The 53,368-nt window shown below is 26.9% G+C and overlaps 4 protein-coding genes across 4 annotated transcripts; 2 read left to right on the top strand and 2 right to left on the bottom strand.

The window, feature by feature from the left end:
• The first annotated feature begins 2,547 nt into the window (after window positions 1-2,547).
• On the top strand, window positions 2,548-16,685 carry LOC113551561 (uridine phosphorylase 2). Its single transcript, XM_026953862.1, has 7 exons — window positions 2,548-2,949; window positions 9,160-9,286; window positions 11,412-11,573; window positions 11,758-11,943; window positions 12,070-12,208; window positions 14,036-14,229; window positions 15,488-16,685. The coding sequence occupies exons 1-7, from the start codon at window positions 2,921-2,923 to the stop codon at window positions 15,668-15,670; spliced, it is 1,020 nt and encodes a 339-aa protein (XP_026809663.1). The 5' UTR covers window positions 2,548-2,920; the 3' UTR covers window positions 15,671-16,685.
• A 3,032-nt stretch (window positions 16,686-19,717) lies between these two features.
• Window positions 19,718-24,087, top strand: LOC113553205 (general transcription factor IIE subunit 1). The gene is made up of 7 exons (XM_026956408.1): window positions 19,718-19,863; window positions 20,064-20,356; window positions 20,424-20,552; window positions 21,485-21,702; window positions 21,789-21,993; window positions 22,982-23,186; window positions 23,471-24,087. The coding sequence occupies exons 2-7, from the start codon at window positions 20,066-20,068 to the stop codon at window positions 23,656-23,658; spliced, it is 1,236 nt and encodes a 411-aa protein (XP_026812209.1). The 5' UTR covers window positions 19,718-19,863; window positions 20,064-20,065; the 3' UTR covers window positions 23,659-24,087.
• A 1,376-nt stretch (window positions 24,088-25,463) lies between these two features.
• LOC113554401 (peroxidase-like) lies at window positions 25,464-33,611 on the bottom strand. Its single transcript, XM_026958227.1, has 12 exons — window positions 33,510-33,611; window positions 32,711-32,897; window positions 32,386-32,562; window positions 31,496-31,671; window positions 30,898-31,096; window positions 30,621-30,818; window positions 30,423-30,555; window positions 29,212-29,368; window positions 28,813-28,989; window positions 28,543-28,741; window positions 25,666-25,768; window positions 25,464-25,553 (listed from the first exon to the last, which is right to left on the bottom strand). Exons 1-12 carry the CDS (start codon window positions 33,609-33,611, stop codon window positions 25,475-25,477), a joined length of 1,887 nt encoding a protein of 628 aa, XP_026814028.1. The 3' UTR covers window positions 25,464-25,474.
• A 1,682-nt stretch (window positions 33,612-35,293) lies between these two features.
• Window positions 35,294-43,514, bottom strand: LOC113553705 (peroxidase-like). Its single transcript, XM_026957187.1, is given in 14 exon segments — window positions 35,294-35,523; window positions 36,669-36,771; window positions 36,871-37,069; window positions 37,276-37,446; window positions 37,547-37,703; window positions 37,782-37,914; window positions 38,025-38,222; window positions 38,306-38,486; window positions 39,254-39,420; window positions 39,554-39,736; window positions 41,438-41,588; window positions 41,590-41,634; window positions 43,132-43,282; window positions 43,349-43,514. Coding segments are annotated over 14 exon segments (1,968 nt in total). The 5' UTR covers window positions 43,399-43,514; the 3' UTR covers window positions 35,294-35,444.
• Between the last annotated feature and the right edge of the window lie 9,854 nt (window positions 43,515-53,368).

Raw genomic sequence — 53,368 nt, forward strand, 5'->3', positions numbered from 1 at the left:
AGTTGATAGACTATCTTGTATATAAAAGATAAAACATATATGTATAATATAATGAATTTAAATTTAACATATTATTTTATTAATTTACTCAATGACGAAGTACACTCGAAACGTACTATACAGTAGAGCAACTTCCCTCATTTTTACTATTTTATTAATAAAAAAACTACCGTTTTCTATTTTATTACCTTGTATAATGCTATCTGAAAACGTTTTAGGGAGGGCGTATGGATCGGTTGAAACTACTAGAAGTATTATACATTTGATATTTTAATCTTTAAAAAAACTACGATATTTACAAATATCACATAAATTATTATTTGCATTAAAGACTGAGTTTCTTGGATATTTGTTCTTCAATGGAATATATTATTATTTAGGATGTTTACGGTTTACCATTATTGACACCTCCTTTTACCGTTAAAGAAATCAAGTCTACGTCACTGTAATGTCATTTAAGACAGTATATATATACAAAGTAGATCCGATTATCATCTGTGGACTAGGGAGTGGTATGCAAAGACAATTGTTTCCAGAAATCTATAACAAGACCGCGTGCTGTGTTTAATGCGTTTTGTCTTCCAATCAGTGCAACCTTCTACATAGAGAGATGTGCTGGGTTTAATATTATGGCCACCCCGAAAAGTATAAACGAAACGCATCATAAAATCTAAATGGCTTTGCTCAGAACCCCACAAACGGCACAAACCGTCCGTCGAAACGACGTCCACTATATGATCCTCACTATGATACTATACAAATACAACATATAACTATAATATAATACATGTAAACGGTACAAAACTCGCTATATGAAAGTCGGTATTACGTTAATTATCGTGCAATAGTTACCAGTAGGGCATTTAATCAATGCCGCCCCGTCACTTTCCCGCCGCCAAATTCGCCACAGGATTTAATGAAATTATGACCACGCGAGTTCTTTCTGTATAAACACGCGCCTGGGGAACATGACTTACTGTACTTACTGTAAACTGGTATGCTATTATATATAAGTATATAATACATATATTATGTAGCTCGTATAGGGTGTGCCTGTATATTATAATATGAGTGTGGATCTAATGAGTAATGAGTATTTACTTAATCGATTGGATCAATCTTAATTTTCAACACGACTGTAAGATATAATAATTACAAAAAAATTTAGAACTTATAAATTGTAGTATTCGTAAACACGATTCGTTTATATTATTATTATTATTATTATCACCACACTTTTCGACGGCGTGTTTCAGTACTCATTCTAATGCATACACAGCATCCGTGTGTATACAGTATACAGCACATTGGTTATAAGACTGCCGACGCGTGTAAGTCTGTGTTTAATGAATATATGACTAGTGAGAATAAATTAAAATAAAAAAAAATCGTACTTTTTCATAATATGTTATTATTGTCGTCGCCGAAACAAGAGAGTGAGAGAGAGAACGATGGAGTCACACACTCAGTGGCGGGTATATTATATATATTGTATATACTATGTATATATATATACAGAATGATTCACCAGGCGCGCTCACCCCTTTTATTCCATTAATTCCAATAACGAATATTTTCGCATTCTGATTTTTTTAAGTCTGTCTATGATCAATTATTTGACTGTCTAATTAGATATTTAATGTTATTTAAGGAGTGTCCTTAGGCAATAGAATCTTCTTTTTATCAAATATAAATCGCTTTATTATCGTGCACTACCTTTTTTTACTATAAATTCTTGTGCATGCAGATTATTATTATTTTTTGATGTTGACAAACATAAATAACATTTTTAACGAGTAATTTCTGAATTATAATTATTAATAGCTTTATGTAGGTACCAAGTATATTACCACGATACAAGTGTAGTTAGTTAAGATCATATGTAGCCATGTAGGCTATTATATTTATATATATTTATATATTTAAATACGTATTATAGGTATGTAATATTTAATTAATAATTATTATTATGCTAATTATTAGCATTATTAATTTTGTAAAAAATTTTAAGTATTAATTAGGTATTGAATTAAATATTGCATATGCTTTAAATTTGGTGTAAGATCATTAAAAGGAATTAGGATTAATATCTTTAACACATAAGACGTAACTTTTAATAATTTAGAAACTACTAAGTTAGAATTTCAAATTGGATTAATCCGCATTTACAAAGAAAAAAAAAACCATTTAATTATAGCTTACAGAAAAAAAGAACACAAGACACTACTTAATACTTAATAAATGGTATAAAAATGCAAATAACTGCATGGAAATATTATGGTCTTTAAATATTTAAAAAAAAATATTACCAAAATCATAATTTTAATAAATGCGCTGTTAAACGATAAAAAGGGGGGTGAAAATACTAGTCGGATCACCCTGTATATGTGTATGTATGTATATAGTACCGCGATCGCATCGATCGGCGGCGTTTTACGGTGACGACGTCGGCCGCCGAGCTGGCGAACGACGATGGGCATGCGCCTCGGTCGGATCATGTACACACATACACGAGCACACATACACACACGCGTACGCCTTAACGCCGCACGTCCAGTGTTCGTTGGAATAGTGGGTACCGCAAGCGCGTGCAACTGTTGATATATATATATATACTCTGTCAAGTATTACAGTTCGGGCGAATTTTTTTTTTTCGTTCCGCCGCCGCCGTACAGTGGGAGCTCCGAGTCCTTTCAGTATTCGCGTCCACTCGTCCCCCGAAGGAATATTATTATAGTGTAACCGGTGGCGTACCTCTACACGTCGTCACTCAGTATTTTACGATTATCGGCGAGAAGAAAACCTTTCAGCTACGCTACCGCAAAACGATAAAATAATAAAATATTATATTTTTTTTAATACTATAGTATATTAAATAATTTTGTCCAATTCGTCGCCAGCGCGGGACCGAAGATTCATAATGTCTTTCTTTCAGGAAGAGAACGACGAGTAAGTGTGATAGTATAATTTGATATACTTAAGATAATATTATTTTAACAAAATTTAAACTAAGAGCCCCGTCTATATAGACGACATAATACATACATTATTATATGTAGTATGCATCGTCTCTAATAGCAACGTGAATAATGTGTATCCAAACGTGTTCGTTCATGATCGTATAATCGTATTGTTTATGTTATATATTGTATAATAGTAATATTATACCTTTAATACAGTTGTTTACCTTGCTGACGAGTTATATACTTGTATATCTCATACTCGACATAATAATAAATAATAATATTATCATAAAGCGATTCGTTCCGAAATATATATATATACCTACCTACTTGTAACTGTCGTAACTGTTCCAAGTGAATCGTGACTGTATTAATTTTCAATGATAAAATAAAAAAAGAACGATACGATTACATTATTGTATACCTATACATAAATATATAAATTTATCATTTATATATTTTTAAATTAAATAATAGATTAATGTCAGGTACACATAATATTTTACTATACTGTATTTAAATACACGCGCAAAAATAAACATTTAACTATATAGTTTGTATGATTCTCGGAAATATAAAAATATTAACTGCAGGTACCTATAATGCAATAATATTAAATTTAATAATATTGTGTAGTTTATTGTTGAAAAACCAATGTAATATAAGAAAAAAATATGTTTATTATAATATTATGTTTGGTAAAATGTGATTATCGAAATAAATATCAAATTATTTTTAAAACTAAAAATTACATTTAAATATGTAAGTATTTTAAAATACTATAAGGTATATTGTTGTAAAAACTAAAAAGTGCATTCAATGTAAATTTTAGATATTCCTGTATTAAAATGAATACTTGAATAGAAGTAAAAGTAGACGTAATAATGAATTAACTTTTTAAAAAGACTTTTAATAAACTATTACACAAAAATCATAAGATGTTCTTAACTTTTGATGTCCGCAGACAACATAGAAATAAACAACTAACTAATACAAAATGGAAAGTAAAAATCAATAGTGTGAAAGTTTCTGAGGTTTTGACTAAAAAAGTAATAATTCAAATTTTTATTCGAGTATAGGCACTTACTACCAAGCGGTATGATAGTTAACTACTATAAATTTAATTTGAAATTTGCAAGTAATATTGTTAAACATTTGAAATTAAAGTAAATTTATTAGTCAATATTTTGTTTTATTTTAGGTAAATTACAACTTTCTACGCAAAAATTGTGAGACAAGCAAATAATAAACCTTGAATTTATGTTTGTTGTAAACATTATGTTAAACAACATTATAATCATGCGTTGTACAGTATACAAAGTATAAACATTTACTATAACATAAACACACTAACTTATTATTAACAATAACTTAATAATAATATAATAAGCCGGTTTTAGTATGTATGTTTTACAAAAGTTTATCTGTGTACCCATTCAATTTTATCATGAGACTGACCCTAAGCATTTGGGAGATTTTAATTAGCATCTATGTTGTTTTCATACAATATTATATTTTATCAAACACATAGACTTTCTAGATTATTCAATGAAAATTAATCTTAATATTTAAAAAAATAATGTGCGATCAGTCATACTATATCAATTAGTTTTTTAATATAATCTGTAGAGTAAGTATAGTATAACGTTATTAACTGATTGGGGTTAAGGTTTAAAAATCATTAATTGTATGCGTAATATAAAAATAACAGAAAGGTCGTTGGTGTTACTATGTAGGAGTTCAGTGCTCGAATTGTAGGAGTAGGGCAGGGGGCGGAACTCCTTTTCAATTATTTTATTTTATTTTTAGGCACCTCTTCAAATTATTTTCATTTGAGAGGGGACGGGACTTTTTCTAATTAAAATAACACTGTAATTTTGTAATTTTTATTTCGTAAATTAGTATCTATTTAGTAGATTTAATTTATTGATTCTTTTTTTAATGATAAATGATAATTATTATTTATTAATAATGCGATCAAAAGCACTAACTAAGATATAGTATAATATCTTAGTCTGCGACCAAAAAACTTTTATCTATTTATCATTGTTATAATTTATGATTAATTAATTTTGATAATCAGTTAACTTAAAATAACCACGTGATAATATTATAGATAAACGATAATCACATCATATAATATCCCAATTTATACTTATTAAGAATTACCAGTTTAAAAACAAATACACTCAGTTATTTAGAGATTTGGATGTAGTACCTAGATCAAAACAATAAATTGGCTTGGCAAGTAGTGGCGCAATTATCGGGAGTGTTGGGTGTGCAATTCACAGGGGCCCCTAGATTAAAAATTTCATGTACGATATTCCTACTATGATCTGTAATATACACATATTATATTATTTGTTTTAATATAATAAATAATTATGTCTTTACTCTTTTGAATTTAGAGAATAATTCAAATTATGATTACCTATGTGGGAAACAAGTTAAGAGGATGTCAGCGCACTGTTTGTTTTCTCTCTTTAGCCAATGAGCAACATAGACAAAATGCATTTATGCAGTCTGAGTAGACTCAATTTTGGTTCTAGAGTAAATATACCTATTATAAAATTAAATTTTGATAATATTTCTGAGTACAAGACGATGAGTTTTTTAAAAAAACTTAAAATTTTGAAAATTTGAAGGTTATTTAAAAATGTTGTAATTTATAGCTATTTCTAAACTATATATAATTAACGTTGTATTGAGAATAATGGAAAAAACTCATAGTCTTGTACTCAGAAATATTATCAAAATTTAATTTTATAATAGGTATATTTACTCTAGAACCAAAATTGAGCGAGTTCTACTCAGACTGCGTAAATGTGTTTTGTCCATGTTGCGCGTGGGTTAGAGATAGAAAATAAACAGTGTGTGACATCCTCTTAAGTGAATCATAACACATACAATACACTAATACGGCAATATAAGTGCCAGAATGCGAGTATAGCGTATAGAAAATAATTGAAAATTTGAAACTTCTTTTATTATTATGTATAATAATTATGTTGGTGTGTGTACTGTGTAGTGTGTAAGTCATGACTCGTGACAATATTATGTGTCTAGCGATAATAAGACATAAAAAACTATCTATCTATATTCTATATAATTTAATAATAGTTGTATTACTATCTGATAATAATGAACTGGATACAAACAAAATCATTAATGACTAAAAACAAGAAAAGTTAATTTTTATGTTTAATTTTATAAAAAAAAATAAATTTAAGTAATAATTATATTAACTATTACATGTGAAAAAACAATATTTTTTAAAATTATAATAAGGTATAACTGTTTTTAATTTTTAGTAGTAGGTAAGGGCCCCGGATCTGGAAATGTTCACATGGGCCCCTTATTATCAAGTTGCGCCACTGTTGGCAAGTGTAATATTTAATACATCGATAGTACTGTCGGGCAACTAGTAAAAACATTTCAAGCTTATGAAAAGCCAACAATACGTGGCTTTTAGAATTTAAAGATACTAACAATAAATTTTGTATACAAAATCTGAACCCTCTGTTAACCGCAATAAAGACAATTGCAATATTATCAAGTGAGCAAGAACGTGATTTTAGTTCTTTATGAGCAATTAAGTGACTTTTAAAAGGAATGTGTTAAGTTATATCTTCCCTAATGTTAATAAAATGTGTTAAACGTCTAGTAAAAAAAATTTAAATTAGAATCTTATGTGTTATTTTGGATAGGTATATAGGGGGAAGATATCTGCTGAAATAGTATGTTGTACTAAAAGAAATAATGCTGAATTAAATCACATTTTCCAAAAGTTATGGAATTCAATTTAACATTTTTTTTTGTAATGAATTACCTAATTAGTTAAAAATGTTAATAATGTTAACCATTAATTTTTATCTTAATAAATGAGAAGTAAATTAATATTTATTGTAATTGATGGTAAATTTTACTTGTATTTGTGTATTAAATTTTAACTACCTATTATTAAAGATGGATAGTTAAAGTTGTAGAGGGTGCAGTTCTGAAATTCCTGAATATTTTCTGAATTTGCTCCAATAGACAATATTATATGTACATTAAAACTATTAGGCTGCAATTGTTATAAGAAATGAATTATCCCTTATTTTCAATATTTTTATTTAGTATTGGTCAAAATAAACTTTCAGTCAAATCCTTATTATTTTTACGAAAACATTTCAATATACAAGTTATGTGATTTGAATATTAAATAATAATTATTGTTACATTTTATGAACACTAAGTGTATCTACGTGATAGTATAAATAATAAAATATATAACTATATTAGAAACACTCAGAACTACATAATATAATCTACAGACTATATACTTAGTATATTCGTAATTTTTTTCTATGCATATAAATTGAAATCTTTTCAACAAAACATATTTGAGTGTTTCTGAGTTTTCAAGTTTAATATATAGGAGAAAACGTCTTAATTACTATTTTGCTTTAGTCAATGTGTGAGAATAATTATTCAAAAGAAATATAAAATATTTTTTTCATTGTATATACTTATTATATTTTATATTAAAATTTGGATATTATTGCAACTGTGCAGTGTACTGTTTTTAAATGAAACGAAACAACAATTTAGTATAATACTATAATATGTACGCTGCAAGTAAGAACAGTTACTTCTCTAGAAATCTCGAATTTCCTAATACAATATTGTAATTTATAGTTACACAAAATAAACTAATAATACTGTTCGTTTTTATTAAAACTAACAACACATTGACTGAAGGTTATTGAAATGTATTTCTATGACTTCAGTAATAATATGAACGCGTCAACAATTCTTTTGTCAACACTCATAGGAGCAAATAGTTGCAGTCATCGTTTGGTAGTAGTTTTTAAAACATATCTACTTGTACATATCTTTAATATACTTACTAAATTTAACAAGTATTAAACAGAAAATATGAGTCGATAACCTTGCACGTGTTTAATGTAATACAATAATATTATGCTTCTTTATGTACACTGTGTGTATGCGTATTATTGTAGTTGTAATACAATAATCACCATCATCATTCATGACCAATAAATTCCAGACAATATATTAACTAGTATAGCTAGGCCTATACTTAAATAAATTGGCAGAACAAAATGCATGCTTGAACTCTTTACTCTAAGCGCTCTATCTTGTACATACTTTAGTAAGTAGAAGGTATAGTCGGTATATTTAGTAGATATAATAATAATATGAAATAACGTACACGTGAACGCGTATATAGTTTAATGATTTAAAACCACGTGTCCGCATAATAGGTACCCATGAATGATTTAACAAGTAGTAGTCACCATGGCTGTACAAGGTGTAACCTTGTCGAAACGTTTTTAAACATTTTTTATAGACGCGCTCGTTTTTAATCGTTCAGTTATGAAATTAATTTTGTAGACGTTTTCGTATACACTGAAAAACATTTTTTTATTTTTATAGCGACGGTTATTATGTGAAATGTTCTTTATTAATATACGGGCAATGTATAGACTACAGCAATATTAAAATATAGTGATCACGATAGTAAATTACCGTTTTGACTAGGTGTTAAAATGCACAACACTGAATCATTATTATACATAAAGATTGAATACATAATAATGTGAGTATATAAAAGCTTTTACATTATTATGCATAATATACTTACACTTATTAGTTATTTCGATCGAAGAAAATTACATTGCTAAAACACAATATGTATTTCAGTGGAAGTTGAACTATATCACTTTAATATATTACGGTAATACACATAATGTATAATAATGCATAATGGTTGTAGTGCGTGTAGTATGTATATTGCAAAGTTATACACTTAAATTGACTTTCACTTTTCCAAACTTTCTTTCTTATTTTATCAAACTAAAATTAAAATATTCTGCGATCATTATTACAATTATATTACATACATTTATTATATTATGAAAACATAATTTAGTATATTGATATTATGTATATTATTGTTAAAATATAATATCATTCATACCCCTTATTTAATAATAGTTAATACAATATATAATAAGAGGAACATAAAATATGCATGAGAGTATTATGACTAAATTACATTTGAAAGTAATTATTTTTCATTTTGTGAGCATAATATGTACATATTTAAATATTATTAATGACTATAATGATTAATGACCAATAAAAAAATAATAGTGTAAAATTTATCTTGATTTCATTATGATTACAGGTATGAAGATGTGAGCACTGTGATGGTTCGAAACTCTCATCTAGATCTCATGGATCAAGATATTTTATATCATTTGGCTCTAGGAAGTGGTTCACATGACCTAAGAGCCATGTTTGGTGATGTTAAGGTAGTTATGAATAATTAAATTTTTGTTATTTTATCCTGCGCAGCTATAAAATTGAAACGGCATTTTATTAAAATGTGCATCCATTTAATAATTATTTAGTGTGCGTTGTACAACGTTTAAATTTTAAAGTAAATTATTATTCATGGAAAAAAAGGATAAAACGAGGAAAAATATGTAACCACTCTGCTGTACAATAGTTGTTTTATAGGTTGAGTGTATTTCATAATTGAGTAATAAAACACTATAATGAATGAATTAAATTTTAAATAAATAATAAATTATTGTATACGAAAAACAATTTTCAGCGTAGACTGTCAGTAAACCTATATCACTAAGTTTATATTATTTTACTATTAATAATACGGTAGGTAGGTTGAATTCATTTCTTCCGTAAGTATTATATTATTAATATTGAATGATTATAATTAAGTTCTGAGTTAATTAAAACTTACCACAGAACAGTAAAAATAAAGTTCATGGTATAGATAGGCAATAAGGCAATAGCATAGAATTAAACTAAATGTTATAAAAATGAAACAAAATAAAAAAACCACTTGTTTATTTTTTACTTTTGATCATCCAGGGTACCAACTAAATTCAATTTCTTACTAAGTAGAATATTGAAGTTGAAAATTTAAGCATTTTTATTTTTTACTGGATGATACACACATACCGTACCGCTCAGAATTTAAAATACGATATTCTATAATAATTATAGGCATATGCCAACACACACACACGCACACACATACACACACACACACATATATATATTATATGTATAAAAATAAAGATTATAACGTGTATGATAATTTTTCCAAATATATATTTTATTTACCTAAATGAATATTTTTAATTAATTTAAAAATTGTTTAATATCTTATAGGTTGGTTTGTTACCAGTATAGTACTATAAACGTTAGATATAGCTTTTTTTTAATATTTTAATATTGTATAACTATACTTTTTACTTGATAATAATTATATAATACAATTTTTATTTTTATTTCACACATAGTAAAAAAAAATACTGCAGATTATTTTTTCTTAGGTCTTGATTTAAAAGTGTAGAATAATTTAAACAAGCGGCATATTTATCCGTGCATTAATTTTAACAATATAAATATGATATAATGAAATCTATACTGGTGAACAGAAGTTTTCTTTGTAAAATAAATAAAAGGCTATGCATATTTGCTAGTAACCATCACATTAATTATGTATCTTATATTAAAGACACATTGTTAACTAGCATTAAAAATTCTAAAACATTCTAAAATATTCTTGATAGAGATTTAATTAAGTATAACCATAAGAATTATCCTTTAAATCACTTAATCCAATGACCTCTGGTGAAATTATATTAATCAATTCTATCTTAAATTCTTAAGACGAAGCTACTAATTATGATCTCAAATAAACACGCAATGTATAAAATAATTAGTTATTTTACTAACATAAGAATATCACAGTTCTTAATCATCTGGGAATTATAGGTCTTATAAAATAAATATTAAATACTTATACATCAATTACATATAATTAGGAATATTCGAGTTAAGTTATTGACCAATTTATTTTCCCAGTCTAGAAACAACATCAATGTCAGTATAATTACCATTTTTATAGTAATAATAATATAATATATAAATTAAGCTAGTAAAAATTTTAAAAACATCTAACCTATCTAATCGAAACCCTTTATAGACTTAAGATAAATCAAAGATGAATACAAATTAATGAAAATAAATATGGACAATTAACATTTATACAAAAAAAAAATCTTTGCAAGTTATTAAAGCGTTCTTGATATTTCTAAATTCCTAATTACTTATATTAAATTAAAAATATTGTGTGTAACAACTAACAATTAGTTATTATGCAGTACGTGTAGTATAACATAGGAACGTAACGCATATTTATATAGTAATTATTAATAAGTTAATAAGCTATAAACTAATGAGTATAAAATAATCGATTATTATTGATTTTATTTTTACTACATAAGATGTAATATAATTGCAATTATTATCTAATCAATATTTATTTTTGATATTTGTTACATAATTTTGAGATATCTTTGTTTGCTTATAACAAAATAAAGAGTTTGAATTTGTTTTTTATAGTTTGTATGTATGGGAGGGACACCAAAACGCATGGAACAATTTGCTTATAGATTAATGGAAGAAATATCATACAAAATACCTACAGGTACCACGTTACAGGACATCAGTCGATATTCGTACAGATACTCAATGTACAAAGTAGGACCCGTCTTGTGTATAAGCGTAAGTACAATATTATTATAATTATTATTATTACAGTAAACTATTAATTGTTATAAATAAAACCACATGTATTACCTTGTGTGTGATATTTTCTATTCGTTGTTACCATGTAAGGAAACCAAAAAATTTCCCCGTTTCGCGTTGTTAAAACAAATTGTTTTTTATGTACGGTTTTTATTTTTAGCATGGAATGGGCATGCCTTCAGTGGGAATCCTTTTACACGAGATCATTAAACTGATGTTCCACGCGAAAGTCGTAGATCCTGTTTTCTTTAGGATAGGTACAAGTGGTGGTATTGGGCTGGAAGGTGGGACCGTGATTATTTCCGACGAAGCTGTGGATGGAACTCTCCAACCACATTTGGAATTGGTAAGTGTATTACGTCTTGTATTTTTACATATAAATATAAAATATTAGTTGAATTGTATATCAAGTATTTCTTGCATGATCGTATCACTATTGTAATTATTTATTTGAAAAATATTACCTATGCAGCAAATTTTGGGCAAAACTGTGAAAAGGAGTTCGGTTCTTGATAAGAAACTGCAGTGGGAGTTAAAATCGCTTGCGGAACCGGACGATCCATACCCAACAGTGATCGGCAAGACTGTATGCACTAGTGATTTCTATGAAGGTATAAATGATAAATTATACAAATAAATTATTATCATATACTATTACTAATGTGCTCCGGAGTCCGGATGTAAAAGCTTAATTGCTATCGCGTTATTTAGTTATCTAAAAAGAAATATGTCTAGACGCCCAGGAATCCTATTAATATGAGAAGCTATTGATTATATTGATATAATATATTCACGAGCTCATGACAAGTAATATTACCGTATTAAAACTGGTCTGGTAATAATTTATTTATTAATATATAAAATAATTATTTTAATTAATTTTATTAGTTATAGCCTTAGACTGTTGAATATGTAACATATTTATAATATTGATATCATATTATAAAAATTTATGGTTTTTAAAAATTTTGAAATATTTTCTCTAGTCTAATTTGTAAGTTAATTTTTTTACGATAAATTGCTATTTTTTAAGTGTAACCTACTTACCTACTACATTTATGTGATATCTTATATATATGTATAAAAAAAAATAATAATTTAACAAATATATAGTAAATATTATAACTTAAATAATCATTAATTTCTACAAAATATTTTTAGAATCTCAAATTAAAATAGTCTAAGTTGCTTAATAGTAATATTTGTTTTGAGTTTTATAAAATAATATTGAACACGATTATCAACCTAAACGGTGTGAAATCGGGAAAAATTGAACTTCTGTTCGGATTTAGAATTATCATATTTTATTTTACATATTATATATCAAGGTAAACTTTTTTTGTATACTTTTATGGGAAAAATCTACAGTCGACCACCTGTTTTAATATAATTTTTTTCGTAACTGAAATACTTCACGACTACACATGCACAAATATACCATGGTCAGATAAAGTAAAAACTAACTGAATTTACTAAATGTTATACTCGTAAATCGGGATGAGTAACTGACAAACTAGTCTATTAACAAACTGTATTATTTAGTAAATATTGAAATTTAATTGTGAGATAATCGGTGTAGTCATGGACAATAGTTAATAGTATAAACTTTATACCAACATGACGTGTATTATGACTTAACGATTATTGATTCTATAATTTTGAGTTTTTAGTTTTTTTTTATTCTAAACAGGGTGAAGAATGTATTAATTTTACAGTAGTGTATGGGGTATTTTAAATTATGAGCAAAACAACGAATGTATTGATTTTAAAACAATGTATGTTTTTGTGTCTGAAGACACTTTTTATAGTAGAAAAAATTAATTCTTAATTTTCAACTGCAAATTGCAATATATTTCCCTAAGTCTTATCTCTGTCTAAGTAAGGGCCTGCTGGTTGCATACTATTTGGAAATATGGTTAACCACTGTATAAATAAAAAAAAATAATATATGGCTATACAAGGTACCTTATAAGCTACTAGCTCTGCAGCCGTATAGTGTCGTTCCCACAAAAACCTATAATATATAAGCAATTATATATAGGTATAAAAAAAGAGATAAATAAATTGAATAATAATTGAATAATTTTATTTCGAAATATAATTCATAAATATTTTATATTAATTTTTCGTTTAAACATTAAAAATTAAAAATTTTAGTAGAGAATGATTTCCTTCGTGTTGCTTTTATTCAATAAACTTGATGGGTTTTTGAATTCATCTTAACTTATGATGTTGTGATAATTTTAAGTGTCAAAATGTAATAAAAACATTTTAACAACTTTACAATATTATGATAATTTAATAATAGTAGTTTAATTTTATACATACATAAAATACAAGAAGTCATAAAATGTTTCACAACTGAAGTATTGTTTGTATAATTATCACGTCTCTTGGCAAAAACAGTTAATAGATTAAAATTAATTACATTTTCGTAGGTCAAGGACGTATGGACGGAGCATTTTGCGACTTCACAGAAGAAGAAAAAATGGAATACTTAGAGAAATTAAAATTCAATGGTGTAAGGAATATCGAGATGGAATCTTTAGCTTTCGCAGCGCTCACGCACCATGCGGGAATTAAAGCAGCCGTGGTTTGTGTCACACTGTTGGACCGACTAAAGGGAGATCAGGTAAAATATTAAAATTTCAGTGGTTTTCGTTTAAATAACTGGTCCTTATAAAGTTAAATTTCGAGTACAGGTCTCAAAATGTTTGAACTGTTTTATCATTTCATCTGAAATATAAAATAATAATGGGATTAGGATACCCAATTAATATTTTTACAATCATCGATTGAATTCATATTATACTAATATATGATAGGTATATATAAATATATTATTATGCAGTACGTTTTTTCAGGGGCGTCATTTCGGTTTTTTTTTCGGGTGTGCGAAGTATCAAGCAGGCCATTTTGAAATTTTACCAGGCCATATAAAAATAGATATACTACGTATATGTACATTATTCTGCTTCCAATTATTTCTATACATCATGGACCAGATCAATGTATTAACATAAATATTAAAAATCAGTTTAAAAACTAAAATACAATAAAAATTTATAGCACAATATTTGTTTATAACAAATATAATTTAAAGTTGTAATTAAAATATTTAAAATACAATTTAATTTAAATCATATTAATAATCGTGCATTATTTCATCAGGGTGCAGGCCAATTAGAACTATTTTAAAATTAAGAGGTGTAACCGCACACCCTGATTCCCCCCAAATGACGCCGCTGCGTTTTTTTATAAATTACGTTTATATATATATATATTATATATTTTTATATACCTTACATATGAACACAAATTATTAAGTTTATTAATACTTTATTGACATAAACACATACTCGATGTTTGTAAAAATAATAGGAGTATATGAAGATCGAATAGGTATTTAATTTAGTTTAATTTTCTATTTTGTGTAGCAGTTAGATAATTGAAAAACATACTTTAGTGAATAATAATATTTATTACCACATTAGAGGTAGATGAATATAGATGAACAAATTATTAGAACAATTATACACATTAAATAACATGAGGTGTCTGAGTCCCTTAAATCCACACCTGATACACACACACGACACACACATACATAAATATCTATATAAGACAAGTATGTACGCGTATAATACATGTATATTATGTATAGGTACACTATACGTCATATACACTCCCCAAAACTGTGATTTTCTTTTCACCTCCTATTATATAATCATCATTCATCACTCTTTTTCTGTAGCTAACAAAAATAAATTTAAAAATTCCTTCTCTTCCCTTAATATTAATTTTCTATCACTGTCGTGTTTATTTTGTATCATCATGTTATATTGTTATTACAAATTTACAACTGTCGAATTATGCGTTTGTATTTACAGATCCATTACCCCAAAGAGGTGTTGGATGAATGGCAGCAGAGACCCCAAAAATTGGTATGCCGCTATATAAAGAAATACCTTTCAAAACGGGGTTTGATTTTGAACAACCATTGTGGATCGGTGAACGTCAAGAGCCCGAGGAGGTTTAAGCTCGTCCAACAAGAATCCGAAAGTTATGACTAAATCAAACGATTCAATATAATACGCTTCCGGACGTGGGCTTCAACACGATACACGCCTAAATAATGTTATATTATCCTATAACCATCGACGATAAAATAATAACGCGGGTTGGTGTTTAACAACGCTATTTTATTCCAATTATTTCTTCTTTTTAAAGACTTTTTCATACTTAATATTATATTCTATCTTTATATCATACACCTATATATACTACATATACCTAATCTAACATTAAATACTAAATATATTAACAATATATTCTACGATATATATCCCATTTAAAATATTTTTGAACGTTTTGTATATTAACTATATGTGTGTTAAGTATAATTTCTATTATAATAAAATCTTAGTGTACTAGTGATATTTTAACTGGTAGAAAACTAAATTACTCACTTACATACGATTTACATTTTATTTCATATAACCTGGTTTTACTCAGACATGTAAAACCTACTTGTTTAATGTCTATATATACCTATAGTTGATTATAGTTGTACGATTATACTTGAATATCACGTCTTCGCAAAATTTCATAATAAAAACGGTTTTCTAAACAACGTATATTATTTTATAAAGCCTATGACTACATTATTATTGCTCAAAATTCGTTTGCACGTAATTCCAAACACCAATAAGTAGGCAACTAATAATGATACAAATACAAATTACAATTAAAAACCTGTGTTATGTAATAAATTTACTCAGTTTAGAATTTTAGACTAAACAATAATATTAATGTATTTTAGCAAATTTAGGTGTAATAAAAGTAATTTTAGTATGTTAATAAATGGCACTGTTAAATGTACCTATTATTGTTATACAATTGTAGTTTAGTTGAATAAATATTTTTTAAATACCGATTTTGCAGATCTTAATATCTTATTGGACTTTTTTCAATTTATATTATTTATTCTAATACAAAATGACTTTCTTGTATTAATAATTATTTAGAGGTGATTGTTAATTATTGTATTTTAAAGTTCAGTGTAGCCTCATATATAAGATCATGTTAATTATTTTTCCTGTACATTTTATGTAATTACAAAAACCAAGAGAACTGTATATTATATAAAACGCACAGTACATTTTTGACTAAATGTAAAATTATTTTTAACATAATATAACTATTTATGTAAGTGTAACATATTCAACCATATATAATAACTATTATTAGATCATAATCGTCAATTTTATATGTTATTTAGTTAGAGTATTTATAAATCAACGATTTAGACTAGATTAATATTTAATTTAATTACCATACCTATATATTAAATATATATAAAAAAAAATGTAAATCAACAACCATTACAAATAATATCATACGTATTGTATACATTTTATAATTAAATATATACAAGTTTGATAAAAAAAAAGTATGACATAAAATACCCAGGTGCCATATTATCTGAATATCGGTTCATCTGTGTTCAGGTAAACCCGAAAATCCTAGTTCATTGATGATATCATCAATCGTCGTAAATGGTGATGATAACCAATTTAACACAAATCTGTCACACTTACAAATAATTATTTCCGTGGGTAAAAAGGTATTTTTTTAATTGGTGAGAGAGTGGCGGTGCAACTGTTTCAAAATAGTTCTGCTCGACCATACTGAGCCCAGCAAGACGACAAAGACGCTTGAAATTATGAACTATATAGAGCAGATGCTCAACAGTCGACGACATCGATCAATAAAAATTAATTGAACATGTTTTTCTTCTTTTAGAGGTCAGAGACCAGAAGTTTTAACAACTGATATCTATTATTTTTAATTTACATCTGTGATTATTTTATTTGAATCACTCATCGTATTAATGTACACACCGGGTGATTCTTTTATCGAAGAACAATCACACATATTTCAAAAAGTATAAAAAATATATGTATTTATTCTCTCTCCCGTTAACAGCCCAAGGACTTAGTTAATAGTAATTTTTCATTCTTTACGATTTTCAGCTTTTATTTCTCTTTAACTCATAGTATGTTTTATACTCTATATCCTTCACTACTTATCTTATATATTCTATCTAGCGGCAGTCTTCCCCTACTCTCTTTCTCTGTTCTATGGATCCATCTATTACTCTTTCTAGTAAATTGTTATGTCGTAGAGTCGTAGCGTTTGTCTAATAAACAATTAGGTAAATAATCTTTTCTAATCTCCAGGTCTTTTAGAAAGCATCTTCCTTTTTCTTCATTACAGAAATTGTTTTTGTTTGGTACACGATTTATTTAATTCATTTTAAGAATTTTCCTGTAGCACCACGCTATGAATGTCAGCAATTTATTTTCTTCAGCAAATCTATTTTCCTGGATGTAAGTTGACCTTTATTTCTTGGAAATGCTCACCGTGCTTGATGTAATCTGCATTTTATTTCTCTCGCCATCTTCCGTTACTTGTTACCATACTTCCTAAGTACCTATTTATTTTCATTGACTACTTTTTTGTAGTCATTAGTGTGTTACCATTTAGTTTTATATCCGGCTTAGCTATTTCGTTTCAACTACAAACAAAGATTTTGGTTTTTAATTTATTTATTTTCATATAGTATTCTTTGTCGTTAGAATATTTTGTTAATCATCTTCACTCTCCGTTAGTATTGCGGCATCGTCTGTGAATCGAAGCATATCTAATTTTTCGTTTTGAATTTATATTTCTACTTGTATTAATTCTCTCACTCTGTTGACGGCTTCTTGTGCATAATTATTAAATAAACGTGTTGATAAGGAACATCCTCGTCTTATGCTTTTCTTAATTACATTTACGTCTTATTATATATATATATAAATATATAATATATATTATGTATATTATATATTTAGAGATATTTATTACGTAGGTACCAAGGTGGATATATATTCACCTTGGTAGGTACTATATATTTCTATCGTTATCATTTGGATACATAAATATGGAATTTTGTACGAATAATAATACACTAATAGATCAATTAATATTAAAATTCAGTTGTATAAATACTATAAAAATATAGAGGTTGATGCACAGCTAAAAAATAATGTTCATATAGTATTTAATTATTTAAATTTAATGTAGCTATTATAATTTAATTCAAATTTAACACATCCATAACAATGATATGTTATAAATGTATAACATTATGTTTATATATTAGCATTCACTTATAACTTACAAGTTCAATTTATGTGATAGCAGATGGGCTCCTGCCGCTCCTGGCTCCGACCACAGGTACAGACCTAAACACCATCATAGTATAGGGTGACCATTTAAAAAAAATAAAAAAACGGGACAGTTGTTACACCCCCCCCCCCAAAAAAAAATATTTATACTTTACCCTTTCGAATTAATTAACTTAAGCTAAAAGTGTTCAAATATTTAGGAATATTTATTTTTTTATTATCATTAATCAACACAATATTGCATTTCAAAATTTATACAATTTTTTTTAAACAATTAGGAAAATTTTCTTTTATTTAATTGTTCTTTAGCATGGGCCCTTGATTCTTGTTTTACTGTTATCTGTTATTTATAAATTTGGTTATAATACTATTTTAGATTTGTTCCATCGATCGATTTATTTTAAAAATACAATGTAATAATATGTTAAAACGAGATTAAAACGGGACCATTTTATAAAAACGGGATAAAAAGTTCGAAGTTTGTCGGGATAACGGAACATGATGATCAAAAAGAGGACAATCCCGTTTTAAACGGGACGTTTGGTCACCCTATCATAGTATCATACATTGGTGTTTTTAAATTAATCGATTTGACGAGATTAACCTAATGTTTTATAATTCGTGGGTTAGGCCACTTTGGTAATTAGTCAATAGTAATAAATAATTTGTGTATATTGTATGGAATACGGATATTGTAATAATAACTTTATGCCATTATGAAATACAAATTCACAGTATTTAAATCGACTTCTAAATTTAATTTTCCAATGCGTGGCCATACTGTGGTATAGTTAACATCTTATCAATTGTTGTTTACTATCAACAATATTCTATTTATCAACAAATTAAATTTTCAAAATACAAAAACTGTTTTCTGTATTTTATTTCCTTGTTTTAATGTTTTTTAATTATGATTTTAAAACACCATTAAAAATACACGAAAGCGATGAAACCACTTTAATTAAATTAAATTTGATTACTTGATATTTTAATATATTTTCATTTTATCTAAGTACAGCAAACATCTAACAGTAAGCAACTCAAATATAAACACATTTTGTTCATTTTATGATACACAATATTGACTAAGAGTTAATTGATAGGAATATTTGATTTTTTTTTTCTTCTTTAATTCGTTCAAATTCCAATTAATAATTTTATGTTAAAGTTTTAGTAACAATGTAAAATAAAATAATTTAATTCAATAAAACAAATCTATTATTTGTTTTAGAAATGTCTGCTGGAGAAGTGGTTATGGAAGTGCCAACAAGCTTAAAGCGTCTTGCACGATTGGTTGTAAGAGGTTTCTACACTATAGAAGATGCACTCATAATTGACATACTGGTTAGGAATCCTTGTATGAAAGAAGATGACATGTGCGAATTATTAAAATTTGAAAGAAAAATGCTTAGACAACGTATATCTATTCTGAGAAGTGAAAAATTTTTACAAACTAGATTGAGAATGGAAACTGGTGCTGATAGTAAGGCACAGAAGGTCAATTATTATTTTATAAATTACAAGGTAGGTAATGTTTTATTATAAGTTAATAGTTTTAAGTAAACTAATATTGTCAAATATACATTTTTAGTCTTTTGTGAACATGGTTAAGTATAAACTTGATTGTATGCGAAAGAAAATGGAGACACAGGAACGTAATGCAACAAGTCGAGCTAGTTTCAAATGTGTTCAGTGTTTTAAGACATTTACCGATTTAGAAGTAAGTATGCAGTATGCATATTTTCTTAAAATGAATTTTAATTTAAATATAATTTATTGAGATAAAAATGTACTATTATAAATAGTAACAGATAAAAGGTATTTTATAATTTAAAATATCATTCAATATTTGCATTTCTTTAAAAAAATAAAAATAATTAAATTTCTATTTGGGTACCTATATTATTATTATTATTATTATTATTCATTATTGTTTTGTAATATTATTATTAAAATAGAAACAGTAATTAATAAATAATTTTAATAGCAGATTTAATTAAATTAATTTAATTCTAAAACTAAGTATTAATGTATTATTAAATATTATGGTGATGCGCTATGTTAGTTGGGGTAACAATTGGTAGGTATAAGCTATTTATGTGCCAACAGTATTAAAATAGGAATGTATTATAACTTATTACCTTAAGGTTGTAAAGTATAAGTATTAAACTAAAAATATGATAAATAGATATTTTTTAAATTTTGATTTTTAAAGTAAATCTTGATAAAGAAAAGTTTAGATTTCATTAAAAAAAAAAAAAAAAAAATGCTTACGGTTACATAGGATTAGTATTTACTCTAAATTAAAACATCTGGTCAAAAAGTATCACTGCTAGTGAATCAATTTTACCTGATTACCATGGTCTGTATTTTATATTTAAATTTGCTTATATGTTAATTGTTTCTTTTTTATAAATTTATGTTCTTTATAAATATTTAAAAATAACAAATTCTTATAAATTATTTAAGGATTATAATATATTGGGGGTATTTTATTTGGTATACCTTCATATTATTTACTAAAAAAAAATTCTGTATAATATTTAAAGTGATTAGAGTGAGAGTATCAAATCTAATTAATACATGTTGTATGTACACCTATGTCTTTTTAAGAAGCATTTTAAACGAATATTCAAACATTTAATTTTTTAGGCTGATATGTTATTTGATTTTCAAACCAATGAATTTCATTGTACTTTTTGTGGGGAGTTGGTTGAAGAAGATACTTCAGTTCTACCACAACAAGATTCTCGTGTAATGTTGGCTAATTTCAATGAAGTTGTAGAACCTTTTTATTCGATACTTCGTGAACTAGATGGTATCCGTCTTGCACCAGAACTTCTCGAACCTGAACCTACCCGTATCCTGGGGTACTTGCACTACACTTTAATTAGGATAATTGATATTAAAAAATAACTACATAGTATAATAATTATAAATTATTTTGTAATGTTAGACTGGAATCAGCAACACAGTCTTCTGGTAGTAAACAAACAAATGGTATGGAACGATGGGGGCCTGATAAAATGCGAAATATGGACTCAAATAGTTCTAAAATGGAAGTTACTATTGGCGAAGATCTCCAAGACAATCGTCCAGTTATCAAAGAACGGCCTATATGGTTAACAGAAAGTACTGTTGTAGAAAATACTTCTACTCGAGTAAGAAATAATTTTTCATATTTTATATTTTTAAAATTAATTAATAACATAGTACATAATATTTGTTTTGTTTTTATAGTGTATTACATTTTTTTATGATACAAATTTATTTGTTTTATTAGTAAATTTTATTTCATAAGATAAAATGGTTTAACAAATTAAATTATGTTTAAATGTAACATAATAAAAATTATTTCTGTAAAAGATTTATTATATTATACTACATATCATTAAGCCGTCAAATAATTTATCAATGGAATTATGTATTTATATTAGATTTATCTAATGTTATTTTTGTTATACTATTTTGGGTTGTAAATAGTTTGTTTAATTCCAACAATATCAACCACTTTAAATTGTTATACCATACTAAACTATCAACCATGTCATAGCAAAGTGAAAGGATAGGTTAATTAAAGATTTCTTGCATTTATAATTTAAATGAAGTCCGTATCTATAATTAAGTTTTTAGAGAATATACTATTATGTAAAAGTTTTATCACTCAATGATTCTTCAATCAAGTCTTCAGTCTTCTTTTAAATGTAGTTAATTAATTTAATCTTTTTTCATATTAACATAAAGTTAAATTTTATAAACATAATTTGTGTTTGTTGTAAAAAGATATTTAGAGATTGTACTAACTTTAAATTAAGAAAAAAAAATATTTTGAGTATCCCATATTTTTTAGTTACTGGTCAATAATAATTCCTAGATACCAATGTTATCAATGTTTTAAGTTTTTTTTTTAATAACGCCATGTAAATATTTGTTTGTTGAAATTATTTTACATTTTTAATTAAATTTCAATGAGGTTGAGTTTATTTATCTTAACATGCTTTATCAATTGCTAAATGTTATTGATTTAGTTGTTTATTATAGTTTATTATTCTTAAATTGTGTGTCAATAATTAAAGGTTCTATCATCCTTATGACTATTGGCCTCTGTATTTTGATGTATTAATATCTTGTGTTTATATACTTTTAAAGGATTCAATTGAAATGGACACTAAAGATCAAACTGAAGGAGCTCCACTTGAATTCACTCCTGATGTAGATATAATGACTGTCTTACTGCAGCATGAAAAACGTGCTGATCAAACTGATGGACCTGGTAAGAAAAGTGGACAGGACGTGGATTCGAGTGATGACGATTTTTCAAAAACAATTAAGAACGAACCATCTATTGGTTCAGGTAATAAAGTTGTATTAATTATTTAAATATATTCTGATTAGTAAACATAGAAAATATGTAAAAAGAAATGTATAAACAATATATTGTATTTATACAATATTTTTGTGATTCTGAAAAAAACTCAAGTACTAAAGCTAAAAATAAAAATAAAAAAATCCATTGATGATTTGATGATTAAATTCATAAAAAATTAATTTAGTATTTGTGTTAAAAATGTTAAATAAGAACAGTTCAGTTATTAAAATGTTTTATTTTGGTTTTAAATATATAAATAATTGTGTTAGGGGTTGAAGAGTTAACGTCAGAAGAAGAAGAAGAAGACGAAGACGTACCTTTGGTCAGTGTGGCTGGACGTCGTGTACCAATTACAGAAGTAGTTAACATGACTGATGCTATTAGTCAAATGACACCATCAGAAAAAGAACACTACATACAAGTTTATCAAGACTATTTTTCTGCGTTGGGCGATTAAATGTTCTATAATGATAATTAGGTTGTGAATATAAATATTGTAATAATGTTGTTACAATATAAATGTATATTTTGTTCTAATTCTAATTTAATCCATGTATGTGGAGTATAGGAAATATTAACCAATTTATTGAATGGATAATATTATATTTTTAAATTATGTTTTGTTTACATAGTATTATATTAAGTAACCTACGACTGTATTTTTTCTCTTTTATTAGTTTGTAAATCGACAAACTGTTACACAAGCATATAGTACAAAGATTTGAATAGTGATGTACTGGTGTATGGGTAAAACAGATATCTAGTGATACTACTTTAAATATTTTTTCTCTAAATTAACATATAAATCAATGTTTTTAATCATTTAAAATCACAAATGTATTACCAAATATTTACTTTCCCTGAAATATGTGTTTTTATACTTGAACATTCTACTTGAAAATTGCGTATATTCCTAAATATTTATTACAGACAAGAAGAAATCAGTTGACAAACACGTATTATAATACTCAATAAAATTTAAATAATCTTAATTTCTATTGTTATGAATGAACAATATATTCTACAGCTGTGAGCCTAGATAACAAAATGTATATTATATAATAGAAAGGTTAAAGATAATTTTCTTAAAAACATGTATTTACATTCAATTTGTATGTTACTGGTACTTATCTAGTTCTAAAGGTTAAGGGGATTCCATCCCGTGATTTTCTATCTTTGTCTAACACACGCATGATATAGTATTTTAGACATGTTTTTTGCTAAACATACCAATTCATCAAATAAAGCGTTAAGAATTCTGAAAACAGATTTGAATTTGCCGTCAAGTCTATTTTGAATCGAATTTATCACAGCTTTGATATTTTCCTCCAAATTCGTAAAAAAATTATGTTAAAAAAGAGTAATAAAAAATGCATATTTCAATTTTTGAAGAAGTTAAAATTAAAAAGTCAAAAATCTGGGAAAGTCAATTTCAAGTAGACTCGACGAAAAATTCAAATCTGTTTTTATAATTTTTATCGCTTCATTGGATCAATTGGTATGATTGGCAAACGATTCGTCAAAAATCTTATGTCGCGCGTGCATTAGACAAAAACAGAAAATCACGGTATCGAATCCCCTTAACAACAATTGATAAAATTTTGCATTTTGTTAATTTGCGTCAAAAGTAACTAAAAAAAAAATCAATTTAATGACTTTAGATGATGTAGAAGAAGAAGCTCTCCTAATTATGTATGCTATTTCCTCTTCTTTTTCTTTTTACATTAATTTCCATAACAACTACTTATGAAGTCTGAATTTCAATTAATACTTGTAATCTATTCACTCTGCTCTTAAAATTAATGTAATAAATGCTCTTCTTTCTTACAGTAAAACATATTCATAATTGCCAACGCCCATACACCTGTGAAAAATCATGGACTTACTGACTTCTGAAAATATATTATATTTTTTTCATATAACAATAACGGCGTTATGGATGGCAACTAAATATACATAACTGTCTGTTTTTTTTTAAATCAGCCACATACTAGCCAACAACGATGTTAGTAATGATATTATATGTATATAGTATAGTAGTTATACCATACTGTCTTATAACATACACAATAGTCTATAATTATACATAAATACTGTGATTGTATTTTATGGTTATAATTATTTTGAAACTGTTCATATAGGTACTTAATACAGGTTTAACCAACCCATTATTTTATAAAGTAAATTGATATTTTAAAATATTATGGTACATAAGTACTTATAATAAAGTTATAACTAAAATTAAAAATAAATAAACGAGAACTTATGACTAGTTAATCACTAAAATAAATATCCTTCCACGCGTTCAGATTTAATGTAAAAGCGTTACAATCGATTTGTCTTGTATTAGATCTGTAAAATATATCTAATTATTAATAGGATTGGTAATATTTTTAAATTTTCGTCTCAATATTCTTAAAACGAAGAACAAACACTTCATAGGTATGAGTATTAAGTTGCTTACTTGCTGTCGAACGGCATAAATATGTCTTCTGGTAAATAGCGGAGATTAGACGTCGCACATATTACACTGCCAAAATTCACGTTTTTCAATGTATGTAATTGTTCTGAAACAAAATTTATATTTTTAACTTATAAACTACGCACATATTTTAAATATAATGCTTAGTTTAAGTTCACTTTGTATAATATAATAAATGCGAAGTGTACAGGACACTTGTTTTGTATAAAATAGATTTAAAAACAGTGACAGCGTATTAAAATATACATATATTAGGTGAAAAAATGAAAAACACTATTATATAGTAGATAGAGATTCATGGATGTAATGTATTAATATGCAATGATACTAAGAGGGTGCTTTTATAAAATTGATAGATAAGTCATGATTCCTAAATCTATATTTTAGTGACAATATGAAAAAAAAAAATTAAAAAACAGCACAAAATAAATTCAAATTAATATTTATTAAGCATTATACATTTTTTGTTAATTTTTTATAATTATGCTTTTATTATTAACTCTATAAGTACATTGATATTTTCATCCGAAAATTCAACGATTTTTTTTAACCATTCATTATAATGAAGTATATATTAAAAATGTTAAAATATTTGATGATAGATACTTCTTTTAATTTCGTAAATTGTATACATTTTAATATCTGCACTCCTATTTGTGGGTTAAAATACCGAATTAAAATTGGGACGAGTTTTAAATTTTTATGGTTCGACGTTTCTTTCCAATTTTCGCAAATTTAAATTGATTATAGTTTATCTAACATCTGTTGAATGTCAAAAGAAGTTATTAAATTCAGTTATAGATTTAAATTTTGTATGTGCACAGAAAATTATATTTCATGGATTTTTTGTTATTATAGATGTTTTATTATCCATAGATCGAAACGAATGGTAATGTATTATACGCAAATAAATCTTCTTCCGCCACAATACGTTTGCTTTCATTTGTTGAATTACTAATAAAAAATGACGTTATTTTAGTTGAAAAACTGATTAATACGTCCAATAAATGATTTTTTTGTTTTACATCCATATTAATATCTAAACGATCACTATTTTTAATTGAAAAAACTGCTTTACATAATTTACTTTTATACATACAACTTTTCCGATGTCATCATCATCTTTTAAAAACGGAAATTCAACTTTCAAGTTGGGAGTTAATACGTGTCTTCTCTTAGGTGTTTTAATTTAATGTTTAAATACTTTATTAGAATATTATAAATTTATATGATTCGAACTTACGCCGTCGATTGTTGTAACAATACTAATGAAAATAATTACCTATGATGATCGAATAACGAAAACATACCTACCTAAAAGTAAACTATTTTAAAATAACTGTAATTTCCGATAAGGTTACGCTCGCCACTCGACATAATCTATATATAACTCACTGTCATAAAATATAAAAAATATTGTTGATAATAAATTTATTTTATTCAAGAATGAAATAAAATTGTAATCTGCATATTAAAATTAATTTTATATCTCATTTAATAAAATTAAAATTAATACGAAATAATTGGCATCGATATAAAAAACAAGACAAAAAGCATTTTAGGACAGCAGGACACAAAACCGAAAAAAATAAAACAGGATTTATGGTCACCCTAATATATGTATAGTTAATATAATAATATACCACAATAAGAGAAAATTATAATACTCGAATAATGTTTTTACACATTTATCGAAAATTCTAAAAATCATAAAATAATTTCTTAAAAGTACCAACTAGATATAATGTTGAATTGGAAAATGAGTATATACGTGTATCGGTTGGATTTAGTCTTTTAGTAATTTATTAAAAAAAAAAAAATATAGTAATGTTTATATATATGACATGTAAATGCTATAAAAATAATTGTGTACCTAGTCTCAAATTATTCATTCATTTATAATTTACGCGGCACATGTAAATATATTTAGGTTAATAATGAAGTAAATTAATAGTTATAAATAAATGATTTATTATAAAAAAAGTATTACAAATGTATTTTAAACATTAATTATTAAATATTATAATATTATTACATTTAGTGAACTGTTTATTTTTATGCCTTGTTTTTAGAATATTAGACTTGGTTTATTGCTTTTTATGTCACCTACAACTGAAATCTGATTATTTTAAGAATAGATCATAAAATAGTACAATGAATTAGTTGTTTAGTGTTGTTACAAGCAAATTCTTTGTTCGATGTAATTGCAATTGTTTAGTTTTTACATTAAAAATAAAATGAGGACACTGTGGATTCAATTTTTTACCACTGTATTATCGAAGTATATTAAAATGCAAGGAAGTAAATCATGAAAAAATTTATTTCGTGTCGGGCTTAGAAAATAATATATAATTTAAAAAAAGAATATAAATTTATGACCGGTTTTCGTTCGATGGCGTATATACCCCACATTATAAATTATAGTTGGTATATTTTGGAAAATAGTGCGAAGAGCTTATAATAATATTGTCTTCTGGAATCTAACTAAAATAATATAGGATATGCTTAAGTTGTAATACAAGTTCATGTTTTTGTAAATGAACTAATATATCTAAACGTGAGGTCAATGACAAAGGTATCTTTGAAATATTATCTAGGGGAGGCGGGCTTCAGTCATAATAGTCCCTTTCTTTTGCATGCGTTCATGGTTATGTACGATTTTCGTACTCATCGTATACAAATAATCAATGTTCAGTATTCGGTAAAAATAGTTATAACTAATTAGTTATTTGAGTCAATAGAGATTATAAGTACAGTTTAAAATTAATAATTTTTCATAAAATTATATTCATTGAATTTATCAATACTTAGATAATAATAAATCATATTAGTTTTAGTGAACTTAATAATAATGCCTACCCGGTGTAAAGCTTCCAGGTTGTCCTCGTACGTCGTAAAAGAAACGATCACCAATCTTTTGTCGGTAAAAATTATCGGCTATTATGCACTGAGACGTGGGACCAACTTTTGAACCTTCGGCGGGCATTTCTAATAGTGCACCCACGATAAAATCGATGTCGTCCACACAAGAGTAGAGGGTTTTCAATTTTTGGATGTCCTACACGTCGAGTTATAACCATAATAATAATACATAATATGATAACTGTATTTTAGAAAAGAAATACCAACTTCGTAAGCGATTAAATCAATTAGGTCGTCAAATTCTGTAGCTTCCGGGACTCCACAAACCGATCTCATTTTATTATAAGGCGGCATTCCGGTATCGCGACCTCTTTGTATATCTGCCGAGAGCAAATCACTGCTTCTGAATTTTGGTGTGGTTTGTTGGAATAAGAAATTTGAAATCTGTAATGGGTAATATAGAAAAACATATTTTATAAACTTAAATATTATTTTACATAATAAGCAGTTGGCGATGATTAATTCGGTTCGGAAATAATGTAGGGATAACATAACGATAATACAATGTCATATCACGTTAGTTGATAACGGTTAATGGATATTGGGTAGGTAAATTTAATTAACGAGCATACTTCATACTTTAAATTTTACAGTAGATTATTATACCCAAGTGTTATAAGACGGTTGTTCTTCACGAGTAGGCGTCTCTTGAAATCCACGCAATAGTCCATCAAAGTTATTTGGTAATGGCAGAAGATCGGGAATGTTCATCCAATCGGTGAGTAAAACGCGATGGAAGTTAAAGTGGTTTTCATCTATCATGCTGACAAAAACATTGAGTTCATCAAAAGATAATTAATATAATTTTTGAATAGTTAATTAGCAGGGCCGGATCTAGGTGGGGTGAACCGGGGCACTTGCCCCTGCAGAAGTCTTGGTCGAGGGGATAAGTTAGTAATACGCGTGTTACCGCCGTCTTATATAAAAAGAAAACTGTGAATTTGCATTCAGTAGAAATAATTTTGTGTTAGCTATAATAATAGAGTGATTCGGCCTATTATAGGACTTAACGATAATAATATTATTTGGGGCATCTCATAAGCTTTTATTGATATTTTAATTTATAATTAGTTGTCATAAGTTATAAACAATATCAACTTACTCTTAAGATGCCATAGATATTAAAGATACCTAACCCCACACCCTACTAAATCAAAATCACATTAAGCGTTTAAAAATACGTATTTCCAGCCCTATTCTCGAAATAATTAATATTTTTAAATTTTTATATACATTTAGTATTAACGTAAATACCTCATATAGTTTTTTATATCAATAAATTTGTTTATAACTGTGTAATCACTAATCACTTATCAGTTATCGGTAGCTGCCTCAAATCGTATAATACATTTTCTCCGAAGTGTCTTAACCCGACGGTTTAGTGTCATCATCGGTATGAAACATTGGCTTGGTGTCTAGATTATGACTACCTGCAGAGAAAATGTACCTTAACGATCGTACATACAGCACAGACTAAGATATACAATAAATCTATTTAAAACTCTACATATATAATTTTAAGCACAATAATTAGTGTTTTAATTAAATTATATACAAATTTTAATTAAAAACAAAAAAGTTTTTACTCATGAAAAGTTGTTAAAATGTACATAATCCCTTAACAACCGTTGTTCATATAATGATAAAAATTTAAAATTATTTAAGTGATTCTTAGTTATTAGGTAGTTATATTTATTATTATATTTTGCTTATCTATAAATAAAAAAAACCGTTTGACAAACTTTGTTTAAATGTATTAACTTAAATTTATATTTTATATATCATATGATAATTTCATGTAAATATAATATAGTTACTTTAAAACAGAAGGAATTTGTTTATGAAGTATTCGGAACGCACCAGTCGAATGCTCCAAGGTCGTGCTTGGATTTACAGTTTCGTCATATACTGTTTGTCCGAAGAATCCGTGAGAATACATAAACTTTTCTCCTAAAACAATTAAATTGCACACAAACAATGCAAATATTGTAAATATTATAAATGTTAATGCCTACCTAATAAAATTGGCAGATAATGAGTGTAAGTAATGTGCTGAATGACGGCGATTACGATTCTACGCGTTTCTTGGTAAATTTCTTCGTCAGACCAAAATGGATTGAAACGATACAACTGATAAGCTACAATATTGTGGAATCTCAAAAAAATGTTTTGAAAAAGAGCTATTGCTAGATTTTGATTTACTCGACTGTCACCTAAAATAAAAAACGAAAATATTATCGAAAATTAAACTTTTTAATTACATATTTTATTTGATGATATAAATATTTGTACCAGCAAAATAACAAATTAACGAATGTACCGACGTGTCACATCGCAATGACGTTCGATTCCTTTGCGGGCAAAATTCTTGCTGACCTACGGAAAAGTCCGATTTTAATCGACCGTTTTTGAACGACCGCAAGTTTGTTGCGAGTTCTTCTATGGAACCGTATATTTGAGATCCGTCGATGAAATGTGTCGCCTGGACCATCTGAAAATAATTTATTGTTGTACTTTGAAATAACAGCATTTTTCAACCTTTGGGCATACATTGATTAAGCTATTAATGCAATTTTACTTACAACTACTGATCAATATTATTATAAGTATAACACGGATAATTAAAGACGGTATCTAAACATGCAGTCTAGAAATGAAAATGAAAAAATATGTACAATGGTTGAGAAAATCAAGTATTTTAAAATATAATATTGTATTTGTTTGTCTAAAAATATAATTTACCTAAAAGTATTACCTATGGATAGTCCTAAGATAAATATAATATTAAAAGCGTAGGTCCAAAAATTGAAAAACGATGGACTATATAATATGACTCAAATTATAATATATTATTATAATGATGAATTAAAATTAATTTTATTGTACTAACAAATGTTGCAGGTTTTAATTGACAGCCGTCGGAAATAGACGTCCGCGCACGGTTAAAATTGATGCACGTCTGTCCGAGTTTAGAATAAGTCGGATCGTTTGCCGGTACTTCAATGACCGCTTGACATTGTGGAGGCACCGGATTGTTTTTTTGCAAATCACAACAATTGCTACTGACTGAAAATGTCCCGAATTACATAAATAAGTACATTTGAGGAAATTAATTACTCGACTCTTTTGTGATAAAATTTGAGTTCAGCTTTATATGTTTGGACATATATATGTAATGTATAGGTTGAACAAAAATCCCTGAAATAAACGTTTTCTAATATTTTAACGATATAAAAACTTAAAATGTTATTTACCTATTGACGTGTAATGTATAGTGTTTATAAATGTTATAAGTATTTTATTTTATTAAAACCTATATGTTTCTAACTAAGTATAAATAATTTTGTAATTAGCGTTTAAAAAATATTTATTCAATAATTGTCATGTAATTGTGAGTAATATTGAAGTCTAATGATTTTTTTTCCTAGGGTCGAGGATTTTTATTCCAGGATTCTTGCATACACAGTGTAATGTTGCATTACAAATTACAATTGTTTAAAAAAAAATTATACACAATTGTAATTTGTTAGATCAATAATGAAGTTTAATTTATTACGTTATGCTTACTTACATAGTATCTAAAATACAAATACGTAATGTTGCAATACAATAACACGACTTTCAAAATTCTAGAACTCATAATGTTGTATTAAAGTGATGGGTTAATTTATACCTATTTTCCTTTCATTCACAGGCTAAAAATGTTTTGACTTAATGTCTATATTAGTACGTGATGTATGTTATGTGTTTCGTGGAGTGTTATATTTTTTAAATGTTTACCTGAGACGTCGGGTGGTAGATGGGTTGTGTCGTGTGCAATAAATTGACCCCATTCCATAAAAAGGACATTATGATCGTTTGGATACGGAAACTGTTTGTCAAGAAACAATTTCAATTGAATGTATCTTGCGTTGGGCAATGGATTGCCGTTTGTTTGTCTACGGAATTCATATTCTCCTGCAAAAAATGGTTTTCATTCTTTAATCGATTCCGATTCATTTTTCAAATGAGATAACACAGAGTAATCCTGTTTATTTTAAAAACTATTTTTACAATATTAATCGTAAAGTATTTATTTTATTAATTAATTTAATGTGTCACTTACCATCATCGTAGTAAGCATCAAGTATTCGTAAATGTGGAGTTATAGAAGCACCTAACCACGGAGTTTTTAAATTATTGCATGATCCATTAATACTTCGATATTTGATATTGGAGTCACACGAAATGGTCGGAGCACATAAATTGGCATAATCGTCGTACGTCAAAGCATAATTCGGCGCTAACTCAAACTTAGACACAAAAAATATAGGTATATTTAATTATTGAATGGTGTACTTATTAGTCATACATACATATAATAAATATGCATAATGTGAAATAATTTGAGGTGTACAGTGTGTTTAACAAGAAAGGTAAAACGAAATACTTCAAACACATGATTTAGAATTTGATTCGTGTTATTTTTTATAGTACGTATAAAGGACTTAATAATTATTGCATTAATTTTCAAACTATTTCACATTTTCGACACATTTGTACAAATCAAATATTCTTTTAATTGATACGACTTATGGTAGGGGCGGCCAACCCAAATAATCTTGTTGGCCACATTGGAAATGCATTATAAACCCATAGGCCTCATATCAAATTATATATCCCAACATTAAATTTGAACACGCTATGCATAAAAATAAACATACTTTGTAAAAGTGTGATAAATCTTGCGGGTCAGGGATTAGCAACCTATGTAGCTTAATAATTATGGTAATCAGATATGTAAGTATATAATTTAAATGACCGGAGGTATATAACACTGAATAATTTATTTTATTTAGATAATAAATTTATAATGAATAATAATTATGCACATTAAATAATATGAAAATGAAAATTATACTTACCAATACAACAGACGTACTAGTGGATATAATATAGATGATTGCCGTACAAATTATCCTAAAATTCGCCATGGTTATGGTTTGATGTGTCTTAATTGAAGGCATCTATGAGAATGACAATGCCAACGAGTATAAGTTGTTATATATTGTCACCAGTATATTATATTACATTGTTGTTCTTGGCTAAGTTATCTGGAAACAGTGGAAACCTATGAATTATGTAATAACTAGACATTAAACATAAAAAAGTTCCACGGAAAGATAAATTACTGAATGACAAATAGCAACTGTAATAGCCACGTATGTATAATTTATATATATACATATATATTTATTATGTATGTTTTATTATGATTTCGTTGAAATACTATAATAATTGGATAGTAAAATTTCTCTAGGCTTTAGTTTTAATTTTACATTTACATATATCATCAATAAAATAAAATAAAAATACATTATTTTGTATACAAAAGTGATCTGTAGTTGTGGATTGTATAGCTATACGTTTATGTTTATAGTTTCAAGCGTTCTAACTATAAATAATGAGATGGAAATTTGTACACTAAGTTATTGTTCATTAGTTATTAACATTAAATTATTATTAAATTGATTTTAAAATGTAAATTAATTTATGTAACTTAGTTCAGTTACACATTTTTAAGAAAATAATAACTTCTTTAAGTTAAAAAATAAGTTAGTTTTCGGTTTCGTCTAAATTGTTTGAGCAACCACAACGATAATATTGTTTTTGCCGCGCTTACATAATAGCGTTTATAAAGAATAATTAAGTATTATTATATTTTACGTTGACTCTAAAAACCGCACACTTTTGATAAAATACAAGAGAAAACTGCACACTTTTGGTAGGTTAAAACTGCACAATTTTTAAAATTGTTGTATCCAAAAACCATCACACACTTATTATTTTGACCACAAAGAGGTCGATAGACAAATAGTACTTATTTTAAATTCTATAGTTTATTAATTACTATTTATATTGATAAAAAAATGTATATAGGTATAATATTGAAATTAAAAAAAAAAATTTTTAAGTTTGATTGACAAAAATCATACTTTATAAAAGATATTATTCTAACTAAATTGTTTTCTAACATTCCATTCTTTTTAACCAGTTAAAATTAAGTTAAAAAAAGTTACTTTTAACTTTTTAATTAATTACTGCCTAGCTTTGTTGAAATGTTGTTATGTGTAAAATAAAAATGGTTGGAAAGTGGGTACCGCTCTCCTGTAGACGTACAGTAGATGTCGAGTGGGTAGGTCACTGTATAATAGTTGTGTTATAAATTTGTATTCAATGGTATATTATTGTATACGAAAAACGATTCTGAGCGGAATAGGTTTATGGGATAAATAGGTAATATCCTAAAATAAATCTATATTTTTTGAAAATGTTTGTGTCGTAAAGTAAAATTTATAAAAAAAATAGCGTAGAAATGTCAACAGTTTTTGAAGGTTAAATCTTGTATAAAAAATGATACAAAATATTAATATTTGTTTAAAAATATTTAACTATTGGTATTTTATATTTTAATTTAATATTAAATTAGTTCCTTTTAATTTTTATATTATTTTTATCTATTAAAAATTAAAAAAATATCATAATGATTCTAAAATTTAATATTATCAATACATAATATATCACGACTACTGTTGTGTATGCAGATACACATAAAAACACACTCATTGTTCATTCATTGTTGGTATAAAATCGAAGATATAAACTATATAAAAACAACAGGAAATAAATTAAAGCTACAATAAATATATACATTATTAAATCAAATATATTTTTTTATGTTTATTAAAGTTATGAATACATTTTAAATTTTGTACTATAGTGAGTTTCGAATAATAAAATGAAACAGACACAAATTACACAGAGAAATTAAATTTGGTTTTAATGATACTTCAATCTCTCTAATCAAGCTCTTCTTTCCATGGTTTAAAATCTATCATATATTTTTCACTGCAACTCCACTTCATTGAAGAATACCATCTAAAATAAATTAAAATACTTAAGTACAATATATTATTTTAATAGTGCAGTAGATAAGTTATACTATGCTTTTATATTCAACAATAAATAATTAATAAAATAGTCTTAACATTTATATACAGTGGATTTCGCTTAATGTGAGCACGTTGGGATCAACCCTGTTTGCGAAATCCACGCGTTGCCCATAAAAATCGAAATTGGTTAAAAAAAAAAAGATTATAATATCAAAAAAAAGTCAACAAAATCCCTTTTTGCATGAATTTTTATTTTTCTCGATAAAAATGTACTTATTGTAAATAACACCAGGAAGATGGGAAAAATATTTAAAAAATATTCAAGTAAAACTACCCTTAAAAGTTGATTGAGGATTAATTTTTGGCACATAATTAGGTTATGATATATATTTGAATATTTGAATATTTCTATACTTATTTTTAAAATATTCTGGACAAAAAGTACTACAATTTTTTTTACTAAAGATCGGTAGTATCATTAGTATCAAATTGTTATTATTGTAACATAAAGTGGGTAGTTTTTCACTTTGCATAACAATAATATTTTCAAGTCGTTTATTTTTCATCTGAAGTTTACAATTTTACTGCTAGGTAGATGTAATTGGCCGTATATGTAGTAATGTTGCAACTTTATTTTTAACAATTGAAAACTACGAAAAACTAATTTGTGCCATTTAAAATATGCAAAAAAGGGTTTTAAGATTTAAATGGTACCTAGTGCTTTTTGTTACTTTCGATAAACACAATCTCATAGATATGACGAAACTCGATTAAATTAATCGTTTTTAAATACATATGTATTTATTCTAACACTATGATAAAATAAAAATTGCCCACATAAACCAAATCGAGTACCCATATTACGCGGCTTTTTTTTAACCTTGTTAATATACATTTATATTGGGACCAGACCATTTTGACCATATTAAGTGGATGCCCATATTAACCGGAGCCAACATTAAGCGGAATCCACTGTATTACAGTCCTTGTAGTATTTTAATTATTATTTTCACTAAAAATTAAACTAAATTTAAAATGTTTTAAGTTATTGACGTTTTAGCTAAATAAAGATAAGTAACTATTAAATATAATTATTTACGCTATTATTAATAATATAATTAATATTCTTACCCGTTGTCTACTTTGGTGAAGATATTTTTTTGCAAGTTATTAACAGACGAGGTAGTGCATATTATATGATTCAGATTGATTGATTTGATTATTTCAAGTTGATCTAAAAATTTAAGTATAAAATTAAATGAAAACATTTAATAAAAGTATATGAAAATACAAACGTGTTACAGAGACTTAAATATTAGATAAAATTGTTTACTTTTAGAAAATTGACCGGATTGTCCTTTGGTATCGTAAAAAAAACGATCACCAACTCGTGATCTATAGAAAAAATCACCAATAACACATCGTGAGGTATTTCCAACCAAAGCATCGTCTTCTGGTGTCTCCAATAAAGCCCCCACGATGAAGTCTATGTCATCTACAGAGGAGTAAAGTGTTTCTAAATCATAAATGTCCTGTAACAAAAAAAAAAAAAAAAAAATCAGTAAGTGATTGAATAACAAACAACATGGTACAATATACCAAATAATTAACAACTAACTGTGTACAAAACTGTTTTGATACTTGGCTATCAAAGTATGGTAATAATAGTTTCTATACTCCTAGACTCATATAGTAACAAAAATTCGTAAAATAAATATTTTATCAACTTTTCACTAACATCTGTTGATATGATATCGCTCAAATCGTCAAATGATTTAGCAACAGGTAATCCGCATAATTGTCTCATTTTATTGTACGGCGGCAGACCAGTATCACGCCCCCTTTGGATATCATACGACAGAAGATCCACGCCAATCGAATTGTTTGAATGAAACATTAAGTTCGAAATCTATTCGAAAAAATAAAGCTATATGTTACTAGGTAAATTAAATAAGTTAACACTGTAACAGTATTCTTTAATTATTATTTATTTAATAATAAAACAATACTAAAGGATTGTATGAAGGTTGACTCAGACGTCCTTCTGTACATAATAAACCTCGAAGTAGCTGGTCATAGTTCGCGCCTTGTTGTAAAAGATATGGACAATTCATCCAGTCTGTAACATTGACTATTTGTACAGTTGTGGAATTTGAATCAATAAACCTAAAAATAATAAAAATAAAAATGTGAAAATCTTATTCACAGTGATATTTTTATTAAAATAAGTGTATCTTGTTTCACCTATGTTGAGCTGGTACAATATTGTGCAGTACACGGAATGCGCCAGTTGAAAACTCTTGTGAAGTTGATGGGTTCACAGTGGGATCATATTCATTGTTATCACCAAGCACTTCGTCCGTAGTATAATTTTTACCTAAATAATAGGTCATATTATGACATTACGCATACAGTTATAAAGATTTATACAATGTTGAGTGTCGGGTAAAATATTTTTCTATATTCTTTAAATGAGTATAAACCTACCTAAAATTATTGGCAAAAACTGTGTGTATGTAATATGTTGAATAATTGCACCAACGAATCTGCGAGTTTCTTGGTATAACTTTTCATCAGACCACAAAGAATTCTCAGATTTTAGTTTAAACGCTACGTAATTATGAAATCTCAAAAACATATTGTGAAAAAGTGCTATTCCAAGGTTCAAGTTAGCACGCGAGTCTCCTAAAACAGAGTATAACTATATATGTATATTATAGTACATGGTACGTGGCCAGAAAATAGTGTCAACGCATGGATAGCTTTACCGGAGCTGTACAAATATTTGTTGGTATCAGAAGACTTAAAGGACGAACGTGGACAAAACTCCTGGTTGTTATCAAGAACAGAAATTAACGCCCCACCAGTGAACGATCTCAGTTTCGATACAACGTCATCATTAGAACCATAAATCTGAGAACCGTCGATAAAGTGCGAAGCATCGTCTATCTATAAAAACAGGTTTACTATTAAATTGATTTATTAGATTAAAATTGACTAGGTATGTAAAAAAAAAATAATTAACACTAAGTACATAATTTTATCAATACAATCAAAATATAACTTAAACGAATTAGAAACTATAGATATGGATGAACTATAGGTACTTCTAAATTTTATATAATATTTAAAATACTAATTTATTGGCATACTTTTAGCTTGATAACTATGAAAAAGTGGTTAGGTAGATTATAAACAATTTTAATTGGAACTGCATTAAGAAAATCATCCGTCGTCACTTGTCTTATTGGTCATCATTTCATCAATATGTAATTAAAAATTGCCATATAATATTATAGGTATTCTACACAGTAAAGATTTTTGTAATACATTTTCAATAAATAAAAAAAGAAAATAGGTACTTAATAAATATTTTTATAATTAATATTTTGGTCATATTATAATATAATTGTTTAAAAAAACCGTAAAATAATTTTATCTACAACGGAAATCTTAGCAACTATTTGGTTTGGTACAGAATCAAATGTGTAAAAACCAAATAAGAAATACTGAAACTATCAGTGAAATAACATACTAACTATATTAACACGCCGTATGATATATATATATATATATATATATAGTTATTATTTAATTTTATTGTATAGTCCAGACGGTTCTGGACTCAAGATTATAGAGTATAATAATTTTGAGTGCGATGACATAAATCACGGAATTTTCTATAATGAATAATAAATAATATAATAATAACTTGCAAATGTCAATGGTTGTAAGGGACAACTATAGTTGTATGATGTCATTGCCCGAGTAAATCTCATGCACGTTGTGTTGTACTTTGAGTATATAGGATCATCTATGGGTATTTCGATGGTAGCTTCGCACGCTCTTGAAACCCAAGGTTTATTTTTACATACACAACAATCTGAAAAATGTATTTAAATTGTACTAAGAATAAGCATAAGTGTAATTTAATTACGAATTTCAAGAAGTAGCCCTTATACACATTATAACTAATCATATTATTAAATATCAAATGAAAAATGTCATCATATTACCTTCACCGTTTGTATCAATTGCTAAGTTAGAAACATCATGAGCGACGAATTGACCCCATTGCATTAGTAGTTGGTTATTTTTGTCAGGGATTCTTGTTTGTTTATTTAGAAACAGCTTCACTTGAATTTCTCTTGCACTCGGCAATGGTTTCCCATCAGATGATGTACGTAGTTTAGAGATTCCTTTAAAAAAAAAAAATACTATTATAGGTACCTATTATAATGTTCATACAGCAATGATATATATTATCTCAATATATTATTAACGCATAATAACAGTAAAACTCATAAATTATGATTAGTAATATACTTTTTTTTTTTATGATAGTTGTAAAAATAATTAGTTACTTTAAGAAATTTTTTTCCATAATCGTAGTTTATTGCTAATTAACCGGCTTTAAAATAAATTTAATTTAAAAATCGTAATGATGTACAATAAAATATTAATTATAATATTTTTCAATATCAATAATATATTTTACTATTTATAAAAATTACCATTCGACTAAGAATTGAACACACTAAATTTTTACATGGTTATCACTTATGGTTAGTACGCTAAGGAACCTCCTTTAGCCTAACATACAATACAATCAATTAAACCATACACATCAATACATCATCATTCACTGCCCAAATTTCATTAAAACCAAAAATAAATTCAACATTCAGAACAATCTTTACGAAATAAACAGTCCACAATGAGATAAAAATTATTTCCTTTCTTTAAAAAAAATTAATATATCATAATGTGATTAGCTAATAACCACAGTAGCTGATGCTATAAATAATAATACAAATATTACTATAATACTACTAATATAAGATATGCTATACAAATACAATAAGCATTAATCATATGATACGCTGTTTTTTCAAATATAAAATAATTGAATAATATTAATATTTAAAATTTATTTTAAATATATATATAGTAGGTAGTATAGTATCTATATAAATTAGTTCAAGTAATAGCAAATGTGAAATGGGTATATTAAAATTTTTATTGTAATAAATAATAATACTATTAATATATATATCATACGTTATAATATTAGCGTTGAATTATGTAGTTCTTAACATTTATCAAGCATAGGCACCTAGAACCATATTACTAATTATTTGTATCAGAACTTTCTAATATTATTTTCTTATTCACAAAACGATAATAATTTTGTTTATATGTTTTGTAATGACTAAATGTATAACATGGAAATAAGCCTGTAAAGTGGTGTTTTATATTTAAACTTGGTATGAATTGTATGTACTTTACTCCTGTTTTACGGTAAAATTGGAATTTTATTCAAAAATAATTTCAGCCTAAAATTAGTAAAACTAGATTTAATCTTTAGTGCTATACATACTACGGACATTATAAATAAATGTGTTTTCGATAGATTTTGTAATATCGCCAATGTAAGTACCTTTTAATAATTTAAATTGATCTACTGATTTGGTTATTATTTTAATTATTAAATGTTTTTTCTAAGCTTTATTTTTAAGAAAGTCTTAGCCGTAACTTTAAGTTTTTGATTTGTGGTATACTGGTATTTAAGACATGTGTTTCAATAGAACTGTAGATTAATATTATAATGCAGAGCTTACAATCAATGCTATTCAGTCTCCTACAATATTTAACATTACGTTTACATGAATATGTACACGTGCTGGAGTATTATTATTTTAATATGCATGATACACGCTTGTCTTAGTTTAAAATTTAAAATATTAAACTATAAAAATATTATAATAACGTTTTATATTAAAACCTTTCACAGTAAAAATCATCAATACTCTCCCTGTTCTATATGTTATGTGGATATATATCATATATAAAATACCACATAGATTTGAACAATTGTTTAAACAATAATTATTAATTACCATCACTGTAGTGTGCGTCGACAAGTCTGATGAATGGGGTGTTCGATGAACCCCAAATTGGGTTGTTTGGATTGTTACACGTCCCATTGCTAGTTCTGTATATGTCACTATAATCACACGAGACAATAGGTGCACACTGGTCGAAATACTCTCCTGTTTTTCATTGCGAAGTGATCTTTATTTTTAATAACTGCATGCTGTGGATATTTTAAAGGAGTATAGCTACGTTATTATGAAATATAATATAAATATAATCTATTTTAAATGGTTAATATAAAAATCGTTCTTATCAATGTATTAAATAACTCTTTGTTACTTTTTTCCGTATATTTTTTTAACCATTAATTGTTTTATACATACATGTTTTTAAATCTTTGTTTAATGAATATATTTTTTATTATATGGAATATTCTTCATCTGTATTAAATACTGTTAAGTAATTAACGTTTTGTTACCGATTTAAACTGCATAAAAAAAGATAATAAAAATGCATAAAGTCAATAAATGACTTATCTATTGTATTATTATAACCATGTTTTGTGATCTGTATATTATTTACAAATTATATTAGCTATGTTATACAAACATTTTTCTTACTTTTTCAAAAACGTTTTCCGAAATAAAAATCACACGAAGATATAATAATTATAATTGTATTACACTAATATTAGTAGTTTATAAAAAAAATCATCTTTCATATTTATGTTTAATTTATTATTTTTATATAGTTCATATCGATATCCATGAATAGACACATATTTTATAAATCTACAAATTATTAGATAATAAAACATAATCCATCCATAGAAAAGCTAAGATATTCCCAATTGATTTATATACATAGTTTTTAATTGTATTATTTTTGTTCAATAAATGTATATATATATATATTATATTGACCTCATTATATATTTATTTTATCAAATTGAAAGAAACTAATTTATGGCACATTCGACCCACTGTAGGAATTAAAAATTTAAGCTATAATGACGATTGATAAGAGTTTGTTTAACGGTTAATGTTAATATATTATCTCTGAGTTCTGATAATCATACGTGTAATATAATTAATTAATTTACCTACTTAACAGTGGTAAGGAACAACGCTGATTCTACGTTAAAAATTAAAACCAATAAATCGGATTAAAATTATTAAATTGAAACACGTGAGTATTGAGATAGCGTTTTTATTTTGATACATTTTAATCATTTTATTTAGTGTTATACATACATACATTTAAGTTATATATGTCATATCATTTTTGTTATGATCTAGGTATTAAAAATTTAACGTTAAGTCATGGATAATATTTTCATTATATTCTATATAAATAAAATATTTTATTTTATAGTTTTTAATAATGGTCGTCTGCTGGTGCTATTTATTGAAAATGCATATTTAAATATTTTGAAATTTATAAGAACATATTAAAAAAAATTTAAACAGAATTATAACAATAACACGCAAATAATTTGAATTGTTTTGTATTCACATAAGAATAAATTAAACATCGTTGAATATTTCGATATTTTACTAGTGGTTTGTACTCTATATAACACAGACTAGTTAAATCATTAGGAATTTCTCTTTGTAAATAGTTGTATGCCCTTAGTTTCTTTTTATGAATTCACCACTGAGGAACCTGATACGAATATTTACACACAGGTATATGTAATTATGGTATTTTATTTTACCTGTACAAATTGGTCATCTGACCAAAAATCGATCACTGACATCAAGAACGTGATAATCAGCACCGAAAATATGAAGAAAATAACTAAAAATTGACTTCTATAGGCATGCAGCGGTTTTGTGTCCTTATCGTTTGTGTGCTGAAGCAGGCCACTGAAAGAACAAATGAATTATGATGTAGTGTTGCATATTTAAACACATATTACAGTGTATACTTACATCGTTTCTCCATTCTTGGTCCACGTTTCTAATGCAATGTCGTTTATCATTTCGAATTAAATAAAATAACCATTTACAAAGTCGTTATTAAAGTGCATTATTCGCACGTCACCCAGAGTTTATAGCCAGACTAACTGAATGCACCTACCATAACTACTGACATCTGAGTACAGCATACTGTAGTATACCTACCAACACAAACGGCTGATAACATTTTTTATTAATCACAATCGTATCGCTTATTGTCGATAACTTGCTACCTATATAATCGATAATTATTTCATATACATACTTTTTGTTTATGTACCTATTTGGTTATTATTATATTATGTAATAATAATTATTAATAATAACTAATTAATGATTACGAATAATATAATATGCCATATGGAGTATTTTAATAAAAATGTATAATTTTAAATAACAAAATATAGATAAAATTTGAAATGAGTAACCTGTATATTATGCTGTATTTTAATATTTTGTTTTAACTTTTAACGTATAAACTTAAAATTTAAATAAAAATAAAAAAGGTATTTAAAAACCTAAATGCATTTATTTTTTAAACGTCGGTCGTATCGGTTGTTTTTTTTTACTGTAGCATATTTAGAAAAACAATTGAGAAAATCAAAAATTGGCTTCTCTTATTCGTTAAAGAATGAGTTACAAAATCAAATTTTGTACTGACAAATTGAAGCAGGAATTTTTGATTTATTCGACTTTCACATAAATTATCAGAAATTAAGCGATTACATGGTACAAATATTGGGTAATTTAAACAATTTATGTTATTGTAATATCATGCAATACAGTGCATAATAATTTATTAAATGCATTTCATAGAGTTAAATATTGGAAAATTAATAATTAATAATTAACAATAATATAATACTATTGTAATAAAAACAATAAAATGGGTAAATATACGGTGATCTATATTATTACTGTAGGTAATACCTACGATATTTTATAAGCTGGATTTTAAAATATGAATATCAAGGAATTTAATTTTGAAAGGTAAACGTTCATTATTATTATATGTACATTTGTACACCAAAGTCTAAAAATACATAATTATTAATTATTATATATTTTATAGCTTATAAAAATTAAGGTATGTATAAGCAAGTTAAATAATTATACCTAACGTATAATTCGATAGTATTTATATAATTTGTTTGAGCATACCAAATGTATACTTGGACATATGCATCTATATAGAACTTATATGTATATATATTATGTATTTCTCGTTGAGTTCTATACGACTATACTTACACAGGTAGGTGTATAGTTTTATATGTGGTGCGTCAAAACGTCTTGTCCGGAAAATGTCTATTCGGACAACGACCGCGCGCGCGTCCTCCCAGCTCGTGTATGGCTCATATACACCGGGCGAAGAAGTGTTTATTCCAAACACACCATCAATCTCCTTCAGCAATGACCCGAAACAATTATTTAATTTTTGTTTTAATTGGTTGGCTCCCGGGCTGCGGTTATATATCCGCGAGAGGAAAACGGAATAATATCCCGAGTGTGTGTACGCGCATATACGAACGCCGAAGGGATACCCTGCAGGTTCTGTGCTGGGTGTTTCAGGTTGACAGCGCGCTTGATCGATGACCATAACTCCACGTCCTACACATAAAACACTCCCCCACCCAACATCTATCCATATTATATGCTTTTCCTCTTACCCTGTATCGTCACATAACGCCCACGGGCCATCCCCGCTCGCGCACATGCACTATCCTGCACGGTGTATACTTCTCCCTTGCACGACTCACACGCGCGCGCTATAGCTCCTTCACCCCTCCCCCTTCCTCGCTACAATATTACCATCAGCCTCCGGACGGTGAACAAACCACTTCACCCCAACCTGGTGTATAATAATAATAATCACAGATGCTGGTGATCGGCCGTGTACGCGTGGGAGCAGAGTCCGTCGATTTCTATGCCCCCGAAAAAAATATCCCAAAACTCAGCAGTGCAGTTGTTTTTGGCGGTCTTTATTTGCGATTGCCTATAAATAATACAATTAAAACACGTTAGCATCGCAATATTATATTATATGCCACTATTATGTATCTTGGACAGTTGGACATGTTTTTTCGTCAAAATCACCTCACGAATCTCAGCACTGGCTTAAAATAAATGTTAATATGTACATATTAAATGTTATAATATACCAATGAAAAACTCTTTTTAGTGTAGGGACCGTATAGGAATCGCTATTCTATAACATAAAAATAAAAATAAAATTGTTATTAGCTATATGTATGCAAAGCGTGTCCAATCAAGAGTTGACCGTTTTTAATGATTATAATACGAATAATAAAATATACGATAAACATGTCAAAAATTAATAATTCAATCATATTTTTAAGAATAATTAAAATAAAAACAATTTCAAATTTATACATGCTGTTGTTTAAAAATGAATATTTCTTTATCCACTGACCTTTTAATGACTCGGGTTATCAATCGACAATCCTTGTTTGACTGTATGATTATATATTATATAATTAATAATCATCATACTCGCATTTAGTTATCAATATTAGTCACTATTTTTCGTAACATGCAATGTTCGATTTGAAAAAGTAATAATATGTTAACTGTAAGTCTGTAAATGGATTAAACAAAAGGGCATACTAACATAATTATGGATGAAATACAAAATAATTAACTTAAATAGCCAATCATTATGAATAGAATCGCTAGAAAAATAGTTAGTCTTGGATTTAAAAATTATAATAAACATTATGAAATTTCAATATTTATCAATTTTTCTTTAATATAAATGGAAACGATTCAAATTCTTAATATTTTTAAATTCTGAGTAGTACGATGTATCTTTTAGTCTTAAAATTATGTATGCTTATATTTTGGTGTCCATCGTCAGCTTTAAAGCAGTAAAACTATATTAAATCTTTAGTTGGTTTCTGGTAGAATATTAAATGAAGCTGGTATTTCGAGGGGTCAAAAGTAAAAAATTCCTATTATTCCTAGTAATTTTTAAAATAATTAGAAATAAATACAAATAATAAAAAAAATCTATTAAAGTCTTCCTTAATGTATTTATAAAATAATTTTCTTAAAGAGATTATTGTATTATTATAAGAAAAATTGTGAAAACGATTGTACGATATTTTTATCAAACATAAATCTAATGAAAACCAAAAATAATCGTAAAATAAAACATAGGTTTATAAAAATCTTAACTATTTTACCTAATTATGTCTTTAAATTACGTAATTTAAAAAATTTTGACTCTTCAAAGTACGAATTCTCTCCAATTTTCTACTAAAAACTTTTTTGGAAGGTTATGATAGCAATATTTTTTTCTATTAGGAAAATTATCTGAAAAAATAAAATTGTCTAAATAAATCAACATTTTTGAAATTATTCATGTTGGAAAATCATCTATCAATTTTAATAACAAATTTGTAAGATAAAGTAGCACCCAAAGGTTGCAAAAGCTTATTATGTATAATTATATCCTATATAGGGGACAGAACAATTAGTGAAACGTTTAATTTTCATTTTCTTCAGTTTAATAAAAGGAAACAGTAAAAGCAACTAGAGTTACCAACCAGACCACTATACAATAATATTATTACAACATCTGATTACTTGATTAAATATACAAGTAAAATATTTTTCTTAACTAAGCTAAAAACAAAATTAAAATTTCAGTAGAAAACCAAACAACTATTTTCGGTTTCAGTGATATCAATATCCATTGCACTATTAAAAAATATCTGTATACATGTAGAGACGCAACCGGTATAATTCAATTGAACGTGAACCAAAAGAATGTCGATCACACCCACTCGTAATGTATACGGATAATATAATATCGCTCAAGCCTCGGGGACTGCATGTCAAAATAACAGGACGTACGTATTAAAGAGTTTTGCGAGTATCGTCACAGTCCACAGAGGTGACCTTTTTCTTCTTTCTTCTTGTATAATATTATGATGTGTGAGAGGAGGAGACCGATAAGTATGTGTGTGTGTGTGTGTGTGTGTGTGTGTATGTTTGCGTAAAAACAAGACTCTCAGGACGTCCCGCGGTGGGAGGGCTTGCGTGCGCTATCGTGAGACTCGTCTCGGATGTCAGGTCGTCCGTGGACTAATAGACGTTTAAAAATACAGATATCTTCGTACACGCACGTTGGATATTATTATAACGGACATACCTATATATGTGTATACTGTCCTTGTATTATTATACCAGAACGAGTGCTGTCAAGTCACCTGGTATAGTATAATAACGTGTGCCAAGAGACACATATTATATTTTATGTTATTATACTATCATTGTAATCGCGGTTTTTACTCTTCTAATGGCCCTGCCATCTATATACACGTATTATACTAAAGGCATATGGAAATTATTATATGATGTATTTATATATAAATAATATACAGTTTATATTATATGACACGTTATTGACGGTTCCTTTATTCTCATGTCCTCCTACTCGTCAGAGGTCTTCACGAAAAAATTCGTGAAATATACGTTGGACGTCCTATCGTTACTACAGGATTGCACAATATATAATGTCTGTTATTGCGGTCGCCGGAAATTACGATTGATTTGATTTTTATTTATAAAAAGCAGATCGCTGTAGTTATAATTCACATATTATTTATCATAAAGCATTACAGTGAAAACAATAATTAATTTATTTAAAACCTTTTTTTTTTTTTATGTCAATAATTGACTATTATTGTTCTCTTTAGAATGTTTGTTATATGGATAATATATACATTATACAATACAGATACAATTTTTAAACATATACTATACCGGTAAATAACTAAAATAAATCTATACACGAGATATGCAACAAAAATAATTAAACTCTGATGTAATATTTCCCCTTTGGCTGTTTATGATTTTAGTAAATATTTACTTTTGGCGCAGCTGCTGTTGAGTCAACTTTGACGTAATTTAAGACATATATTATATGTTTGTAGATAAGCTAATGGACTTGAGAGCTATAGTACCTGGTTACTTATATAGCAACTATAAGTACGATGAAAATAAAATTTTTCTTTTATATTTTCCAGTGTATATTTACAGTGAAACTTCCATATATTACGAAGTCTCATTGAAAAAAAAAAAATCATAAAATAAAGACATTTTTTCAATACAATTAAATAAATTTGGTTCTGATTTTATCTGCTTTGATTTGACCCTCAAAAAAATTGCATAAAATGGAAATCTTTTATAGGGAAGTTTCAATGTGCCTACAATTAATACTTCCTATAAATCCTATAGATACAGCATAATTAAGGTTCAAAAATTAATGATAACTTATCAGATAAGTGTAATTGATTTACTGGTTTTGGAATTGTATCTACAGAATTATTTTTTGTAGTTTATTGTTACTTATTTTACCCAATAGAATACAAAACTGAAAAAAAAAAACGATCATTTATCGCAGTTTTGAATATACAGTACCTATGACGTTGGACTTATTCTGAAATACAAAACACTTGTATTATACTCAATACAATTGGTACAAATCTCAGTATCCAAAGCCATGAATAGATGATCATGAACTAAAAAAATATGTTTAAAAAGGTACATATTCGTCCCTTGGGAGCACACCTCACATCAGTTATACTACCCTCCACAAAACGCCCAAACTCCTGGACAGCACCGTATCGAATTGCATACTTATTTGAATTGTCGAGTTATGTGGGGTAAATCCCTTGGGTGAGACATACAAAATTTGGTGGTCATGCTAAAAGACACGACCGACGACTATACCCCTAAAGCAAAAATAATTTTTATACATCGAAAATAATAGTTCTTTTATGTATAAATGTATAATAGGTACATATGTGAGAATATAATACTATAGTAACATACAGATGGTTAAAGTTGGTTTATTATATAGTATTGTATAAATATTTAACTTGGTTATATATAAATTTATATCATTTAAATAGTTTAATGAAAATAAATAGTTAATGATATTATCTTTGTATTGTAAAGTACATTTTAATTTTTTTTAAATATTTTTTTTCTTGTAATTTGTATCTAGGTAGGTATAGTTTATTTAATTTTTGAAGATCTAATTTATTTTTTAGAAACAGGTGTACTAGTATTTATTACTTATTTTTACTAATTAATTATTATTTTAAAGGTTTACAATAAAATCTATAAATCCATAAATAATTTATATTATAATTATCTTAGTGCAAATTTACCTATCTGACAGCTTTTATTTAATGAAAAAAAAAATTACCTTTGTTTACAAACAGCTATAATATTTTATGTCGGTTTAAAGAGACACCACAGAATGAGTAATGGTCGTCTAGTGTTATTTATTTTGACTCAGCACGTTACACTGTATTGGTCAAACTCACCTATATTTTTAAAACAATCTTATCAGAAAGCTAAAATTACGAGATTTAAAACCAAATTAGATACTAACATTAAAAATATATACGTCAAATCTTTAACTCTAGGTTAATCATATAATTATATTGTAAATTCCAAAATATAATTTTTCACAAATTTACAAATGTTTTAAACTTTAAACACTCATATCTAATAATAGTATGCTGTTCATTATGGTTTACGTATAGAATTGTGAAATCAAAAGTGTCACTAGTTGGGTATACCTAACTATTATAATATTAACGAATAATTGATTTAGTACATGAAATTCCACTGATATAAAAAAAATCTAATACAATAATGTTGATTATTAGTATTCTTTTATGGTGTTAAGGTTTAACAAACGACAAGTGTCTTATTAATTATTTATTTTTATTTTCAATATTAAAATAATAATATAATATAACTGTTATTTTCTATTTTTTCATCATAGTAATGATTGTTTAAACATACGGATAATATAAGTAATATTATACAATAGCATAACTAAATTAAGTTTATTTTTAATATATAATATTAATCTATATTACTTGATAGATTAATTTTGTGGGTTGAAATGAATAAAATTCGTAATAAGTAATAAGTTATTAATAACTAATAAAAATATTTTTGGTTAATCGCGTTAATAATTTCCATCTCATTTTAGTATTTTACAGATATTTTTATAAATAATTAAATTTATGTAAACTTATTTTATTTTACTTATTTACAATATTTATTATTAAAATTTCGTATGTAATAATACGCGTTCACGTAAAGAATATTTCGCATACAAATATCATGTTGGTTAATAATCATAAATGATAAAAGTCATTTTAAGCCTTGTAGAGAGAGAAATATTGACACCATCGACAACGCGATAAACTTTCATATAATGTAATAAATAGGTACCTATAATTTATAAGCTATGGTGTATAGTATGCGTAGTATCTAATATAGCTTTAAGACAAGCCAATTTGTCATGACAAAATGTGGCTTACATTAATTTATGACTCTGGACTGTCAGACCCCTTCGGCGCGAACGCTCTTAATTAAGCCACATCCCATAGCCGGCTTTTGACGATGACTTTCCTAACTGGGGTGTGTTTAATTATCAGTGTTATAAAGCCACACAGACCGTTCCAAACACACAGTTTTGTAATATAAACGGAAACACGATCTGGGTTTATATCATGACATAGTCGTTTTTCTAATTCCTACAAATCTATATAAATATATAATATTGTATGTTGTATATACGCACAACTCGGCGGAGTATAATATATTAATATAAGAAATATAAGAAATGATTAAAATAAACTAAATAAAGCAAATACAATTAACCATAAACACGTTATAGATTTTTATAGATTAAAAAAATACGTTGAAAGGCGATATAGTTTAAAATTAATTTAAATGTTTGATTTATTTTACAATGGAAAAATTATTATTAAATTTATAATTATATATTCATATGCATACAAAATATGAATGTTTATTTACTTTTTCTTTGTCCTATTTTTACACAAAAACTACTAGATTGTATTCAATCTAATAGTTATATCAATCGATTCCTTAAGACTCGGAAGTTGGGGAGGGATATAGTTTGTCAGGATTTCATTTTGCAACTCATATTAGTTGCTGTAGTGTTGTTCACACATTTATTTTATCACGATAACTCAAGGTTATAGGTTAGGTCAGGTACAGTTGACAGCTGAGATTTATATAAAATTAAATATACTCAAATAATTTTGACGATTCGAGGAAGGTTTATAGATAAGACACTGAAACAGTTATTTTAAGGTATGACTTACCCGCAACAATTATAAGTTCATGCAAGAAAAAATAAATACTTATTATTATTGAGGATTTGGATTGAATGCTAAGTGCATAATTTTTTGGTTGATCTTGAAATTGCATTCTAAATATATAATTCATTTCATATAACGGACGCTTTAAAGCTGAAACTTTTATTTTGCATATTTCGAGGTTTTTTTCATATTTAGAGCATTTTTTTTTTTTTTGTATCTATTGGGTAATTTAGTTGGCTTTAAATCTTTAATGCATATTTGTTCAATATACTATACAAATATAATTTAGTCTATTTAAAATATTATCTAAATATGAATTGTTTTCTTGATATTTAAGTTGTTTTCGTTTAATTGTTTTATTTTTTTGTATGTTTAGGATGAACTGTTCCAAAAGATATTCGTGTTATCATTATCACTGTATCAAGTAATATTTCAAATTTCAGTTTTTTTTAACAAAATAATAATTATGCCTAATTTATAAATTACCAATTTATACAAAAAGAAAATTAAAGGGTATGTTTAGCTATTTTTTTGAGTATATTTTTGTATGGTTTTAAGGTAATTGAAATCCAGATCCTAATTATTTTTACTTATTACTAATATATCTACCGAGGCGGATTTCCCATATCGGTAATAAATTTATACGTATCCTAATCGAAGTGAAAATTATGAAAAATTGTAAATATATGCGTATATGCTACTTAAGTTCAAGAAAAAAAAAAAATCCGAAAAATTGTGAAAATAAAACAAAATTGTTATAAGTTCTACTATGTATATTTTTCAACATTTTATAAAAGTATATAAGTAAATAATTTATCGTATGATCCCAGCGTCTGATAATAGTGATTATGATATGTTATTAAGTTGACTAGTTGACGTTTTAATTCTATTCATCAAACTCCTAGAAATTATAAATAGCAATCGAACATGTTATTACATCCATATAGTAAATGTTATATTCAAATCAACGTAACAGAGCTATATTGTAATGAAAGGTAGTATGACGAATTACATTCGATTTAATCGAACGACACTCGACAATTCATTATACGTCACGCTGCACTGCACTGACAACAGCGAATAATATAATTAACTTGCAAGCATAATTTAATAATAATGTATTATGTTACTATAAAAAATTTAGTTATCGTCAGACTTTGTATACGAATGTTTAGGACTCTCCACGATAGAAGTGTAAAGTGTTTTAACTTAAATGCGTACGACTACGACGTCTCCATGGATTCGGTCATCTGAAATGTGCTGCAGTTTCAGAACTAACTGCAGTACATTCTACAGTAGGTGACACCGTATGCCACTCTAAATCGTTACACTATATATTTTGGGTACAGTGACTGCGACTCGGGCGAGTTCTCCGGACGACTAAAAACGGAAAAAGATCGTGGAAAATATATTATGCTCTACTGCGCGGTGCGTCGCGTGAGGGCCAACCGAAACATAAAAGCCGCCAGTTGAATGTACGTACACATATGATGTACATTCAATACGAGGTAGCCGTGGTACACGTGAACAATAAAAGCAGCACACGCGGTAATATGTAAAAGGGACGGAGGCTGTTACTCACACGCGCATAAGCATAATACAATATTATACTGAAACATTGACGAGGAAAAATGAATTGAAATCTAAACGCTGTGTCGGCATATCACAATAATATACGAGTGAAAAACACTACGCCCAAAGCGCACGCGGCAATCACACACGCACAGCATATGTATGTATGCCCACTGTTGTATGATATATTTCGTAATAATATAATATATATTATGCCGAGTACAATATATTATAT

The sequence above is a fragment of the Rhopalosiphum maidis genome, chromosome 2 (genome assembly GCF_003676215.2).
Source record: "Rhopalosiphum maidis isolate BTI-1 chromosome 2, ASM367621v3, whole genome shotgun sequence".
NCBI lineage: Eukaryota > Metazoa > Arthropoda > Insecta > Hemiptera > Aphididae > Rhopalosiphum > Rhopalosiphum maidis.

Coding starts and splice junctions, on each gene's coding strand:
- LOC113551561 (XM_026953862.1), top strand. CDS start 2,921: ATGTCTTTCTTTCAGGAAGAGAACGACGA. Junction 9,287..11,411: donor CCATGTTTGGTGATGTTAAG/GTAGTTATGAAT, acceptor TGTTTTTTATAG/TTTGTATGTATGGGAGGGAC. Junction 14,230..15,487: donor ACCGACTAAAGGGAGATCAG/GTAAAATATTAA, acceptor TTGTATTTACAG/ATCCATTACCCCAAAGAGGT.
- LOC113553205 (XM_026956408.1), top strand. CDS start 20,066: ATGTCTGCTGGAGAAGTGGTTATGGAAGTGCCAACAAGCTTAAAGCGT. Junction 20,357..20,423: donor ATTATTTTATAAATTACAAG/GTAGGTAATGTT, acceptor ATACATTTTTAG/TCTTTTGTGAACATGGTTAA. Junction 21,703..21,788: donor GAACCTACCCGTATCCTGGG/GTACTTGCACTA, acceptor TTGTAATGTTAG/ACTGGAATCAGCAACACAGT.
- LOC113554401 (XM_026958227.1), bottom strand. CDS start 33,611: ATGCCTTCAATTAAGACACATCAAACCATAACCATGGCGAATTTTAGG. Junction 32,563..32,710: donor TGATGCTTACTACGATGATG/GTAAGTGACACA, acceptor CATTTTTTGCAG/GAGAATATGAATTCCGTAGA. Junction 28,990..29,211: donor AACCGTCTTATAACACTTGG/GTATAATAATCT, acceptor TACCCATTACAG/ATTTCAAATTTCTTATTCCA.